Source organism: Cygnus olor, chromosome 2 (genome assembly GCF_009769625.2).
Source record: "Cygnus olor isolate bCygOlo1 chromosome 2, bCygOlo1.pri.v2, whole genome shotgun sequence".
In the NCBI taxonomy this organism is placed as follows: domain Eukaryota; kingdom Metazoa; phylum Chordata; class Aves; order Anseriformes; family Anatidae; genus Cygnus; species Cygnus olor.
In genome coordinates, this window is record NC_049170.1 from 81,692,536 (window position 1) to 81,760,021 (window position 67,486).

Genomic DNA, 67,486 nt, shown 5'->3' on the forward strand with positions numbered 1-67,486 from the left:
CAAAAGGTTTTAGCAGTGTTCTGTCAGGGCTCTCTGGAATGGAGGAAATTTTTGCCTGAGTAAGGGCAAAAAGGGCGTGACTCAATTAAAAAGAGGTAAAAGAGGATTTTTTGACTATGGAATAATGAAACAAGTAGATCTCAATTTAGAGGAAAAATAATAATAAGAATAATAAAAAGCCAAACCCATGTAGTTGAGTTGGCTTACCTGTAGTTTGCTATAGGGTTATTTTAATTAGACTTGTGAAGCAGGGAAATGCCAACTGAGATGTTCTGGAGCATGAAAATAAATATTTTCAAGCTGAAACATGGAATGATGAATTGAATTGTCCACACGGGTGCATTCTCTTCCTCCTTTTTGAAGAGAGAATCTAAACCAGTTGAGTCAGGAAGAAGTGAAGGGTAAAGCTCAAAATGTCTGGAGCTCTCCTGTCTCTTAAGATTCTTATCTGAAGTGTGTTTAAGCCTTTGGAGAAGGACTTGCAATCTTAATCTCATGATACTTTTTTTTTTTTCTTTTTTCTCTCCACCCCAAAAGTGTTCACACATTTCCTGATTCCAAAAGGACAAGTCATACCTCAGGAATGACTTCTTGGAGTGGTTGGGAGGTGGGGACAGGCTTATTAATTTATTTTTAGCACCTTCACGTTTCATTCTACCTCACAACAGGAAGGAGATATTTGTAGTATGTGGAAAAGGAGAAAAATGTCAGCTCCTTTGCTACTAAAGTCATGCAGGTGAAATATGTGAGGACATGGGCAATTTTTATGTCTGACAGTCAAATCCATCTTAACACTGTGAGGATGACCTTTATATGGGCACTAAGATGTTGACCATATACCTCACAAGATCAAACTTGCCTGCTTCCTGAGGCAGGATTTTTGTTGACAAAATTAGAAATAGCAAAGTCTACATTGAGACTTACTTCCCTTTCAGCTACTCTTAGATCTCAGTGTCTAGCTCCGGTTCTGATATATCTTCTTCCCCTCTAACATTATTGTATGCAGGCCAGCAAGTATAACTGGAAGGTAACGTCAGTGCCATGTCCCCTCTTCCAGGGCAGCCTTACATCTCTTCCATGCTAGCCTATTATCACATTTATCTATCATATAACATCTGTTCAAGCTACTTTAAAGAAAATGCAGTGTTGGTTTCCAGTGATCTTACTCATTTCTGGATCATGCGTATTTGGATTTGCTCCAAAGCCTGAGGAATGGTTAGACCTGAGGTTCTCTAAATGGTATCTTTCTTGAAAAACACATATTAGGAATTCCTCATTGCACAGAACTTAGGAAAACCTTGCATGTCTTAACCTCAAAATTACAGGCAACATTTTTCTTTAAAGTCCTTGCTATTTATTTACTTATAGGAGTATTTATAGCAGCTGAGCAATATTAGCCTGTAGGACAACTCCATAGGGCAGAACTTGGACTGTTTTTGTATTGCTTATGGCCTTTTGCTCTGATCCTACAGAACTGCGTGAGAGCTCTGCTTTTTGAGCTGTTCCATGGGAGACAGTGAAACTAAAACTTTGTAAAGTTAAAATCATGCCCTCTCTTTGTGAAGTTCTGACTTTAGCATGTCACAGGAGCTAGTAGGTTGTTGGCATGAAGAAACAAGAATAATTGGGGTGCAAAAGATGATGGGTTGCTACTGACAATTATTACTGGTTTTCTTCATATATTTTTTTTTTTCCTGCTGGTCATGGAGATTGTATGTCAGCAAGTCCTATGTAAAACTGGTATCAGTGTAACAGTTTCCGTTAAGTTATATTACAGAAACTTCCCTTTTTGGTCAGAATGGTTTAAGGTTAACAGGAGTGCTTGAACTGTGTCAGATGAAAAGGGGGTCTCAAAACAATGTCTTTATGAGAGTCTCTAGACAGCTCTCTTGAGCCTGATCATTCTTAATCATCTCTCAAAAACTGTCCCCAGAGCTCATGTTCCTCTTGAAAATTTATATACAGGTCTCGTATAGTTTATGCTTGGCTTTTTGCTTCTGGTAGTCCCAGAGCAGTTGAGTTGTTATTGCACTTATACGGAAGGTCTTTGATGTGTTTGGAATTAATCCATCAATGGTGACATGAGAATCTATTCTAAACTAGTGATGTGAACATCTTGTAAGTGCAGACACTTACAAAAATGACAGCAAATTATAAGCTGAGACCCCAGTTCATCATCTGCCCTACCCATTTATCGTGAAGTAAGATCTGAAGGAAAAGGAAATAGTGGGTTTAGAGATTTTTCTAGAATGAATTGCCTAGAGTCATGCATATCAGTACTTGGGGGAATTACTAGGAGGTTGCAGGAGAAGAATCACGGTTTGAGATGTACTAAAAGATGTACAAGAAGACAGCATAAAGTTAATTTGTTAGTGACTCTTCAAGTGAAAAGTCAAGGCAAGAAGATTGTGTGTGTTGGATGGAGAGTGCTAAGTGAGCAGAAGAATGGCACGGGCAGAGCTGAGGAAGTGACCTTGGCAACTGCTTTGACCTATGTGGAGCACTGACTGAGGTGGAAGCAAAGGTAGACTAGGTCACAAAAATGGTGAAGTAATAGCCAAAACAGCAGAAGAGTAGGCTTCTTAAGGACTTCTATGTAATTTAGGAAGATTTTGCTTTGTTTACCTGTTTTGTATGTCTTTGCCGTGAAAATCTGAAGATGCTTGGCTTATCTTAGATAACTCAACTGCAAATGAGCAGCTAGGTATGATGTCACAGTTTTCCACAGCAAACATGCAATATACCAAAGCCATTCTAGTGCAAAGAGTGTTTTTTTTTTTTTTTCTGGTTGTTGTTCCTTTGTTTGTTTTAGTAGCATTTTAGTGCTTATGTAGTTCTGCACTTCAATTTTAAAAGATTGGGGTATCTCAGGCCATGAGGAAGAAGTCAGGGTCTTCTTAACCTCAAAGACTACATGCAACCCCTAGGGTTTCCAAAGTGTCCAAGCTGCAGATTTGAAAAAACAGAAGGATAGCTGGTACAGTATATGTTGCTGTATGTTTGCCTTGTTCTTACGTACTTTCATAAATAGCTGCCACTGGCTATGAGATGCAGCTTTCTGATATCCTGTGCTATCAGATACAAGATAACAGCTGAAAGTTATGCAGCTTTTCTTCCATCTAAATGCTACTAATTTGTACGCTCTTTGTGGAGGAAGCACGTTAAGTAGCATCAAGTGTCTTTGCATAGTTGTCTTCCAGTGGACTGAGGAAATCATCAAATTCTTCCCAACTCCTAGGTATCATGGAGAAAACAAAGTAGAATAGTAGCAGATGCTGTAGGTAACTTCAGTCTCAGCAGTTAATCCTCTTTTTCTTCTAAATAAATGGTCTGTGTAACAAAAGTGATTCTCGCTACAGCAAGCTGATTACACAGCACCTGTAAGCCTTGCTGAGTTGCCTAAACAGATGAGAGAAAGAAGCCAATGTTTCCTGAACTGGTGAACCATGTGAGGAAGTGTGTATCTAATGTAGCAGGCTGGATCTGCAACCTAGAAGCACAACCATGTGATGAGTCCTTACAGAAGCGGCAGGATGTGGCTTTGAGATCTTTTGGAAAACTGAAGGTAGAGGCAATGTAGGACATGGGCATTAACTAAAAGAGTTAATTAAATAAGACGCAGTATGAGGTGCTGTGAGACAAACATGCTAAGTTGGTGCAGCTCTCCAAAATACCTTTTTAAAAACCAGGCCTGCAATTTTTAGGTGCTCACAAAATGTCAACATGCTCAGTCTGAATAAGAAACTTTGGCCTTGGTCCACATATGTAAAACAAGTTCATGTATACGTACTCCCTTAAGAGCTATATAGGTACATATATATTCTACCAATATAAGACAAATATGGAAAGATTATTCATAGAGCAGGACTACTTTTAAATTGCCTGTGGCCTGAGCTGGATCCTACATGCATGTAACAATCAAGAAAAAAGGGTAATGTTTTTTCAACCCCATCTTACAGGTGTGGAAACACAGGCACATGGAACTGAAATGACTAGCACGAGAGCACAAAACATATGAGGGACAGAGCACAGTTTCTACTCTAGAGTAATTTGTCAAAAATCAAGTGAGCAGAAAACTCCACCACTCTTGGTATGCAGAGAGCCGGAAACATCTATTGCTATTTGACCTGTAGTCAGTTTACTATTTTCTGCTTCTCAGTCAGACTGTTTATTTGTTTCAGCTGCTTTTCAGGATGACGATTTGTCTAAGAATGTGCTGGTGTTTAGCAGGAAGGGGGTGTCTTTTAACAGGCCCAACTACCTGAGAAGAAGTATTGAAAAGTGAACTGCATCACTGAGCTTAAAACTCACCCACTGCCTGACAAGCAAAAAGAATTCAATCAGTGAGCAAAGTGTACAGCCTTGCATCTTGAGGTGTTACCTGTTGTATGACTGCATGGAAAGGGTTCACTGTTCAGTTAAATACAGTTCTGATAGCAGGGCTGGGTCAAGGAGTAATCAAGTTTATCAGTGTCCGCCATTTTCAGACTCTTCTTCATGCCAATCATTTTTATTCTTGTAGCAATTGTATTAGCTAAATGATGATGACTGCTCATGCAATATGAGATCTATGGCTTTTAGGAAACAAACATTACAAAAAAATCAGTGTCATATTTTTAGAAAATGTGTGAGTCAGTCTCTGTAAGTACTGGAATTTGAGTACAGGAACTGGCTCTCCCACCAAAGCTCTCGAGGAAGCACCAGGAAGAGGATGGATAAATGAAGGTGATCAGGCAACCAATTAGACTGATGTCTTCTGACTTCTTCTCTTGTCAGTCACTCTGACTGCCCTTTTTGTTTTCAGTCCAAGCAATTTAGGGAAGGGTGCTGTCGCTTTATAATGAGTGGAGGTCTGTGGTCAGTACAGTAGATGTAACTAGCAGTCACCACAACTTAAAAATACTCTTGCATCTGCTATGAAGTGAGAATAGCCTCCTGGTAGTTTCTGTTCTTGTTGCTTCTGATTACAGCAGCCCCAGAATCATTCCCCGCTTTGTGGGAGAAGGATTCTGCAGTGCAGAGGAATTTTGCAGGAAGGTTATAATGGCTTCAGGCGATATTGCATTAATAACTCTCCTCCATCATTTTCCCTGCCAAATCTTAGCCTGAGTCATGAGATACGCCCTGTTTGTCTCCACTTCATGCAGCCCCTCCATGGCACCTGCAGAACATGTATTAGCAGCACAATACCCAGCATTTTCTTTGCCTTTAGACTGTGTCTGTCACAAGGTCAGGAAACAAGAGGGATGTTGCAGTCCTGAGCCTTGGAGAAGGATCCTCAGCGGAGGCAGCAGTTTAGCACTGAGTGTTTTTCTCCTTCACAGGGCATGTGGGTCCAGAAGAGAGTCCTTTGTGTGCCTCTCTCAGCGTGAGATTCCCCTCAGCTGACTCCAAGACTCAGATTGGCATCCAGAAATGGTCAGAGGTCTGGGTAAAATTTGATGTGGAAACTTGGACATTGTTAGCATTACTTCTTGCTTCGTGTTTTTTAAACATGTGGTGTAGATGGGTAGTCTGAGAGTCCAAGAGAAAGATGGTAATCTCTCCCTTTTTTGAAGCAAATGGCTGTACAGCAGGTTGGAGATATGCTCCAAGACTTCCTCTGAATTAGAAAGAAAGGAAAAAGGAGTCTTTTTCTGCAAGTCTTCTTTGACTTAAAATAAATAAATAAATGAAAATGAACAGATAATTAAATACAAGTTAGGATGTGCCAAAAGATAGCATATTTCAAAGGTAGTTTCACTTGCCAGCTGGTGGTCATTATACCAGGAGAGCACGAATAGGAACAATTTTGTCACTCTGAAACACTTGGCATCTATAAGGTCTCATGTGGTACCACGTAGTGATGTGCTGGCAAGTTCTGTGTTAACACAAGAATGCCTGTTTTTAGAAATATTTGGAACCTTTAGCTTTTAAAATATTTTTTGAATAACTACTCATTCAGACTTTGGGATCTCTCTCTTATTATTTGTGTATGGCAAAATTTTCTTAGAAGATTACCGGAGGCTCAAAGAATATAATCGCATTTACCTGAGTCTAATCAGAACACTACTATATAAGGTGTGCAATTTTCAGTAGACAAGGACACCAAATAAAGTGATGAGCTCAGCTCTGGCTACCTTTGATTCTTTTTATCAACTGGGTAAGCATAATGCATTTACAGAAGCATTGATTTAAGGTAGTATTGAAGTGAGTGTGTAACATGCTATTTGACTTCCAGAGTGAGATGCCTAAGCCTGCTCTAACTTAGTACATCCTTAAAGTGAAAATGCAGGTTTGACAGTCATTATCATGGTTTGCAGTTATGCCTGAACTTTTGAGAAACAAGTACATAGAAAACAGTTTTTCTTTCTTACAACTACTTCATCTTTTTCTGGTGTAACTATATAGGACTCCATTTGCAGCTATTTGTATTCTGACTCACTGGCAATAGGAAACAATTAAAAATTAATAAATATATAATAAAGTAAATACCAATGATTATTTTAATGAACATTTAATGATAGGACTAGCATTATTAGGTTCTCATGATCTTTCGGTCCCATTCATTCCATTAGCAGTATATTTAGTGACATGCTTTCTGTGTGTAATCCACCCTATGAGGGGAAAAAAGCTAAAAATTCACAAGATCTATCTTTGTGTATACAACAGTGCATGTGCAGAAGCCCTTTTACAGTTAGGTAGATGTTTTGATCTTTGTCAAACTTCCTTCATCTGCAGGAAGTCTGAGTTCAGATTAACATTTGAGGTTGCTCCCATTGAAGTACAAAGCAGTTCTTCTTGCATACATATCTTTCCAGTAGATCAATCCATTAAATGTGAGTTAAAGGGAATGCTTCAAGATAAGAGTAATGGAACCATCGTGAATTTATCTTAGACTTTACCTGAATACAGAAACGAAGGCCGGGTTTAAAAAAGTAAACCAAGAACTAGTTATTCACATTAAAACAAAAAAAAAAAAAAAAAGGAGTCGGGGGGAGGGAATGGGATGCTGTGATTTATAAAATATCCTTTAGGTCTTAGTCTTGTGGCTTAGAAACTCACTGAGACTTCCATAGTTTTTCAGAGAAAGTTAACACTGAATTAGGACTAGGGGAAAAAAGAAATCAAAATACTTTCTTTTCCCCTTTTTCACTGCAAATGACTACTAAATACAGGAAACAATATTGCCCTTTTTTCTTGTAGGGGAAGCTGGGTGTGGATTTTTCCAGATCTATGCCTGCTCTCCTGGCTAGCAGCCATGATGTGGAGGTGGGGAGCATGCTTGCTGCTGCACAGCACCCCAAGTTTACAGCAGCATTAAGAAGTTACAGTAAATGTTTCTGTGAAACTTCTCCTCTCCCAATCTGAACGTGACTGCTGGTAAGACAAATCCTCCCTGTGTGACCTGAGTTCAGAGGTGAATTCTCCTTTGCACACATGATCCGATTATGTACTTCCAATCTATGTAAATGTGAAGACAAACATAGTCCTTTCTTCTATAAAAGTGATTATCGATTGTCACAAGTTGCCTCAGAATGACTAAGCTTTTGAAACAAATTATGCAAGTATAAATTAATGCAACTCCAGTAATGGAGTTGCACTGATTTATACCTGCAGTGCTATGGCCTTAAAGCATTCTTTTTTTTTTTTTTCAGGTGGTTAAGCCTCTAGCCTACTCTTCAGACAGATTTACATAAAATTACTCTTAAAACATTAGATTGTAAGGACTTGAGAAATCAGTTTTGCACTAGAACAGTGTGAAATTTCCATTACAATGGAGAAAATGTAAATATTTAATAGCTATTTTCATTACACAGATAGGTGTGGTTCTTATAGTGCTGTTTCCCCGTGGGGGGAGGAAAAAGCTGCATACGTTTTTTTTTTTTAACTACAGAACTACGAACATGTGCAGTGAAATCAGTTGAGAGATTTGAAATCCATTTTTCCTTTTATCTCTAAACAAAGCAATTAAATTAAACACATGTACATTAATATAAAGTTAAAGTTACAATTATGATCGTGGAGTCTTTGAAATCGGTGGCAGAATTCCCATTCTGTAATGATGAAAGCCAACACTCAGGATAGGGGAAAAAATAAAAGACTTGGCAAAAATTTTTCTTCCTCCTGGGACTGTAAGAAGAAGCAGGCTGAAAGTGCTATCGCTCTATAGCAATGTTAGACGAAAGGCACACTCATACTTGCAATAGTATGATAGCTGATTTTCTGTTGAAAGTATTTTCTTATAGAAAATCAGCGTTGTTTTTTCCCCCCAGTAAATGCATCTTTTTATTATTTATTTATTTATTTATTTATTTATTTATTTTAAACTGTGTTGCACTTTGCACTTGCCGTGAAGATGTTGCCCTTGGGCTTCTGTAGCTCAGGAGAATTCTTGTTTTCCTGAATGGATCAGGTGCCTTCTTAGGCTACTTTTGCTGTTACAAAGAGTGGCCAAGGATGTGCCTCTACATCCAAGACCTAGTCTGATTGGGAAGCTTGATCTGGCCTACAGAAAAGAGGTCAGAGCAGTATTCTTGGGTTTCTAAGATGCAAGGATTGATCCTTCTGCTGGAGATAGCTCTTTGTACTGACTAGAGAGAGAGTCTGGCCAGGTAGTTTAAGCCAGACAGCTTTTAAAACAGTGAAAGCTAGGTAGGACAAATCTCACTTAATGTGGTCTGGGTCTCTGCATGTGTTCCATTTTGTTGGTAATCCATTTTGTTGAAAAGCATGGAGCTAGAGAGTGGGAAATTAAGTAGCTTGAAGGAAGGGGGATCTTGTGATTGTGTACTAAGATTTCACACATTTATATGGAAGGCTTTCACTTAGATTGTAGCTGGACAGAAGATGTAGAAGGAAATATGTGGATAAAAGTGGCACAGCACTGGATTTCTTGGCTTGCTATCCTGGGGAAGAGCCCCAGTAACAGCCCTTTCTTGTGGCATTTGGGTGAGTCAAATGAGGCCAGTTTTCTTATGTATTATTTGTTGCAAATTAACATTTACTCTGTGGTACCACCTTAAGGTCTGACCAGGTCAGGAACTCAGTATGCTAGTCATAAACATGAAACAAATGACTTTGTCTGTTTCAAAGGCTCATTAGAAATTTTCAACAAATTCTTTCTTTGTGTTCCAGCTCTCAAGTAAGTGTTTACTGGCAGGAAAGTTCAAGAAAGCCGAGAGTGTTTAGTACAGATGACGAATGCAGAACCATGAGTATTCCCACCAGAAGCCAACTTCTAGGACTTAATTCGTTAGGGAAGAGAAACATAGTATTCCAGGTGACCTGTCTATGTAGCTTGAATTACAAATACCAGCTAGTTACAGCAAATTGTTCAAGTGCTCTGTCTGGACTTACTTATGAGTAAGCCACAGCCTGCTTGTGGGCAGACTACGACAGGGAGATCACTCTGATTATCATCATGGGCAAAACAGACTCAGCATACGGGAGGTTAATGTATTATCTATTGATAAACTAGAGTAGTGAGAACTAAAAGCAAACTAAAAGCACCTTCCCTCATCCACCCTCTTCTACCTCCTCCCACCGAGCGGTGCAGGAGAAGCGGGAATGGGGGCTGTGGTCAGTCCCTAACACTTCATCTCCGCTGCTCCTTCACGGTCACTCTCTGCCCCTGCTCCACGTGGGGTCCCTCCCACAGGATGCCGTCCTTCCCAAACTGATCCCACAGGCAGCAGCTCCTCAAGAACTGCTCCCATACGGCTCCGTACCACGGGATCGATCCCCCAGGAGCAAACTGCTCCAGCACGGGTCCCCCACGGGCGGCAGCTCCCCACAGACCCCCTGATCCTGCGTGGGCTCCTCTCCATGGGCTGCAGCTCCGGCCCGGGGCCTGCTCCTGCGGGGGCTCTCCATGGGCCGCAGCCTCCTTCAGGCCATATCCACCTGCTCCACCGGGGGCTCCTCCACAGGCTGCAGCGTGGAGATCTGCTCCATGTAGGACCCATGGGCTGCAGGGGGACAGCCTGCTCCACCAGGGGCCTCTCCACAGGCCGCAGGGGAACTGCTGCTCCAGTGCCTGGAGCACCTCCTGCCCTCCTTCTGCACTGACCCTGGTGTCTGCAGGGTGGCTTCTCTAATGTTTTCTCACTCATCTCTCCTATGTGCTGTTGTGCACCATTTTTAAACCTGTCTTTAATCTGCCTCTCCTGGAGGCCCAACCATCGTCGCTCAGCTGGAGCTGGCTCTGTTCTAACATGGGGCATCTTCTGGTCTCTTCTCACAGAGGCCACCCCTGCAGGTCCCTGATGCCAAAACCTTGCTGCATAAACTTAATGTAACTGATGGCAGAAATAGATGCTGCTCTGAAGAATCCAGTCCCCAAGCTTCTACCCGCTTATTTGGGAATACGTGCTCTTAGAAAGATGCATAGCATCATAAAACTTCTTGGAGAACATGGTCTTTTATCCAGTCCTTATAACTCAGATATATATAATTTACGTATGTATGTGTACATATATATTATATATATGCATATTCATATACGTGTTTTATAAACTTGTTTTAAATAAATATATGTATATAAATAATATTTAATATATTCAATATAAATGTCATATATAGAACGTATATATATGTACCTATTTATTTCCTCTGTCCTTCTCAATCTTGCTGTAGCTTCTCTATGGCATCTAGATTGCATATCCAGTCTTTAGACTGTCTTTATCAGAATTAGTAATTTTGTACTCTTAGCTTGTTATGTCTACTGCCATTCCTCCAGTTTTCCAGCAGTCTTTTTGTTTTTCAAGAGTCATGGTGTAGCATAGCTAGAATAGCTATTTGTACAACAGCAAAAAAGGACCCCAACTTAGAAGAGGGAAGAGAATGAAGTTGGATTTAATCCATGCTAGTCTTACCTCTGGTTGTAGGTGTGACCTTAGAACGTATTTAGTATATAGATATACACACATGTAGAAACAAGTTGAAATACAAAATGAATTCACAACAGATAGATCATGCAAGACTAATCTGAATAAAGACTAATCTGGGTTTGATTAGCTAATTGATGAACTAAGGAACTGGCTGAAGCAGAGATGATAACATAACTATGCTGGAGGTCCTGCAGGCTGGAGTTTAGTGATTTATCACATTCTGACTACTTGTGATCAAGAAAGAATAGAGGAAAAAAAAAGTAGAGGGGCTTACTAGGGTAAAACTTAAAAATGAATTAATAAATAAAATTTGTCTCACAAGAGCAGAGATACTTGGTAAATTTAGTGTAAAAAAGTAAATGAAATCTCAAGTACTTGTCTGTTCATCTGATGCATAGATGCCTGACGAGGAAAAGAGCTGTGTTTGGTGCCATGCATCTCCCAAGTGGTCCATGGGTGATTAGGTATCTACGTACTACAGACTGAAGTGTATAGCCTAGCTGACCAAGTAAAATCATGTCAGGTTGTACAAGTGTGGGATCTTGCATTGTAGAGCTTGGAAAGCTATGAAACTCACAGAAGAACTCATGCCCTACAGATAGCCATTACTGTATTTCGTCAGATCTTTCAGGCACGTTACAAACACTTTTCTCCTGGATGAATCTGGAAATAATCTACAAGTTTTCATCATGAGTTTAAGTTCTTACAACGCCTTTAAATCTCTGATGCCTAAAATCAGAAAATAGTTTTGCTGTGAGGGCAGCCAATGACAGTATTTCTTTCTATGAATGGCATAAGGAAACAGTTCATGAGTTCAGGCTGAAGGGAAGTTGTTCCTCCAGACAGTTTTGTGACATGTGACACAATGTGCCTCTGTAGCACATGATAGATGGTTAATCAAGTACATTTCCGGCAGTGATTGTGGGTATTTAGATGTTTATCCCATGTTCTCAGTGATGTGATTTTTCTCTTAATCTCCTGCATGGTGCTTGGGCACAAACACAGAGTCGTTGTGCATGGGTGAGTAAATCCATGTGTACATGCACATACAAGTGTGTGTTATCCTTTGTCTTTTGGGGAAAGCCAAACTATAAGACAAGGAGATTATTCAAACAATGATATGGAGATGGGCCAGCTTCTCTGGAAATCTTTGTAAAGCCTATCTTGAAATAAATATTGAATACATTAGGGAAGTAAGATATTCTTTCATCAAACTGTGAACTTAGGGGCCTTACTACTTTTTTTGGGGGGACTGAGCAATTGAATTTATTCAAGAACCTTTTGTTCAAGGGTTTGAAATCTGGGAATTTGGACTCTGTTTTGCCTTAGTGTAAGCATCAACAGTCTTCTTTCAGGTTTGAGTTAATGAGGATCGCATATCATCATCCACAAAAGTGTAATTTGTAGGGGTTAAATCGATAGGACGGAACAGTTATTAGTTGTATTTTGAGTCAGTTTCCTATCTACCCTGTGTTTCTGCCTACACAGTGATTTCACACATTGAACAAGCAGTGGAATTACTGCTGTACTGCAATACTGAGTGCTTATACTTTCTGGCATGATGCCATAGTGCAAGGTCCTCTCTGTTTCTGACAACACTGCAGAAAGTCAAATGTTGTCATAGTGTGCCTGATAACATGCCCATGAAGGGCCATACCACTACGCCATTTTTTGTGTCATATTGAACATGGAAAATTTTGCCTTTAAAGACAATAATTGCGTGCTTGTGGAAGAAGCATGGGGATCTGCATATGCTCGCTGACAAACCTTGGAGATCGTGTGCATGCTCGTGACTCATCCTGCTTGATATTAGACACTGTGTTTGTTTAAATTGCACAACATACTGATCCCACCATGTACCAACTGTTTCCTCGTGTTATCCGTCTGGATCTGTTGTCGTGCCTCTTCATGCATGCATATTGAACAGTGAAGCCAAGTGACACTGTAATCGCTAATTCCATCCTCTGATTTGGCAGGTCCCTCCTACATTATAGCTGCACAAAAATAAATAAATGACACTAACTTCAGTCCATACGTTGTCAGCATGTTTAATGCTGTGGGTAAGCAGTTTGTTTTAATAACTCGATTTGGAGGAATTGCCTTTCATTTCCTTGCAGATCAGCCATCTGAATATTCTGCTTATGTGCTGTGTTTAAAAGTTTTCTTACAGGCAATAACCATCGGTCTTGAAGCTCAGCTGAGCTCTCAGGAATGTTAGGGGCTAGAAGCTATGGCTGGCTGCTGAGCAGAGAGATCTGTTGTCAAATGGTGCAGCAGGCAAGCGTCTAAAATTTGGGCCTGGCCAAACCACATTAAACCTCTGTTTCTAAAGGCAGTTGAAGTGTTGGTGCTGGGAGTCCATTGCCGAGCTGTGTAGCAACAGGTTAAGTGAACAGGCCAAAAAATATTCCTAGGTGCAAGAGGAAGAGCAAGCGTGTAAGCCCACTGGAACTTGCATGCTTATGTTCAGCCCTGACAAAGTCCAGGTCGCTCTGGCTCCAGATGCTAAGGACCGATTTCAAGTTTCAAGTAGACCAGTGGGTGTTTTTCTTTTTCCTTTTCTTTGGAATAGAACCAAACCTTGTGGAAAGCATTTTTCCCCCTCTGAGTTTATGGTAAAAGTGCTACAACAGTCCACATGGAGTAAGGAAATGTTGTTCCCTGAGAAACTGCCCATGAAACAGAATCTTTGCGATATTGAAACCTGATGGTATTAGCATGGAGAAAGTATCACTAGACATCTTTTCCTTAGGCATTTGGTGTCCACTACAAGCTAATAATTGTTTTAACCATTGAGGACACTGCATTTTCTTTTGTGCTCACGAGAATATGTTTAACATATCTTTAACAGACATCATGCTGTCTGCGTTAGCATTACTAAGCGTAACAGGCGAGTGAGCCGTGCATGCTGTAATCCTTGATTTATCCAAATTGTACTCAGATTTTTCTGGATCACTTGTAAGAGTGTTTTCTTTTTATTGTGTACTTCATCAGATGAGCATACAAAGTAGGAGGTTAATTCTCACTGCATCAAAGAACAGGCATACTTGAGTCTACTGCAAATGTTTGGGAGCGAGAAGAGAAAGCAAAGTCTTCCATAAGCCACATTCGTTTTGCCAAAATGATTTGTGTCAAAGTCTGCTAGTTCTGCACTGAACTGTACCAGATAGCAAATACAGCAATCTTTTTTTTGCATATGAAGTGTCTCTTTTAGATAACTCAATCCAAGAGTGAAATTGTTTTCCTACCCAGAGAAAATTGCTTGATGTCTGGTCATTAGCATAGTTCAAAGCTGGAGCTGTTCTATAGATATTTAACATTTGGAGCAGTGCATGGAACCAGTTGGTAAGGAGAACACAGTGTACTTCCAAAAAAGAAGCCTCTCTGTTAAGTAGGGATAAATTAATTCCCGGGAATTTCTTTCTCAAATCTCAAGTGTTCTTTTTCTTACTAAAACTACAGTGATGTCTTCAGCCTCTTTAATTGGTAATATTAAAATGTTAATTTCTGTGAAATTTCTGACTCAAATGTCAGTTATTTGTATTCTGATGAGCAATCTTTGGTTGACTAAAAGGAAACCGTAGGTTGCTATAATTTGTTTTTAAGGCTACTTACTTGATAGGGCAAGCTGATTCATATTTTCCTTGTTAGGGTCATCTTGGCTGTTATATAAATGCAATACTGCTAATGCATTTATGTAACATGAATTGCATTTTGTAGTGGAACAGATATGTGTGCAATGTGTAACTGTAATAATACCCAGCCTCTCTTCACATTAGTAATTTGAACAGTAAGACAGAATCCCTCTTTATGGCTTCACCTTGGTGAACCTGGGTGGATAGTGAGGCTGATGGTGAAGATGGAACATTCAAGGTTATTATTAATTGGGTGGAAATAATCTGCCCCAAAAAAAAAAAAAAAAGGAAAAAGTTGTACACGTCAACCCACATGTGTAAGTATGAGAAGGGACTCTGCAAGTCATTGCAAAGACTTTCTTAAGAGGTGCCCTGAAGCAGAAGGTCTCAGGGAAGCTCTGTCAGCACCTGCAGGTGCATGGGCTGGAAGTCCCATTTCGGGCACCTGCCTTGCAGGCTGTAGGGCTGTTCCTGGCTCTGTGTCCCAGTGCAGTGGGAAATAGGCACCTTGCACTTTCTCAGGGACACAGACTCAGCTAGCCTGCAAAGCACTCAGCACCTGGGGCAGAGTGGTCTGCCTGGAGAGCCCCTTGACATTTCCCATGGAAGCAGGAGCAGCTGGGACCAGGGCAGATGGTTTTCTTCATCCAGAAGTAGTGGATCTCACCTGGGATCTCACCTGAAACCACTGTTAAAGAGCAATCTCCTCCATATGGATACCATATGCCCAAGCATTATGAGGAGTGATGTGTGACAAAGGTGCTCTAGTTGTTACCAGCATATGGTGTCAAATGCAAATGTTTTATTTTGATACAGCTATTGCCTTTGAATAAGTGATGTTGCAGATGCATTCAGGTTATGTTCAAAATGAGTATTAGGGATTACCTAATGTAGGTGGGTGTGTGAGGGCAAAGTAATCTGTGTAGGACATATTGACACTCTAAACAGGAGGAAGCTGATCACAGTGAAGAAAGTGCTGTAGACCTGTAGGAGTGTTAGCTTTTTGGTTTCTCTAAGTTCACTTTTGGATTATTGAAATCTCTTAGTTGTCTCCTGTGACTTATCCTTTTCCTGTCTGTAGACTGTGTAGGGCATTGGTTAGGTGGCAAAAGGAAACATTTTCAAAAGCACTGACGTTTGAACAGCACATGGTGAAGTTTTTGCCATAGAAATTGCCCAGAAGGTCTACAGCCTCATATCAAAACCTCATTTCTTCTGGAAACATCTTCACTTTCTGAAAGCACCCTCGTATTCCAACAGCCTGCACCTCAGTCTGGCAAATTGTCTTGTGACACTCGTATAATGCCTGATTTGATTGCTGTGTCTGGCAGTACCTAGGAAAGAAGCCACTGAATTGGAAAGAGTTACCTCTGGTCCAACGTAAGAAGCATTTTACTTGTCTCATGGGATTCATGGTGTTTCGTGGCTAACAGCTTAAGTATTTTCCACCCTGTAAACATGTTTACACTGAGATTAACAGGAAAATTTATCCAGAAGAGGAAAGTATGTTTCGGAATATTTCTTGAAATGGAGTTGAAGTTTTAAATCTTTGTTAGAAATTTACTGTGTTCTTCCCTTCATTAGCATGGCTTTTAAAGAAAAGTTAGACAAACATCTGCCAGGATTGGTTTAGGCATCACTGATCCTACTTAGATGACCTCTCAGGGTCCATTTCATCCCTGTTTTCTCTGATACTGTGACTTTCTAGGCTCATTCTTATGAGTTTCTAAAAATGTTTGAAGATTAATGGTTAGCAATGAAATTGCTACTTCCACAGAGCATTAAAGCAGCTGCAATACAATAAGATTGAAAATTGCCAACAACTTAGCGTATATTGGATTTAGAGAAAGTAAATTGCTTCTTGTAAACTTTACTGCTGTGTAATTGTCTAACAGTTTTTTAAGAATGTTCCCTAAGAAAATAAGAGGTTTCTTCTTCTTTTTTTTCTTCTTTTCCTGGGAGTCCAACTGAAACTTCTAGATATCTTATATAACAAGCATTGTATAATTTGACAAATAGATTTGTTATTTGTGAATTTTGTATAAACAATATAAGTCTTTCAGAATCTGTCATTGCCTGCAATAGGAGACACAGAAATAAAATGGTGAAATCACAGAATGGTTTGGGTTGAAAGGGACCTTAAAGATCATCAGATCCCACCCCTGATCACAAACAACTGTCCGGGTGAACTGAATTAATTGAAAGGCAATAGTACTGCAGGGCAGAACAGAGGCAGAAATCCATTTGTAGGTGAATGCCCAAACGCTTTTTCCCTCCAGAGAGACTTGCTCTGTGTTGTTATTATTGCACTGTTACGTGACTTCTCTCTTCTTATCTATGGTCACCCCCCCACACACACTCCTCTGTTGTTTAATCAAAAGTTTTCAGGTAAGGGCACATTACCACATCTATGAAAAATGTTTTGCTGCCATGTGATTTGGTAGTCAGTCATTACCTTACTATCAGATAAAGCCTATCTGATTCGAGCGTTTTATTCACTGTTGAATAAACATTTCTGATAATTTTATTTTTTTAATGGGAATTACTGAAAGAGTAAAGCTCAGATATTGCCTTTTGGAGGCACGCCAGTTTAAGAGGCGCCATTTTATTTCCTTCCAGTTCCCCAGCAGGCTGTAGGTGGATCTCCCACCCATCTCCCTTTTTCTGAAATCTTTGTGCTATTCCTAGCTGAAGCAGATCCACTTATTCCTGCATTTCTTAGTTGATTATTCCAGGCTTAGCAAGCACGGCAGATAGGTGCTACTGTGAATTCAGGTTGATGTGGGCAGGATTAGATCAGATTTCTAGTCAAATTAGGGAAAATAAAAGGAAGGAGAAATTGCATAGCAGGTCTTTTCGCATAAACAAGGAACTCTGATTTTCCCCAGATGTACCAATTGCCAGCTAACTCCAGGCTGGTTTCCAGCTCTCTTCCTCCAGTGAGCAGCACCTCACTCCTCAGTGAACACTGCCAATTTCAGAGAAAGATAGTACAAAAATCTAGCTCAATGGAAGCCAGAAGCAGCAGCACGAATGGCCCTAAAGCCTGTGAGACTCATCATCTCTGCAGGTGAGCTTGCAGTCTGATGGGGATCCAGTTGCAGAACCAGGCCAGCCTTTGTTTCTTCTCAGAAACAGCAAAATTAGCTGTGCAGATGGGACCTCGACAAGCAGGAGTTGATGGGAGAAGAGATCTATGCAGGTTTTCCAAACTGCTGCTATCTCCTCCTCCTCCTCCTCATGTACGCCACCACAAGATATCAAGGACGTAATGATTGCCCTGCTCTCCTAGGGGTGAGGAAGGAGTTACTGTGTGCAAACTACAGTCCCTGAGCAAATTGTCAGAAGCGTGGTTAGGCTTGAGGGAACATTTTTCTTTTTTAAGAAGAATGAAAATATCTAAATCTAAATAACAGTGTCAAATTTTATTTTGGACGGGAAAAATTCAATATGGAAAAAAGCCTTTTTTCTTTTGAAGGAAGGATTTTGGAATTTAATACTTTTTGTCCTCCTTTCAAAGACATGTTTAAAAAGTCTTCTCATTTTTCTTTAAATGTGGCAAAAGAATTTTAGGGAAGAAAAGACAATTTCCCACATTTATTACATTTTCTAAAACTTTCCAAATCCGTTTGTCAGCAAGGGAGGAAAAAGATGATTATTTTTTTCTGTAATAATATACTTCACTCATGTATCTATTTTAATTGCAGTTACTTTAGCTTTTAAATAAGAAAAAGCTTTTCAAGGGAATAAAATCTCCCCCCCCCCCCTTTTTTTTTTAAAAAAAGTTTTGACAGAGAGCCTTCAACAAACTTTGGCTGGAATGATGAATATAGTCACGTAACCAATGTTTCCTTTTTCTTTACTCATTGCAATTCTATCTGTGAGTCAGATTATTCTTTCAGCAGCATTGAATTAATAGTAGGTGGCCCGCTTTCTCCCATTCATGGCAGAATTTCTCTTTTGAGTTGATTTTCCTGGGAAAATTGGCTCATTTTATATATATATAAGGAAAACAAGTTTTCACAAATGTTTTGAATGAAAGATTCAATCAATAATTTTTTTAAGTTATGACGTTAATTGCAGAGAGAGTGCATCCTTAATTATTTACTGCAATCACTACCTTTAAGTTTGCCTAAGTATTTTCGTTCAGACCCTTTCTGTTAGTGGGCCAGAATTACCTACAATTTTCACCCCTGTCCAAAATCTTCCACTCTTGATTTCTGTAGAAATCCTGTTTAATACCCAGAGTCTAATGTCTCCCTTTTCCATTCTAACAGTCGAGCTGCAGTTCTTTTTTCTGACATTCTAATGCTGGTGTGATGCAATGAAGTGATAATTTCTTTAGCACAGTTAGAAGTTATGTGGGAACACATATAACAAATCCATTACACAGGATTGGAGACAGGAGTGCAGTGTTGACAAAGGGCAGGGCTTCATGATAATGTTTGTTAGCTCATTCTGCTTCTGGTAAAATTCAGTTTGCCATTTCCATAAACTGGGTCTGAATCCAGGTTAGTGATTGCAATCAGGTTGGCTGGCACTAATGCTCAAGAGTATTGTCTTTAGAGAGATAGGCTGGGCTGGGCTGATTGTTACAAGGGATGGTTAAATTCAGGTTGGATAAACAATGAGCCCTAGGGCAAGACAAGACTGCTTGTGTTCTCTTCCTCCTTTTTCTTTTCTACATTTTCCGTAAACTCTTATAGCATTTTTTAAAACGTTGAGTGTTCCTATCATAAATAAATGCTTGTTCTCTGAATGAAACTACTGAGAAAAGAAATACTCAGTTTAAGGACCTTTCTTAAGAAAAGTAGCAGATTCCCATGTGAAGGCTCCTCACGGTGATGTTTATCACTCGAAAAAGTTAAAACAGTATAAAATGCAAACTCCCTTGTCTTTAATCTGTTAAACATTCACTGTGCAAGGTTTTGAACCATCTTGCATCCTCAATGGATCTCTAGGCCTTAGATTTCTTGTCTGCTGAAGGGAATAGTGTTATTTGCAAGCTTCTACAAAGAGGTTTGAGATCTAGCCCTGTGAGTACGCTAAACATGTCAAAGCAATAATGTTAATAAAGTTAGAAAACCTAAACCTATGCTCATTCCAGTGAGATTTAAGACTGATATAAAGACTTAATGAAAACAAAAGACTCCAGAAAATGGCATGTTTCTATCATCTGAGAGGTTACCTGGGCAATCTTTTCCTTATTTGTTGCTCTTTGATGAAAACACTACCAACATGTTTGTCTAACTTGGGCAGGTAGGGAGGATGGTGATCTCTCTTTTAAAAACAGTTCTTTGAAAGGTGATAGATGATCTACTGAAGGACAAATCAGATAGGATCTGAAATCATGTGGCAGCTTTTCCTTGGAGTGATGAAGTCTCTTTTGTTAACATTTAGATGGTTGTATAGTTCATCAGGTTGGGTCAAACAGGAATATCTGATCTCTGGCAGTAAAAAAGCATCTGCCCTGTGGTGACCAAGGGGTGACAAAGCCTCTAATCAGGTGAGGGAGTGCCAGTGGACAGGTGCTTTCCTGTGTCCTCCAACATCCAAGGCTTTTAAAGGAAGTTTACACAAAAGTTGCATAAACATTTTTTTTTTCCCACCAGCTCTTTCCAGGTGTCCTTTGAAAATATACCTGTGAAGCTGGTAAAGCATAACAGAGAGCAATGGCTTTGTCAGAACAAGTTTTTTTTCTCTTTTCAAAAATTCCCTTCTTTACTTCTGCAGTTTATCTTGGTTAAAACCAGCAGTGTGTGCACGCAGTTACATCTCTCAAAGATACAATCATCTGCAAAACATCTCCTTAAATAAACAGCCCCCTCCTACAAAAGGCAGGTATGCCAGGGGTCAAAAGGGTCACTTCTTTGTTAGATTTTTTTTTTCCCTGCAGTGGGACAAATTTCCCATGTGAGATTTGCCTATGTATACATGCATAGATATATAGCCTAGCTTATATATATCTATAGCTGCCTATAACTGCTAAAAATGTATACAGGTATATGTTTATATGCATGTGTACGTGTGTGTCTGTACCATGTTTCTTCAGCTAAGACATGGACAACCCGTGATAGACACAAAGCAAAACCAGTGAGTCTCCAGACAGCCTTACAAGAATGCAAAGTCTGTTACGCATTAAGTGGATGGAGTAAAAGAGGTCACAGTTTATTGTTTGCTCTTGGGTTGCTTGCTCAGTTTTGCCAGGGTGGAGAGCTGCAGGGGCAGCTTTGGAAGGCAAAGTTACTGGTAGAAGAGGTCCCTGAAAGTAGATGAAATAGGGGTGAGTGCCTTGGGATCTGCCTGTTAGCAGGGATGTTTTTTTGTTTTGTTTTGTTTGTTTTTTTTTTTTTTTTTTTAGCAAAGGAGTGCTGCATTCTGGAATAAGCTCCTCTGCATACCTGTTCAGGAACTCACATCTTGTTATGCTGAGCCACTGCAAAATGTTTTATTTCACAGCAGCATAAGACAGTACACCAGCAAGCTCTCACAATTGCACCAGTGAGAGCTAAGGGAATTTGTCCCAACAGAGACCCAGGCATTTTTCTGTGAGTTCCACAGTAAACATAAGTGAGTATTTATTACTGTACTAATCACTTGTGAGAGCCAAAGCGTTTTGCTGGGGAGCCGAGCATGTGAACAAACCTCACTGTGGTATTTGCGCTCCACTTAGTGCATCAGGATGTTGTTTAGACATCTTGAAGGGAGAGGAGGGTGGATTGCTGAAGTCTGTATAACATCTGTAGTTTATATAATGTTACTTGGACAGCAGGGTCAGATAGAAAGATAGAAAAGCAAGCATGGTGAATCACTGAGTGACTTCTTGCTATTCTGACAGAAACATGAAATGGGCTTGTAAACATCTGTGTAAGTGTTTTTTCTTAATATCAAGGGCTGCAATGAACCTGAACAATCTCATCAAACCCAGTAAAGCTGGACTGCTCTGGTTGAGAGCATTTTAGCTCTCTTTTGCTGTTACTGAGGTATGTCAGTAGGATACTGGAACGATGAGGAATGATTAGGAGTTATTATAGGGGGTTGAAGGAGGAGATCATGTGAGCAGCTAAGTGTACCATTTCCCATCAGCACACGACTCCCTTGCAAATGTGTTTAATTTGATTGCTGAAAATGGAAAACAAGAACTGAGATGATGGGATTAAGGAGGGAAGAGCAGGGATGTGGTACCAGAAGCTGTGCTGGGAGTATGGAGTTGTAGTAGTTATGTTTCTGAATTCAACAAATCAAGATAAAATGCCAAGATGTTTTCATTCCTGTGTTTGTGAATGCGTCCGCTTTCCTCTTAGGAAGTGGTAAAGGAGCAGTCCTTGTTTTCCTTATAGGCAGAGGGATTTGGTACTGCTGGAAGTGTCTTGGCAATTTAATCCCTCTTTCTTATGAGCCTGGGGCCAACAGAGAACTAGAAAAAGAAACACCAAAGGAAATTTTAAATTGAACAAGTGGATTTCACACACCTCCCCACACCAACTTCGTTTGTTATTGAAGGAAGCTGGGAAAATTCTTTCTGCCTCTCCAAAGGGCAACATGCTCTTCACCGAGCACACCTGCGTACCCAAACACTTTTCTTCATTTGGGCTCAGCAGGAATTCCTGTGGTCCCAAAGAGATGTGGAGAAATTATCTCATCAACTATGTGGTTCTAGCTGAACTAGAGTTGGTATTTGTCACTCGTCCAGTCTGATGTGAAAACCTTCTTGCAGTGAATGTTGCCCAAAGAAACACCATCCCCAACTGCTTTCATGGCAGAATGGGTTCTGTGAGAGCTGTCTTCTCCCTGTGTCCTAGAAGACAAGACATATGAGGAGCAGCTAAGGAAACTGGAGTTGTTTAGTCTGGAGAAGAGGAGGCTCAGGGGAGACCTCATCACTGCCTACAACTACCTGAAAAGAGATTGTAGTGAGGTGGGTGTTTACTTCTTTTCTCAGGTGACAAGTGATAGGACATGAGGAAAAGTCCTCAAGTTGTGCCAGGGGAGGTTTAGATTGGATACTAGGAAGAACTTCTTCACAGAGAGGCATTGAAACAGGCTGCCCCGGGAAGTGGTGGAGTCCCCATCCAGGAGGTATTTAAGAGATGTGTGGATTTAACACTTAGGGACGTGGTTTAGTGGTGGAGTTGGTAGTATTAGGTGAGGGTTGGATTTGATGATCTTAAGGGTCTTTTCCAGCCTAAATGATTCCATGGTTCTGTTCCAAATCAGTCTCTAAGTAGCACGCCACATCCTTTATAAAATGATTTCAAGTTATTCCCCATTTTCTGTGTGAAGGAGAAGAGAACATCCAGTCAGTTCTTACTGAGTAGAAGGTAATAAAATACAGTGGATAAATGCCTTCAAAAGAACAACGAATTGCTTGCGAGGCTGCCTTTCTCTGGAAGAATCAATAGCCTAACAACCAAGAGTGTCTGAAAGCTGTATCTGGGTACTTTTAAGACATGATAGAGAGAACATTTCAGCATAAAGTGGTGGACTACACCCTGGAACAAACTCAAGGCACACTGATCAATTCTTGGTTCCTTCAAATCTAGATCAGAAGCCCTTCTAAAAAACATGGGTTAGCTAAATGCAAACTTTTGGTTCAATAATGGTATGAAATATAATGATTTATGAGATACCGGAGGTCAAAATAGTTTGGAAGATTTTATAACCATAATGGCTGTGCATCTGTGAATGAAATCTGTTAAGTTGTGGGCAGATGAAAACTAAACAGAATAAAAGGAAAATCAAATCCAGGTTGAGAAGGAAAGAATTAAATTCTATTATCCACATTCCTGCTTGAAATCTGTGAAGCTTCTTTGTTGCTTGGCTAGATCCAAACCTATATGAGTAAAAAATCTTTCCTTCTAGTGTCTTCTACCATCCACTAAGTTCCCAATTATTGTCCAGACATCTTGAAACCAGAGGTTTAGCATTAGATAAATAGCATCTATCATACAGTGGAGTAAATGTTTGTGAAGACAGACATTCTAGTTTCATATCAGTTCAAATAATGATCAGCAGCAAGATGATCTCTTCCAGCCCCTTACTGAAAACAAGGCTGGTAACAGAGCTCCAACCAAAGATCCTAAGCGCATTCTGGTTATCCAAACGATGGCCCCTTTCCTCCAGAGCATGAATGGGGGCCAGTGAGAAGTAACGGAGTCTCTCCACCACTGCTGAATGCCCCTTCCCTTCCCTTGTGCTGAGGGGAGCTGCAGGGATGTTTGTGCTTGCAAGTTGTGCTTCTTGATACTGCAGAATCACTGCAGCATCTATTGCACAGGGAGGTTCCTGGGGTGGCAGGACTTGCAGATATAATAGACTGTGATACGGCCAACTCTCACCTCAAATCACAAAGTCATTTGCATACAAAACTTCACCGTGGTACAATGTGTAGACAACTGCAAAGGCCTGCCAAATTCAGTTTATCAGGAAGGAAAGTTTTAAGCAGTGTGCAGGAAAGCACCACTGCCCCACATCAGAGAAACATAAACAGAGAATAAACCTCAAGCTTTCTTGGTATGGGAAGCCTGGAGATATGAAACATCACTCAGTGACAACTACGAGTTGTTCACATGTAAGTGGGTTATTATAAGGCTGAAATAAGACTCCTGAGGCATCAAAATAACACCAAAAGCAATCTTGGAAAAGGTGGGAGTGGTGCAGTTAACTCTCATCACTTTGACATAGCCCAGTTCTTCAGTAAAACTTAAGAACAAAAATACATCTTCAAGGAAGAGAATATACTAAAAAACTGCTGAGCCTTTGGAAGGAAGCAAATGCCTCAGGAGAGGTTTTACAAAGGGAACTCATTTGACAGCTAAAAATGGACTCTCTTATTTGACCCAAACACAATATCACTGTTTGTTCTGTAACAAGATTCCATGCTTTTCACAACCAGCACTTTTTGCTGCATACTTTGCTGTTAGAGATGTCCCACTCACTGTCTGGATACCTGCCTGAACTGTCTCATCGTGTGGACTTTATTGGGCTCTCACATGACTGTCCCTGCAGGCAATTTTGCCTGTAGGTTTAACCCATGACACTTGAAAGTTGCTTTGAATCTGTCCTTCTTGAGCTTAGAGTTTTAATAGCTGTGCTTTGAGTGGATGTACTGGAGGGGAGAGAACTCCATGTTCTAAAAGTGAAGAAGTTCTCCACCTGCTTATATTAAAATATACAAGGTGTAGCAACTCAGAAGCAATTAACTAGCTAATGTTAATATTGAAATTATTTCAGACCTGCATCTGGCTGTCTGGATATGTGCCAGATTGTGTAGCCATTCTTCATGAGGGGTGATCTGATGCAGACAACTAGTTTTGTTGGTGCTTGGGTGACTTACATGGGCTGAAGTGTTGGTCTGTGCCATCCCCTAAATTATTTGCCTTTAAAGTTCAGACATACCTTTGCTCAATTGTGATGATTGTACTTGTCTTTTCTTTGTATGTGCTTCCCACATTCTCTCCTTTCACACCTGACCAAGACAGAGTGCTCTCATTGTAGGATAAGGTTAATGCACCTGACCAGCTCCAGATGTTGACCTCCAAAAGCAGGGCACCCACAATGGCAAATGAAAAAGGAGAGAGATTTTAGCTGTATAGCTGAGAGGTGTTTGAATGAGCAAGCCAGCTTAGCAGTCAGATTCATTTAATTAGGGTTATTTATTTCTCTTGTCCAATCGCTTTCACACCTGTAAGCAAGTGGGCTCTTTGCCTTCAAGTAGCTGTGGTGGGAAATGTGACTCTCTTGTTCTCAATAGGAAAAGGAAGGGGTTGTTTATCACTTCAACTCATCTACAGAGTCTGGCCCACTAACATTGTTGCTTATGAATCCGAGCGTGAGAATATATTTCACAGTTCATATGAGAGTTCGCTACTTGGACTGTTGGGTTCTTGTGGCTGTTGGTGATGCAATCGTGTTGGGAAGGTGCAGCTCCAGGCAGAGCAGGTTTTCTTTGAACTCCTCCTGTTATAGCTATTAAAAATAGGTCAGGGTAGAGAAAAGTAGGTCTAGTTTTCAGGAGTATATTAAGCTAATCCATCTTGTACTGTAGGCTGATACACAATCAAGACAATAGTGATAGAGCCTTTCTCATGAACACTAACAGATAGTTTCAATCAAAAGCAGTACAAGAACTGGGAATGGTTAAGAATCTGACATTTCCCATAGCTAATTCCTTCCATAGCTAATTCCCTTTTTTCCTTCCCCAGACCCTCAAAGAAAACAGTCTGCCTGCCAGCTTCTGGCTTTGTTTAATGGATTACTTTGCACAATGATAAATTAAAAATGAAGTCCCGCAATAACAAATCAAGATGAGCTGGTAGGCAGAGATTTCAGAATGTAAAGGAGAATTATAAACTAAACCAATGGGTGAAATTGATGAATACTGGATGGAAAAGAAATCAACTGCTTGGAGCTACTGTCTGAACAGCATTAGGGCTATTGATTAACCCAAATGATGTATGGATAACTTCTATGAGCTTCACACACAAGGAGGAAGTAGTTCTTTATGTTGAGTTATACTTTTACCCTGTGCCAAATCAGTGTTGTACAAATGAGCTCAGCTCAGTTGATTTCATGTGTATTTGTGTACCTCAAGGTTTTCTGTATGTTTTATATTGCCTCAATCTCTATGGAAGGACAAACCAAATATTTCAGAAGTGTCTAAGAAATGTAAGAAACTTGAAATCCATTAAGTACTCGATCTAGATAGATTCATTTTGAGGCTAGAAAAATTTAAGTTCTTTTTTCATTTCACATGAGAAAATGTGTGCTGCCACCCTACTTAAGCGTGGTAGAAGAGATTTGTGGTGGCTTCCGTCTTGTTGTTTCCCCATGATAATCAGACAAAAAATATACCAGGATTTTTTTTGCTGCCTTAACTGTTCTCAAAACCTCATCTCTGTGGCCTTCTGCATGCTTTTCGTCCAATGGGATCTAGGATGCTAGCACAGAGGGAAGAAAGAAGCCAGGCAAATACGTGCATGATGCAGAGGTTCATACTCTGATCCAGAGGAGACCACGTACATTGGGATGTCTTTAGCTGCGATATTTTCGGGCTTTGTGGCAACTAGGGTAGTGCTGCCCATAGTCATGGGAGATAATGAGTCCAGGAGGCATAATGAAAAGCCAGGCAACCTTTCCTTCTTCCAGCAAAGTAGGAAAAAAACCTGTCCACTGCAGTCATAATGAAAAGCAAAGAGGGTTTTCCAGGGAATGAAATTGACCCTGTGTTCTCTGTTTATCCTGAGACTGATAAGAAGCTACCTGGGTGTGATTGGTGGTGTTACCTCAGAGTGACATGAGTTCTGATGGCAGCTCCATTTGGGGCCACATCAACATATCATTGATGCAGCCATAAATCGCTTGCAGAGCTGGTGCCACACTTGGATGCTCTCAGGTAACTTATGAACCATCCCTCTGCTTTACTATGTGCTTTGACCTGATAATCAAAAATATGTATTTACTTTAGAAATTTTTAGATTATCTCATTATTTTCCTTTCCAAATTTACAGCAACTGACGTCAAAACAAAGAAAGAAACAAACAAAAAAAAAAGCCCTGACCCAACATCCCCTCCCCCTGTACAACTGCAGAATTTGTGCCTTTTCTGTAAGGATGCATTTTGCTGGAAGCATAATCTGAAGGTACTTTCCAGAAATGCCAGCAAGTGTTTGACGCATTGCTTTAATTTGTTGTGGCCATTATGGTTGCTATGATATTCCTGAAGCTTCCAAAGGATGACCCTGACCTGTGTTCGAGCACGGCCAGTTCAGACATCTTTTTGGTGGTGCTGACAAAATTAAATTTGCTGGCCCAAGGTAAAAGAGCTAATGCCTGTCTGCTCCTGCCACCAAGCTGGGGAAGTGCCCTGAAGAAAACCTGGGCTGGCTGCCTCTCCTTCTTTTGCATGATGAGAAAGCTGGGGGAAAGTAACAGCTGTCTCAGGAAAGCTGTTCTTTCACCTGTCACCCCTGGACAATAGTAGTTTGTACCTTTCAGTCCCCCACTCTCCCTTGCCCACAGCAGAAGCATGGCTTTTCTGGGCTCTGGCATAGGCAACAGCAAGCAGTCTGCTGCTGTAAGTAACTCCCTTTATTACCTGGCCTGAAAAACACAAGGTAATCCTCGCCATGCCACTGAGGTCTTGAAAAGGCTTGGATAAGTTGCCTTGCTTAGCATGACTGTTTCCTCCTCCAGAAGCTTTGGTATCCCCATGTCTTCTCACTCACCTCACAGCGGGAGCAAAGAGGAGTCTTGTGTAATGACCGTGCTGCAGAAGGAGCTTAACACAGGGATTTATTTATTTTTTTAATCTCCTGGTTTCCCCAGAACATCATTGCCCCTCAGATATCTGGGGGAGAGGGGAAGAAAGTTGAGTCAAGCTTCCTGCCAGTAATTGTCTTATTTTACATAGGCTAAGCAGAGGAAAACTTGAGGGAGGAGAAGGCAGTGCAGAGAATGATCTCACTGAGGCAAAGACAAAATGCAGAAGCCAGAGCCGTGCTTGGAGCCAGCTGGCCCCTTAGCCTGCCTGCTATAGGGCTCTCTCCAGCTGAAAATCAGCCTGCTTTACTTCTCCCCTTCTATTTGAGACAAAGAAAGTGGCTGAATGCTGGATGGCACAACAAGAGCCTCATTTCCACTTTGTGGGTTAAAGGGTCCTCCTGACTGAGTGAGTCCAGGAATAGCAAAAGTATAACTTGTTGATCTCATGTTGGCTGCAGAGGCTTGGCTCTCTGGGAGGCTGTCTTCCAGGGACTTTTCAGCAAACAATAAAATCATGAAACAGTGCTAGACTTAATGGTTCTTAATCGAGCAAATCTCCCGTGGAGTGAGTGGGTTGTTTACTGCATTGCAGCCCAAAGAATTTGACCCAGTATTTGTTTTTGGACTCCTATTTTCTCTGAAGGAAAACAAGCACAAATCATAGAATGAATTTTGAGCTGAATTCTGCTCCTTAGTGCTGCTATTTATTTTTTATTTATTTTTGAATGTTTTCTGTGGATTGGAGAGGAACGAGGGAATTGTCCTGATGTAAGGAGTTCTCACCCAGCATAGCATTGGCCTACTAAACTCCCATTTTACCTTCATCTCTGCACCGTCCTATGTACAGATAGGGAACCACGGTGGTTCCAGGTGCAGCTGGAACATGGTGTGCTGAGCTCCATCAGAACCTGGCTGCCATGGACAGTCAGTCTTGGGACTCCCAGAGAGCATGACTTCCTAGTCCAGGGGTGGGATTGGATCTTTGCAGTTAGTACAATTAGTTGCACATTAGAAACAACTGGCAAAGAGAACAGAATGGGGTGGGGAAAGAGGAACTAAAATTTACACAATCCAGATAAATTTTGTATAGCAAAACCTCTTTGTACTGGAAGTATGGATGGATACTGATCTCCTTAATGTGCCTGGAGCAGTTCATTTTTGCCCTCAGGACCACGAGAATCAAAGTTCTCCATTATCCCAAGCAATCTAGACAACAGGAAGCAGATAATCGGTTGCTTCTGTCTCCACTGAAGAGGGCTTCCATTAAATTGCTTGTAGGTCTTTGGAAAGGTCATTCAAAGCTTAAGCAACCCCCTGTTGTTTGACAACATCAGAGCTCAAACACCATGGTCCTGGAGAACTCTGCTCTTTGAAAAAGGGGGATGTTTAATTACCTTTTGAAAGCTGGCAGCAGGACAGGATGCGAGGATGTTTTCTTTCTTTTGTGTCAGTTGAACAAGTTACTATTTTGGTACATGAGAGCAAGTAACCCACCACACTAGAAGAGACTGTCCCTTCCTCTGACCTGCTGTCGGGAGAAAAGCAAAGGCAGGAGGATATTAGTGAAGGTGAGCCTGCTGCAGGAAGGAAGCCTTGACACAAGAATGTTTGTGGAAAGGGAGACAGAGGCTCCCGATGCCTTTCTTAATGCTCTATCGGCATGTCGATTCTGTTAGCCTTTAAATATATACATATTTATAGGCTTTGCTTCCCAGGAAGACATAGGTGCAGTTGCAGGAAATCTACTGCTGTCACTTTAATGAAATTTGCTTTCATCATGAAAGGAACTGGCAAAGTGTGTGCAGGATTTTTAATTTTTAAGATTGTAATGCATCTGCTCCCTCCCAGGGGCAGTCTTTCACAGTGCTTTGTTTATGTTCTTCAGCTATATCTTTTCTCTCTCTCTTTTAATTTTTTTCTTTTTTTCTTTTTTCTTTTTTTTTTTCCAAGGGTTTGGATTTGTGGCATCTAAACAAGCTGGACAGAAACTGTGCCTCAGGGAGAAACATCCTCTCAAGTAGTTGAAAATAAACTTGCTTGGCATGCCTTGTGTATTACACGCATTCAGCTGTGCACGTGGTGGGAACGGGGCATTAGACATGGTACGTACCACTGTGAAGAGAATGTAAACGTATGTGTCACATATGCTTGTGGTAAACATAAAAGAGATGTATATGAGGAAAACATCATTTGGTTTGGGTCCCTCCAGCCAAGACAGGCCAAGAGGCAGAGTGTCCCTCATCCTAATTTCATGCACAGTAGGTATGGCAGGGTGAGTGCCCTTGATGTGCTTGTCCTTCATCCCATCGGCATTCACAGGGAGGTTTTGTTGACTTGGTGGACGGGACTGGTTCAGGAACTCCTGGTGGCTGAATACGGAATCTAAGGCAGATTTGTCTCACCTAGGGCACACTGCCTGATTGTCAGGCACACCAGCTCAGTGAACAGGGAGAGTATGGGCCTGCCAAGGGTTTAGTTGGGCAGGTGTAGCACTGTGTGGACATAGCGGTCTTGGAAAATCAAAGTCTGGCTAGGAACAAAAGTTGATGTCACATGTGTAATACGAGTTTGTCTGCAGTGTAATATATATGACATTGGACTGCAATGATCAGGTCTAGGCTTCATGAAGCCATGAATTTATCTACTCGTCATGGGCAACTTACATGCCCATATTCTTCCTAACTCCTTTCTTTATCTGGTAGACTACAATGTTCACTGGACTCTGCTAACCTTTTGGAGACCTATTCACACAGGTAGCCCAGAGTTCCTGAGCCATAAGTAGCTTTTGTCTTTGATACTAATGGCTAGCTTTGTTGCAGCCAGACAATGTAAGTGAGGTAAGAATTTAGGTAATATTGAGAAAGATCCAGCCATGCACCAGCTTTTCATCGTTCCTCACAATACTGTGCACATGCAATGGCCAGTCTTGGAGGCCCCAGGCAGGATGGGTCTTAGCAACCTGGATGTGGCCACACCAGAGCTTGCTCAGCTGGACTCTAAGGGCAGCCTGGAAACCGCTGCCCAAACAGCTGCTCATTAGGCTTAGAGGTGCTGTGAGTATTCATACTAAAAACTGTTTTGCTGATGGTTGTTTTGGCTGGTATGAAGCAAGGTCCAGAAACACAGTCTGAAGCATGCAGAGGTTGGGCTTTGTATATCTCAGAACTGGAAATGTGGCATTTGCTATGTCTGGATGATTAGTTTTAATGCCACATATTACGCAGAGAGATGTTGGCTAAGACAGGTAAGCAGTGCTAATTACACAGTAAAGGAATGCTGCAATGCGAATAGGCGGAAACAGGCATGTGATATGTCTCAGATTTGTTGTTACTGGTTAGTGCTAGCACAGGTTTATTTTTTCTGGTACAGTGCAACTTCAGCTTTGTGCACCTGTGATGATTCAGATTTCTTACCATGCTTTGCAAATATCATTCAGAACAAAAAGAAAAATCTCAGCAGCTAACTGTATATTTTCAATCCCAGGTGCTACTCATCCAATCAAGAGGTGATATAATTATGTAGGAGTTGTCCTGTAGAATTTAAAACATTCTGTGTAACACCTATTCTGGGTGTTACAGACTAATCATCTATAAATCCTCAACCATTTTTCTCATCAGCTTAACAGGAAGGTTTGCATCTTGATTGCCCTGTGAACAAGGATATACCCTCCCACCCCATTCTAGCTGGAAATACTTGCACTTTAATTTGTTTCTGACAAAGGGAGCATATAAGTGAAGTATTTTTGCTTTGCCATGCACACTAACAATTTTGTGATGAGCCTGTTTGACAACTAATTGGCTTCTGACCAAAAGTGAAAACAATGGACACCTATTTTCAGCTGGGAAAGCCACACTCAGTATGTTCCCTGGCTGAGATAAAGCACCAAAGCAGCATGACACAAACTGCTTAAAGCTCCCTCCATGGCTTTTCTTTTTTAACTGGCTTGTTATCAACTTACCTATTTTTCTCCCATGTCTTCTCTGTTCTAAGGCATAGACCATTGACCAAGAGTATGTTTTCCTAGAGTCCCGATTTTTTTCTGTTTTCACTAGCAGAGTGATGGTGTACATGTTGCTTCTTGAGAACAGGTTTGGAGCCATGCATGTTACCGAAGGAGATGCATGATCCTAGGCTTAGTGGGAAGTCCTGATGTGATGAAAAAATGTTGCAAGCTAGACTGAAAATGAAATCCTAGAAAATGTTTGACTTGTCTCTGTTGTTTTATTTAATAGGTGAAAACCAGTGCAAATAAATTGGATCTCTAGAAAGATTAATAACACCTGAAATGCTAACTGCTTTGATTGACAGGGGAGTGGTAACTTATCTTTTCATGCAAGTGAACAGTCATTCAACCTTTGCACACTTGCATAGATGTATTCAAAATATACCCAGCAGTGACTAAAACTGGAAAGGATTTTTAGGAAGATGTATTTGCGGATTAAAATGCATGTATGTATGTATTCTAAGTCTGAATATATAATGTATATTTTAACCATCCCTTGTAAGTGCAGCAGTTCCTACCAAATTCAGTCCAGGCAGGCTATGTAAGTACAGAACCAAAAGCCAATATTAAAGCAGCTTCTGCTCTAAGCATCTTTTGTGTGACCTGTAAGTTCTTGAATTTAAGTTTCCTTCCTCAGTGGAACAGTCTTGTTATGTCATTTTTTCCCCTTTTGCCTTCTCTCCTCACTTTGCCTTTGCCAACCATAACAACACATGAGGGAGGTGGATTTAGATCTTTAAGCACGCAAGGTGCCAGGAATATATATAGCAATGAGTCTTGTTTCTCAGTGTTACACTAGCATCTTTCTGAGGAAGGAGGTATTTTAGCAGAGAACAAGTTTTATAAAGCCAGGTGGCCGTCTTCCCCTGCACACAGCACCCTGGCAGGTCAGAAGTGCATGTAGTGTCCCTGCTATCCAGCTCTTTAGGATTGTTTATCTTATGTTCCTGATGTTTTGTTTAGTTGGTGGTGATGCATAAGATACAACTGGTTTTGACTTCCAGGTAGACAAAGTCTGTGGAGCAACCAGAAGGAATCTCAACCACTTGTTACTGGCAGAGTGCTAAATAAACAGTAGCAACACCTACCTGCGTGGGTGGCAATTAATCACATCAATCAACAAGATCAGCTAGCAAAGCTTTTTTTTTCTTTTTTTTTTTCCTCTTTCCTTTTGTTCCCTGTCTCCTCCTACCTGCTAATTTCCTGGGTGTTGCTGCTGCTGGTGGTAGAGCTGGTGCTCAGCCATGCAGTAGGTCAAATGCCATTACGTGGCTGGGTTACGTAAACCTCGTGGCAACTCTTCTCCAATAGCCAATTTGGAAGAGGAGTCTTGGCCTATCTTCTTGAGCATGGATTTCTTCTTGTTTCAGGTTTCCCAAAGAAACGAGCCAAAACTACTGCCCGTGTGCTTGTGGACTTTTGTGTGCCTGTCCATCTGAACAAACCTCTGAGGAACTTTTGAACTCATTGTTTTCTTTTAGCTAAAATTGATGGAGGAGTAGAATTTTCAAAGGTAATCAGCTTCTACAAGTTTTCTGAAACGCGCAGAGCAGAAAACTAGTTTGTCATAGGAAAAGATACCATCACAAACTCTTCTTTTATTGGGCACTTGCAATCAACATGGAAGAGAGATTTTATGAGTGGCAGGACTGTGGGAAAAATGTACTTTAAGGCTGGTGTCGTGATAAGCACCTGTGCTAACTGGTTGTCAGACACAGGTCTGTAGCTTTTTATTTCCAAACCTCTGTTCCTTATTTAGCCTTTGTTTTATATAGAGAGGTGATTAATTTGCAAAAGTTTTTATTGAAGCAAAAAAATAATAATTAGGAAGACACCATCCTTTCTCCTAAAATCAGAAAAAATATATTTCTGATCCTTCAGTTTTGTTTTGTTTTAATTTTTTATTCTTAACTAGATGCTAGGCAAGTACTTGTTGATGAGAAATGGCAGAGATTGAAGGAACTGGTACCTGTAAAAAAGTACAGACTCCAAGCCAATAGGTAGACTAACAGTGGCAGCTGATGGAGAAGAAAAGGTGACCTACTAGAGACACTGGGTATTTCTTTAAAGATCTGACTCCTGCCAGACACCAATTTATCCTGAAGTTGAAAGAACAGAGTGAATAACACATTTATTTCGTGGCTGATTGTTATTTTAAAGTGTCTGAAACTTTTATGAGGAGTCAATAAAGAATTAAAAAAATAAATCACAAGCCACAGACAGTGTCCAGTTTTCCTTCCCACCAACACTATTTCAGATTCTTTTGGTTTTAACCTCATAATTGGGTCATAAGATAATTTTTGTCACCATATCCATACTGTTATTTTTTTTTTCTGGGGCTGAATTCACCAGTTACTAGAAGCAAGATCCTGGTTGCGTACATGCATATCCTGTTCATAGGCACTTCCTCTAGCCTTGATTCCACTTTCATGTTGTACACCTAATGGAAGAGCAATCTAACAGGACTTGGGAAAAGAAATAAAATAGTGTATAAATGTCTGTCTGAAGTTGTGCTTGCTTACACCAAAGAACAATATCAAGTGTACCAAGCCAGACTAAGGGTTTTTCTTGCCTTGAATCCTCTCCCCGAAGGGGTTAAATGTGGATACCTAAGGAAGAGTGTATGGGTAGGGCAAGCAAGCAGTGATGTTCTTCCAGCCTCCTGTGATTTGTGGTTGTGAGACTTCCTGAACCAGAGATGAAGTTTTTGTATAATTATACAATGCTATGAAAAAGTTCCAACTGTAAAGCAATATCTTACATTAACATACTATAACATTAATTAATTATCCCTGCAATTCTCCCATACTTGCCAGGAGAGAGCTGCCTAAGCTGTTTTATCTCCCTGGTGGTGGTAATTGATTACCACATAATAGGCTAAGAAATACCAAAACAAGAAGAAAATATGCAGGAAATGTGCAGGTGGGAAATTTTTGCCATCATCTGTAGCTGGGCAGATAATAGTTTATTTCCATGCAGACTAGAAGCTGTGAGTAGTCTTAACTTGTCTGCAATATTCATACATCTTTTGCATAAACTTAGAACAGTTTTGCAGCTGACCTGATTTGTGGGTACTTGGAGAATGCAAAATTGTGGTATTACGTGGTCTTTGTGTGAAGCTGGAGGAAGTGCAGAGCTTCACTTGGTGCCTTATGTTCATGAGATCCTCAGTCTTATGCTGGAAGGATCAAGGTGCATGTTCTCATCCAGCATGCAACCAAGGGAGAGTTTAATACTAACATTGCCTGCCATGCAGCTATAATAGACAGTTCATCTTGAGGGGCTGCAGAAATTATTTCTGAATAGCTTACGGGTTATTTCTGAAACTCAATCCATTTAATTTCTTTAATGGCATAGGCAGCAATTGACATTGTGGAACATTGTGGACTTTGCAATACAGTACGCACTAGCTTTTAGTATATTAAATAGCTCATTTGAACTCTGTCTTAAAAATGGAATCCTTTTGCATCTTTCATTTGGTGCTCATTACATAAGAAACAAGCATAAACCATGAACTTAGTTCTTGGTCCTAGTGGAAAGCATACTGAATAAATCTCTCTCTTCATTGTGGTCCTTTGCAATAACAGATTTAATTTAGTGAATTTAATGTTGAAATTTATTCCTGTGTGTGTCATAACAAAGCCTGTACATTCTTCTAAGTCTTAAACCTCCACTAGAAAGAAAGAATATCCTAGATTAAAATACCTGATCCAAAGTATAGGAACCTCTCTGTCTGCTGTGTAGGTTATACACTAGTTCCAGTTAATGCTACAGGGAGAAATAACATGTTCAGATGAATTGTGGTGAGGTAATAGAGACTTCAGCTAGGAAATTCCATGTTTTCATCTCCTCAGTGCTTTGTTAAATGCCAGTTGCTTTTCCAGTGTTTGTTAAAATTTCAGGAATTTGTTGCTCCAGAGCAAATCTGTAGACAAACCACTAGTCCCACTTGAATGGAAATGGCTTAAGGAATCAGCATGAAATTTAAGACTCAATTTGCTATTTGGAGCTCAAGTTAAAAACAATAACAGAACCAATCAAAAAAAGAAAAAAAAAACCACCCACACCCAAAACAAAAATAATACCTTCTAGTTTAAGAATAACTTCAATCACAACAAGAATCTACAGAAACCTTCCTATATGAGTGTTTCCCCTGTGGTTGCTGTATCTAGAAAATATTATTTGATTTTTTTTTCACTTTTGTGCACCATCTGAGCTGCACTGAGAAATCTGAACAACTCAGGACTTTCCTTGGAGCATTCCTAGCTGAGCACTGTATGAGCAGCAACATGACTGAGGAGCTGAATCCAGGCTGAATCCAAGCTGCTGTTGCAGCATCACTGGAATTCAGTAGCACCAAGGCTTCACTTTAGGCCTATTGAAAAAATACCAGGAAAACTTTGTTCTCCACTTCTGTCTTTGCCTCACACCCCTTAACTTTTCTCCTGTTTTTCTTCTTTTCTGTTTTTTTTCTTGTTTGTTCTTTCTTTTAAAACTCTTCAGAAATATTGAAATAAATTTAAAGTTCTTGGAAATCATTTCTTCAGCACCATCAATGAATAAATTGATCAAATCTCTTTGGTTTTAGGCTCAAAATGAGACAAGAATCTCTGTATGCCAGAAAGGTTTTCTTTGGCCCCTCTTCAGAGATGGTTGGCAAAGGTGAAAACAAAATGAATCATCTACTGTGTAAGTACTTGCTCAACAACTGATTTAAAGGAATTTTACATCAGTGTTAGATAAACCTCTTACAGTCTAGGAATTTGTTGTTAGTAAAATTTATATAAAAAAAATAATGTACATGACAATGCTTTAGCAAATTTTATCCAGTAGCTCTGCAGTCTCCCCTTTTCTTGGAAATGGAAAGCAACCAGAAGTCATCAGTTGTGAAGTTGTTCATGTTTCACTTGCCAGCCTCCTTTCCATTAGATCCTTGACTTGTAGTTGCCTTCAAATGTCTTTGGGCTGTCTTCTCTCCTCACTCTCCTCTTACTTGTATTTTTTAAGGTCATTTGCTGAGTAAAGGATATAGGGTCTCCTGTCTGCCACACAACATGTCAGGCTGCCATACAGCTGAACTAGCTTTTCTTATACAAGGTTTTTCTCACCAAGCTTAAATGAAATTTCTTCCAGTAAAAGGATGACTCACTTCGGTGATTGATAGGAATATGAACAGGAGATTTGAAAGCATCAGAACAGAAATCTCTCTACTACATCGGGCATGTTCTGCTTTTTACAAAATTAATTCATCCAGGTCTAGCAGAGATTAACATTGTTGGCAACTCAAAAGATAGAGTATGAAAAAAGAAATTATTTGTGGTGTTATTCACAGCTACCTGTGCAAAAGTATCTAACGCCATTTTTCACTTAAAAGAAAAACAACACTGAAATTTGTAATCTGACTTCAGTGAAGAAATTTTAATGTGTTCAACTGTTAAAATATAGGATCGAAAAATAACAGCTACGTAAGTGGAAAATGGCTACCATTTACTTTGCATCTTCTAAGTACCACCTGTTAGTTCTTTAATTTATTTTTCTTTAATTCCCAAAAATTCAACACATCTCCGTGTCTGATTTTTGTTCACTGATCTAGCAGCAGTATTTTTAATAGGAATATGTGTATTACTTATGTTAACAATGGAAGGTTAAAGGGTGTTGCTTAGTGTAAGTAATAGTTGCATTGTGGCTTGCTTTTCCTCCCTCCTCCTCCTTACCTTGTGCTTCAGCAAAAGTAGTACTTCTTAAGAAAATCTCCACTTCTTGCCAACATGTTGGGCTGAACTGCAATGCAGATCTATAGTAACTTTAGCAGAAATTATGTTAAGAGGTGCAACTCCACCAATCACACAGCCCAACAGTAAGCATGTTTTCTGTCTATCAATCTTTCTTTTCTACCGATTTCTGGGGAATCCAGAATTTCATGCAGAGACCAAAGGGATCATGCCTTTGCTGAGTAAAGAGAGAAGAGGTTCAAAGACAAAGGTCCCCAGGACAATCTGTTGATCCTTTATAAATGTGAATATAAGCATCCTCTTGGTGTTCCCCTCCCCACCCCTCCCCTTTTTTGTGTGTTCCCCTCTAGGTCCTTATGTTTTCTAGAAGAGAGATGTAGAACTATATTCTCAAGTAGTAACATTCCCAGACATGTAGATCTTGAATCCCTTGTCCTGTTCACCATTTATTCCTTTTCTGCTTAAAATACCTGCGCTCCCCTCTCCGATGCATATTTATATTTAGAAGGTTACTTTTCATTGTGCCTTATATATAGCTATTTGTCTCTGAATGGATGCTAACAAATATATGTAATAAAACACACATTTTTGTTGTTGTTGTTTGCTTTTGCTAATTTTTATTATGTGAGCCTTAGATGGACATAATTTTCTTTGAAGATCTATTCAAGGTGTCCTTCTCAAGATCTTTTGGACCTTAATTTTGAAAATATTCTGGTGATGGAAGTTAGAGTTTGCAATGTTTGCAGATGAGGGATAGCCAAGGGATTTCTGGTGCTTTATGCATAAGGATGAATTGTGAGGATTAATTAAACAGCAAAATTTCTGATTAAAAAGGGACTCTGATTAAGAAAAGATTTACTAAGGGTGCAATTCTGAGCCTCAGATAAATTTTATTCTCTGAAACTGTTTTGATATAATTGATATAATGTAACAGGGGAGGCTCCTAATGACACAAACCTAGATAAATATATCACTGAAACAAAAACATCAAAATTTCAGGTTAGTATAAAATGCCACCCAAACATGCTTTCCAAAGACATTCTAGTTCTCTTCTGGAAGCCTTACAGGCATTTGTTTCCCCTTGGGACTTCTAGAATTTCCCTGTTTAGACTGAAGGCTCTCTGAAGCCGAGGCTGTTTTGATAAACTGTGTGTACAGCACCTTACACAATGGACCTCTGATCACAGCCTGCATCTCCGCAATATGGCAATGCAAATAAATATATGAACAACTGTCCTTGAATGGTAAGGAAAATAAAAACTGGATCCTCTGGAGAGCTGACACATACATGGTAACCAGAACTCTAACATAATAATGTTGTATTTATTGAAATTCAGGATTTAGTAGATGTGATTCCATCTTTCTTGGAATAGAAGAAATACCCTCCCATGTAGTCCCATATCCATGTGCTCAATTTCTTGCTTGTTTGCCTTTTATCCTGTTTTGCCTGACACTAGGGGAGACTTTGTTTTACTAACATTTGTAGCCATCACTTTGATCTGTAACAGGAAAGCTCAAGATTTGCTTCTCTGCCCATAGGGAAACAGATGAGATCAGAATATGCCAGTTTTAAAAACCTCATTAGATTGGCTCTAGAAGAAATAGTTCTTGCTCTCCAGTTAATTGCAAATTACATCTTTATTTTTAACAAAAACACTGTTTTCTACACATGATTATTCATTTGTGAAGGCTGGAGGCTGATTTCCATTTATTCCTGAGTCTCATGAGGTTATTTGTTCCTTGCAAATAAAAGAAAGATGATCATTTCCAAAGTTCCTCATTTTTTTCTTTGTCTTTTTTTTTCTTTTCTCCTTTTTTTTTTCTTTCTTGCTTGTTTACTAATGTTCCTTTTTCCTAGAATTTGTTAGCAAAATTGTCATTGTTGACAAGTACCTCCATAAATCTATGTAGTTACAGAGCAGGGTAATACAATATCAGATTGGGTGTGGATAACAAAGGGTTCCCTTCAATTAAACAAGCACTTAGTCATGATCACCAGAGCAATTACAAAGCTGATTTCAGACCAACTGCCCTCTTTGCTACCAGAGGAGGAAGGGGAATTTTTTCAAGGATCTTCTGGAGAAGCAATAAAATGAACACCAGAGGGACAGATAAAAACTACACTTCTACTTCTGTTAGTGCCTCCTGCTGTGGTGCTGTGGATTGTGGTGACCATGGAGAGAAGCCCTGGCAAATGTGCTCAGCACTTTGTCTTCAGCCCTTGGAGCAAAGCATGCACCACCTGCTCTGGGATTTTGTAATCACACAGAAAGGGCTCAAGTGTGTCTCTGGTAATTACTGAATCTGCTGGTGGGTGAAGAAGGTCCATATAAAAGCCTAGATGCGCAAAAAGACAAGGCTTTTTGGTGATATCTGCAAGTGGTTCCCGATAATGTAGTACATCTTAAGAAAAAGAAAGCTATACAGCCTGCTATAAAGGACTAACTTTTGCATATTAATATGCAGTGGCTTGGCTGTATCCCCTACCCAGCCAGCCGTGCTTGGTTAGACCTGCAGAGTTTTTCCCTGTTTCTGCTTGTTGACACTAGAAATGGAGGGAAAAGTCTGCCCGTGTTCCTCCCACATCATGCAGTGACTATTCAAGGGAGCCTGGAGTTTTGCAAGGTAGGTGTGGATGGCTAGACAGGGCTCTTCCTCATTGCCAGTTTTCTTCCAGATATTACTTTCTTGCTGTTCCATGTGAAATGGGAAGTTTTCAGGAGAACAGAAAATTCTAGGGGCTATAAGGGCTCAGCAGGTGCTGGAAAGATTTTTTCAGGGAAACTCCTTTAAAGTTGAAAACAAATTTTCTTTGACCTTTTCTATGCCCTGTTTGTGCTTGTTTGCCACCAGTGTTCGTGTTGGTACAATTTGGGGCTGGGGGGTATAGGAGTGGTCATAGAAAAATAATTAAGTTGGAGTATTTGCGGCAAGGCTTTTCATTAGCATCAGAGAAGTGGCTGATTATAAGAGGACCTTAAGGCGTCGTGAAAGCAAAACAAAACAGTTAAGTTGTGTCCAGTCAGAACAACTCCAGTTGTGAATTTAGCTTGTTACAATCCTTACAAAGCATTCAGTCACTATTAACAAGATGATGTAATAGATAATTTTAAGTGAATAAATTTGAGAACTCTGGAGTAAGTGGTTGCCAACAATAGTAACTTTTCTTCCCTATACTCCTTTTATCACGTTATCTTATTGTGCATTGGCTAGCTACTGAAACAGTCTGATTATGTTAGAGGAGAAATTGTTTATCCAATCACAGGGGAAAAGAAGGAAGTTATCCCTAGGCCTTCATGTGTTCTGCAGAGTATATTATGAAAATGGTTGAGGTGCTGTAAAATGGTACCTTTCAGTCTTTTTTCTCCCAAAACATTTGTCAAGCATTTAAGTTTATATTGTGTTGGGAAATATACTGCAGAATGTACCTACATGATTTACTCTGAATAAGAAATATGTCATTTTTCAATGGAAGAAAGCTGTATACTTGCTGGCAAACTTTGTCTTGAACAAACACTGGGAAACGGCAACAATTCAATAGTATTTCCCCAAAATTCTCTTCATAAGTGGTAAATTCATATATTTCTGCAATTTTTTCCAGGCCAATATAGTTTCTTTCAAGAACAAAGTTGTTTTTGAAGGTATTTTCTACAGAATCTATTTCAAAACTCTATGTGTTCTACTTCTAGAATCCAGAAAACAAATAACTAGCTGTTGAGGAGTATGTCTGGCAGGTACCAGCGAGTTAGAAGGTAATGTGACATTCACATGAACTTCCTGTAGATAACTCAGCTTTATAGCAAATCCTATAATTCTCTGCTGTTATCCACCTCAAATATTGCAATTATTGCAAATATGACTTGGATATTTCATGAGGCATTAATCATCTTTATCAGATATTTGGCTTCAGAATTTATTTTGTAATGTTGTTTACTTTGTTACTCAGAGATGAGTTATTACAGAACACTGATGTTGGACATGGGAAAAGGCTAAAAGTAGGGAAAAGGTTTTTTCCTTTACATTAAGAAGCAATTGAAAAATGCTTATGTGGCTAGGTGAGCACCTTCAGAGGCAGCTATGCCTGTTCATTGCTATCAGGCAGTGAATAACGGTTCCATGGTCTTCTGCTTAGTTGGGGTTTCCATCCAATTCTGCTTTTCTAGGCCTACAAAGGGAAACACATCTGCAAGACATGACTTCAATGGGAAAAGCAAGCCCATCAGGTGACCTTTCTTAAAAAAAAAAAAAAAAAATCAACAACTCGTTATTTGTATTTATTTATTTATTTATTTTCATTTTTTTTTGCATCTCGTGGTGTGTGTATATGTTCCTATGAAAGGTGTTGAATCAAAAACCAGGGAATCCAAGTCCTGCACTTCACTGGAGGCATACACATTACAAATCTCAGTAGAAGATGTCTCCTCCCTAGTTGCACCTGTAAGGCTGCTTGATTGAATTTAATGATGTTGTCCATGGTTGGCAAATAGTTGCCAAAAACATCTGATAGGGTTTTCTGGAACTCTGCTTTGTAAGGCTGGCTTTCTGTAACTAATGTTGGGTTAGGCTACTATATAGCTTCCGTATAAGATGGTGTCACAAAGACTAATTTCCCAAGGTAAAAACAACTTAATTCTCTGCTCTTGAAATGAACAATTTATTCAGCATGGGAGAGCTGTTCAGATTTCTCCCCAGATATCCTGATTTAAACCTGCAGTTCAGCATGCTACTTACATTTGAGTAATATCTCTGGCCGCATGGGGGTGGGGTGACCTCTGAGTTTTGCTGTGATGGGGTAGATGGGCATATTACAGCCTGGTTATGTTTAACAGTGTTTTTAATGTAGTGGTCATGGCTGAGATGTCCAGCGGTGAACTGAACTCTGGCAAAGAGTTATTTATCCTCCAAAGCTGTGTAGTCCTTGGACAATGTATGGAAGCCATAAGCTAGACAGTGAAGTAGAGTTAAACCTTCTTTACTGACATTTCTTCAGACAGTGCTACCCCTGCCCCAAGGCTGCTACGAATGGACCTCTGAAAAAAATAATTCCCCAACAGTTCCCACATAAGCTGAAAATAAAAGGAGCTGTTGCTCCAGTCCTGTGGAGATAAGTTACTCTCCTATATGACTGGCACAGGCTAGCATGCCAAAGTGTGTTAAAGTTGACTTGTGGTTATGACTGTTGTTAAACTGTGAATACAATTCTTTTATTTTTATTTTTTTTTTAATCAATTTTATCTGAACTTATTGATATTTCAGAGCTTAGGAGCAGGCACAGAGAAGTGAGAAGCATGTGATCTACAGTACTGAGTATTTTGTCACCTTAAAGTAAAGGTAATGGTTTTCTGTAGATCTTTTTGGCTTCTTGCTCAGGTGGCCAAGAAGGCCAACAGCATCCTGGCCTGTATAAGAAGCAGTGTGGCCAGCAGGTCTAGGGAAGTGATTGTGCCCCTGTACTCGGCTCTGGTGAGGCCGCACCTCGAGTACTGTGTTCAGTTTTGGGCCCCTCGCTACAGGAAGGACATGGACGTGCTCGAGCGAGTCCAGAGAAGGGCGACCAAGCTGGTGAGGGGTCTGGAGAACAAGTCTTACGAGGAGCGGCTGAGGGAGCTGGGCTTGTTCAGCCTGGAGAAGAGGAGGCTCAGGGGAGACCTCATCGCTCTCTATAGGTACCTTAAAGGAGGCTGTAGCGAGGTGGGGGTTGGTCTGTTCTCCCACGTGCCTGGTGACAGGACGAGGGGGAATGGGCGAAAGTTGCGACAGGGGAGTTTTAGGTTGGATGTTAGGAAGAACTTCTTTACCGAAAGGGTTATTAAGCATTGGAACGGGCTGCCCAGGGAGGTGGTGGAGTCACCATCCCTGGAGGTCTTTAAAAGACGTTTAGATGTAGAGCTTAGCGATATGGTTTAGTGGAGTGCTTAGTGTTAGGTCAGAGGTTGGACTCGATGATCTTGAGGTCTCTTCCAACCTAGAAATCTGTGTCTGTGTCTGTGTCAGATTCAGATGTCTTCCCATTAAAGAGCTCTCTGTTTCTCAGTTCCCTTCCCTTCTTGGCTTGTTTTTAAAATAAAGGCAATGGCACGCATAAGCAGCTCATCACTGAAGGATCCTGTTGGCTGCTGTAACAACTCTATATTATTAAGAAAATGAGACCAGCCTTGATAATTAGCCTTGGGAAATACACAGGAAGCAGAAAGAAAAAGGCAAAGGCTGGTCGCTGCTGGTCTTTCTTGCATGGTGTGAGCTGGTCCTGCAAATCTGAGTCCATCTTATATGTAAAATGCATCCATATGCAAGTGAATCTTGCATTATTCACTTGATAGTGGAGCTCAGATCTTAGTGGGTTCAAATTTTAGCTAATTCTTATAGAAATCATCTTATTCAGGGTTTGTAGAAGTGAAGAGATGAAGAGAAGGTTCTTTTTAAAGATTGTTGTTTTATATTAAAGCACAAAACTTCTGCAGTACCAGGAAAGATCCTTCTGAATGATGAGATGGAATCTGGGGTTGAAAGAAATCTCCTGTCTATTATCTTTGGTACTGCCATTTTTTTTGCTTTAGTGTAGGAGTGTGTCTTTCAGAATAATTTAGTTGAAATGAGAACTATTGAAAAATCATTATGATTATAGAACGTTGGCTGCATTAATCTCTGTTTTAGAGGACTGGGAGACTAAGCCAGCAATCTGGGAATAATTTACTGTAGGAAACAGCATAGTTCTTTTGACTATACATGCAATACGTCCTGCATTCAGGGATGATGAAGTAATTTCTAATGCCCACAAATAGAGGTACTTGTCTAAAGGAGGACAAACCTTTGCAAGAAACCTTCATATCAAAGAGACTCAAATCATGTAGAAATGAGTTCAAAGTAGCAGATATGGAAATAGAGTGTGGAGTCTGTCTACAAGATGGAAATAATGAAGATTCCTTATAAATTTATCTGTATAATAAAATACTTAGGGCTATGGTGAAAAGTGTTAGAGAGGATGATATTGGTGCTGTTTTCTCGTTTATAAAAGGAGAGTGGAAGACTGAAAGAGAGCAGAGAGAGAACAAGTGGGTGTGGTGGTGAGCAGAGAGAACAAGTGGGTGTGGTGGTATATATCATCATTAGATAAACGGTCCTTTTCATTCTTTTTCTTGCTGTTCCTCCATTTCCAAATCACGTTGCATTTTCATGAAACATTGTCTTGCTTTTTCAGGCTTCTTCTTACCACCTCTCTCTCTAGCTTATCAAATGTTTGCAAGAGTTCCCCATGCAATATTGCTGAAATGTCAGCCCTCCTAAGAAACTCCTGTCGGTGATTATCACAAGCCAACTATGAAAATTCAAACCTTGCAAGGTGGATAACCATTCCAGGGAAAACCTTGACAAAATCCAAACTTAAACTGGCAGCTCCTGTCCCTAACAGTGTACAGACTTAGGCACAATGTTGCTATAAGCTAGATCTACAACCGTCCATTTCCTAGTCAGCTCCTTGTGAAATAACCCATCTACATGAAAACATTAATTTCTACATCTGGGCTCTCTTCTGCAGGTGTTAAGAGAGGATTTAGTAGGAGTGGTTTGCAAATCAGATTTTGAAGACTTATTAAGCAGGAAATATTGAGCAAAGCTTGCTGAATTGGACCAACCCAGAATTCACAGACTACTGCATATAGAAAGGCTAGAAGGGAACTTTGGTTTTCTACTCTAACCTCCAGCACAAAATAAAGTGTCACCTAAGGTTTTCTGATTTGTGGTTGAACATAGCCTTTTAAACTAAAACAATGCTTAGCTACAGAGTCATGTATAAAATCTGAATTTGATCTTCCATCCTATTCTCTAACTCATCAAGCCGTAGGCACCAGAAGTCTTAAAAAGGTAGAAGGTGTCTTGGCATCTGTGTGCTCACACGGTTGTATTGCAGCCACTGGAACATGATTGCATCTAACCCAACCCATTCAGCTCTCCTGAAGGACATGAGCAGCAGACCCCCAAAAAGGGCTGTGTACCTGTAGATTTTATTAGAAAAGAGTTGCCTAAACAGAATTAAGATTCATGTGTACTTTTATCCCAGGGTTCAGCACTTTGTGTCACTTAATGGTATAATCATTTGCTAAATTTTTATTGCTATTTTTAATCATTGAAATAAGGCATTACCGATAAGTAAAATTTTCCAATAAAATTATTTTTTCTTTTGAAATCTTCCAGTTGGAAGGTTGAAATTGGATGCATCAAAAGGAATGAACATAGGTTGTTATAATAAAATGAATGCCAATTCAGGCCAGTTTTTTTTTTTTTTTTTTAATATTTTAGCTGGAAACTTCGCTTTCCAGCTGGCTCTGTTCAACAGCTATGTGTTGTAGGAATCAAGTGTTGTGACAAATTAAATTCTGTGAATATGTTACCCATTTCTGACTGAAAGAAAATACCAGGTATTTTATAGGGCTGAAAGTGTGAAGTTTCCTTATAATAGCAGTATATACAGGAGAGAACAAAAAAAAAAAAAAAAGGAAAAATAAAAGAAATTTCTTCCCCCTTTTAAATAGAAAATTCCCCATGTAATCTCAGAAGATGGTAGAGCATAGGTAAATTTGCCAGATTCTTATGTCATCTTGGAAAATTTCGTGTTCCTATTCTCTGGTTTCTGAATTTGAAATCTTTCAGATACACTGTTCCACATGCACAGAAACATCTTATTTTAATGTGTTTATTACAAACTGTGATTTTTTTCCTGCTTCTTGCCTTATTGGATTCATTGCTCTTTAGTAATCTGATCTCCCTGCACAGAAAAGTTTGATGATTGATTCCGTATTGGGACACTTAAATAGTTATGGAGATATGAGACTTGCCAGAAAGAGGCAGGTATTGCCGAAAGGTGTTTCTCCCCTTTGAGTCAGGATCAAACTAATAATTCAACAAATCAATTTATTATTCTCTCCTTGGAAGTAAAAGAAGTCTATGTTTAAATCTGGGTAGATACAGTGGAGTGCCCTTCAGGTGTGAATGACTTAGCTCTCAGAGTTTCAAAGGACTCTAGACATCTTGCATGACAAAATGCTGACAGAGGCATTATCACACCAGAATTGGGGCTAACAAGATGATTATGCATGAAAGACCTGTGAAAGTTATTGCTTCTCTCCTCCTTTCCTCCAGACTCCTCCTCCTTCATATAGCAACTGAAGATCACCTGCACAACTCTGTGACTGTTTTTTTGTTTGTTTGTTTTGATTTGTTTTATTTTTATGCTGGGTGGAAAAGTAAAAGGAGGAAGAAACTCTTTTGCCTGCTGAGGGCAAACGAGTTGTTATTCTTCGTTTCTGCATGTTGCTGATTTTTGGTTTCAAAATCCCTCTTGCAAAATTGTGGTGTCTGGCTCCTGCTTTTAAGCTCATGCTGAGCCTAAGTGTCCCTTCAAATATATTCTGCCTAGTGAAAGCTAACTATCAAAGAGCAAAGCCATAGTGGAACTGGATGGTTTGCATTTGTTTTGAAGTTTTTTTGTCTTGAGGTCTCGAGTGGCCATTGCTAGCCAGAGATTTTCTTTGTTTTGTTTTATGTTTCTAATCCTATATTAAGATACACCTTGGTATGTTACTTAAGTTGTCTTATCCTGATTGCAGGTTAATTATGTCTGGGGGTTATGGAATCTGTTGCCCAACAGTACTTCAAACTGTTGACATTTAAAAGCAGATTGAATAAATTAAAATGCTCGCTACAGCTATTAACTGAATTCTGTCCCTAATTACTGAGGCATTATTACAAAATTATTTGCCAAAAATTCAGGAAGTTCCTGCTCCCCAGAGCTCTTTTACTAAAAAGTAGCCACACTGAGAACCAGATACAGAGGGAGGTCTGGTGGGCTGCACTGCAGTTAGAAGGTTGTGATGGTAGCTCTTGTTACCAACAGGGTGCATGTTTGCTTAAAGCACTTACGCATATGAAGATGTAGGACATCTTCGTATCATTACATATTCACCAGCAACTAGAAAGATCAGCATGACTGTAGCCAGAGTATTCACATTCACACATTCATTCTTTCCCTCCTACTTTAAGGAACAGCAAATGACACGATCAAATGACTTTCCACTAAACTCTGTGGTAACAGCTGAAGACCTGCTTGCTTCTTTGAAGTGGTCCTGAGTATGTGCAAGTGGCCAGCAAGATATTTCACTCCCATGGACTGCTTGGTTGTCTTCCCTAATCTTTCTGCAGGAACCCCTTTCACTCTTTCCTTGAGACATTGGTGTTTGTTGGCTTTGTGCAAGTGGAAATATGATTTGGAAATTGGCACAGCATGATTAGTTATTCAGTGGTTTCTCTTTCCTGCAAACTCTCTCTTTCCTGAAGGATGTATCTAAACAGATTGTGACCTATTGGCCAAACAAGTGTTTACCTGTGCAGCAGAAAGCTTTGTCATTGTCTACACCAATGAGCAGCTACACTGTAGAGGGAGGGCATGTACAGCTGCCAGGTAGCACTGCTTCGTATCATTGGGCTATTTATGTTGTACCAGGCTGTTAAAGTGACAGCCATGGCTAACTTTGCCCCTCTAACAATATGACTAGCACATTCAAGGGCATTTATTTTGTGCTTTTAGCTTAAAGCACGTTCTCAAATCTCTAGGACTTTCAGCAGACCATCTAAAAGGTCTAGGGTTTCTTATCATACAGCCTTTACAAAACACAGTGTAGTCAAATAACAAGTTCACAACACATCCACAGTGAAAGTGGCATGCGCAGAGTGAATACAAGATGAACGTTGACCTGGACTCTATATAATCTCTTCTACATTTGCAATGGTTTGTACAGAATACAGACAGAATTATTTCCTACCCCGCTGTTAAAGAGGTAGCATGATAACATGAGAACACACATAACGTATACATATCAGCTTTTGTGAAAGAGTCAGGATGAAGCACACTGGAAAAGGAAAGGTCTATGTTTTATTTCCATTCTGGTGAGAGTCTTTGTTCTGTGAGAATAAATGGCACCATGAACACAGAGGAGCACAAAACTCCTAATCTTGTTTTTTAGTAGAACTGCATAAGAAAAAGCAGTTAGCACAGAGGTCACTAAAAGTCATGAGAGATGTGAGCAGTGGCAGAAGTTTAGTGTAACAGCACTGAAGAAGCATTTTCAAAGACAGAAAAAAAATAAAACCCTAGCATAGTGTTCAGAATAGGCTGTAAGTAGTTAGTGGAGAGAAATAAAAATCTAACAGCAGGTTAATATCCACAACTCCTGGTGCAGTCAAGTGCATTCATTGTGCTGAGCACCTTTAATAAGTTAGCATTTATTTAAGGATTTTTAGACACCTATAGATTTTAAGTTTATGTCTCTGTATTGATGGAAATGCATGCAAAATGCAGCTCTCCAGCAGACGATTGAGATAAAAGACAGATTACAATTGCCTACTGTGAGCGGCACAAATGGCTCAGAGCTCTGTTTTGACTGTTACTGAACAGGATTATAATTCCATCACCTAGTTCTAGTAGAGATAAAATATTCCCAGTATTTTAATAAGCTGGCCTTAGGCTTTGCCTTGTACATGTTCAATAACATGATCTATGCAGATATAACAGTTTAGCATTAAAAAAACATGGAAAAAAAATACACTTTTGCAAAATACTGTTTCATTGTACTGTATGATGCTGAAGACCGACCTGATTTCTGCCAAGGAAAGATTTTGCATAGCAAGTTTCAATCCTTCGAGCCACTAAAGTTTTCAAGTGTGGTACACCAGAGCTGTCAGAGGTAATCGGAAAATATTAAAAAAAAAACAAACAAACTATCGATGGCTAGTTTTAGTGAATTCCTGACCAGGAGTGCTTACTGAGGACAACACCTCATATTCAGTTGTGATAAAGTGAGGCATCCAGTCCATGTAATTTAATCCTTTCAATCTAACCCTTTCTGCCTCTTCTCCAAAGTGTCTCTGAATATGCCAAAAATATCTAATAGCAGAATGATATCTAGTTCTCTGTCTTCAGAACAATACCCTGCTAACAAATATTGCTTCAGGCGCTGCCCAGCTACCATTTAGATAAATTTTGATAAATTTCAGGATAGGTAAATAACCAGAATTGTTCATTTTTACAGGAAACAAATTTTCCCTGTAGAGGATATCGAAAGGAAGAAATGATTAAAAAGAAAGGGTCTATCTAGGAATTCATGAGAGGACAATATATGTTAGACAAAAGACTGGGAAGGAGCAAGTGAATGGAGTGGGATTAAAGGGCATGAAGGGGAAAGAGCTGGGGAAAGAAAAGGAAGAAACAGGAAAAAAAAAAAAGAGAAGTCCAAGGACACACAGAAGTTCTTCCATAATTTTGATTCTTGAAAAAACCTTTCTGGTGCTGGCCATCAGCTAGATTTTCTGATATACTGATTTTCTGAGAAATATATTTTGTTCTATATGCAGTCCTATTAGAAGTTGGTTCTGGCACTTTTAGCTGACCTTTTCTTTGTAACTTGGGTGGAACCATTAGTTAAACCCTTATGACTCTCAGGGCAAGCCCAGCACAGAAAATCAGTAATAAAGTCTAACACACACAGAGAAAGGATTAGATTGGCACATCTACAGCTTTTTCCCTCTGTTACTGTTAATGGTTTTACCCTAACAAATTATGATGCATCTTTTTTTTTTTTTTTTTTCATATCAACAGTAGCCAAGAAACAGTAACCCTGGTAACTTCATCTAACTCAATATTTTGCTTTTTTTTCTAACTTAAAAAAAAAAGAAAAACACTCAACAACATGTTGAAACATGGAAAGGGTGACTGTACAACAGAGCCTAAGGCTAGCCTTTGTGGGCAAGCGTTAGCTTAATCACAGTGAGACAGATTAGGAGAGAAAAAAAAAATCTAATTGGACGTGTTTTATTCAGTAATTTTGTTTTGTTTTTAGAAAAGGCTTTCAGGCAAAAAGATAATGACAGCAATTTATTCAGTTCATCCAATGAAATCTTGCAGATGGTATTAATAGACTGAAGCGATGTTTACATGTGTAGTTGGATGTATAGTTTTCTATGGAGACAAGCTCATTAGGTCAAGATTGCATGTCACTAGTTATTCTCCACCTAGATGCAGGCTACTGAGCTGGTTATTGCAAAAGCACAGGACTTGCATAATTGATAATGTGGGCTGGAATTTCTTCAGCAAACTGCCTCTTCCTTGCGGGGAGAGGGGAACAGACAAGCTCTGGTTTGTCAAAACCAGAATAACTTTTAAGAAATCTTCAGTTTATATTTATTTCTTATTTAAAGAATTTTTTGGAAAAGTTCTGAGGTTGTCAAAATTATCCATTAGAATATTTTCAGGAATTCATTTTTTTGTAAATTTAAACTAAACTCCTACCTATATAAACCAACAATAACAAAATAAATCATACCTGAGATGAGAAAATAAAAATATGTTGATTGACTTCAATTGGGGTGGGGGTAGAGTGTTCAATTTTTGCTTTTATTTCCCCCCACACACCTCCACTTTGGCTTTTCAATCCATAAAAATTGTTGATATTCCCCCTCAATATGGAATAGGATACACCCCCCAGTATGGAATAAGATACTTTTTCTTAACTTTCTTGAATTTTTAGGAAAAAATATTATCCTGGACTCTAGTAGTCGTGGCAGGAAACTTGTTTTCTGTATATAGCAACGCCATGTATGTAAAATATGCATGTCTTTCACAATGTAGCCCATTCTGGCTTGTGGCCAATCTGTAGATGCCTATCAGACATAAGCTTGGGAAGAAATAGATGAGGAAATTTTATGCAGTCACATTGTCTCTTAGTTATGTATTTTTTCTTGTCATGTTTAGTGATTCTTGTATTAACTGAAGATGTAGTTACTTGCTCAGTGGATGAAAAGGAGTAGCCCTGTTCCCACCCAGGATTGCACTGTACTAGCTAGTATATCTTTTCTAGGACTTGGCAAGCAATTAGAGCTATTTATGTTTAGATGAACCTCATAAAATTTCTGGATTTGCAGAGCTAAATGCACATGCCAGCAGTGCTTGTACAACAACTCACAGCTGTACACCCGGGGAACTTGTGTGGCAGCAAGTACTTCAGCAATTTCACTTTGTTCGTGTGACAACTCCTTACGCAGAGAACCCTGAGTATTGAAGTTCAGTGTTAGAGCTGGTCCAAAAACATCCATTGAAATGCATGCACAAGCCCCAGTGCTTTGAGTAACCAGCTTATGAGTAATTGTGCTGAAAGCCTGCCGAGTCTCCCTGGAGCAGGGTGTCTTGGTGGATGGCTGCAGCAGCTCTTTGAAAATGGTGCTAAGAGCATTCCTTATAACGTAGAGTTGAAAATCTGGGGTGTTTCCAATTAACTTTGATCTCTGGTACAATAGGCTTTCACGTATGTCATTTCCAGCTGGAGCAGCTGCAAATTACTGTGAAGACAATAACCACTTCTGATTGACTAGGAAGTCATATTCATGTACTAGCAGTGGTGCACAGGGTCGTTCATGCTGGCAGCCCACAGCCATTCTGCATGTGCAAACATAAAGAGATGCTGAAGTACTTCTCAGCTGTTTTATCCAAATACACCTTCTACTTTTATGTCCAGAGACACACAGGTGTGCATGCTTTCACTCCTCCAGTGCCCTCCACTTGTTTCTTTGGGGTGGTAATCAAGGTGTACAGGCCAGAAGAGAGTGGCAGATGAGGGGGGAACCACAGGGGTGTTGAGGGATGCTTCATGCCAGTCCCTTGCCTCACAGCATATTATCAGAGTCAACAAAATTTGCCTTTTTTTTTTTATTTTTTTCCTCCCCTTCCAACTGGCTGGTTTTCCAGCAGAAAACTTTGTTAGCTGCCAAATGGAGATTCTTCTGCTTTGGGCTACCAAATATTATTCTTTCTGCTTTTATGCTAATTTTCAAGGCTGTCTAGTTTTCCCTGTATAAATTATATATATATATTTCCCTCTATATATTCTCAAATTTCCTTTAGGTTGATGATCCCGTTCAATTTTCCCTTTCAGCACTGTATACTGTTATGTCCCCTTTTTGCCAGTTCCTTACTTGCTTTATAGTTTCTGATAATCCACATCTTCTCTAGTTTAAAAATGTAAGCTCCTATGTGCCATTATATCAGATGCCTTAGAAGACTTGACACAAACCTGCCACATTCAAGGAAGAGAAGAAAATCATTGCTCAGAGAAAGATTAGGAGTCAGTCTCCTGTGGCACCTTTTTAATCAACCCAAGGTACATCTTATGTTATTTTCTGTCTGCTTCCATGTGTTTGCATACAACAGCAGTCAGACTTACAGGTCTGTAATGGCCATCGAATTCCTCCTTTCACTTTTCTTAACTATAGCCATAATACTTGCTTTTCTCCACTCGTATGGCATTACTCTTTTCCCCATCATAGACCTACAGTATGGTGGAGGAATTTAAAAGTGTGAAAATCCAAGATAGCTCACATCCTGCAGGAGTTCCCTATGTGAACTTCCAAAGTGATCAGAAGGAGTTTGTTCTACAATCCCTTCACAGGATCAGGTTTTACATGAATAGTCTATCAAGCTAGTGATTGCACCAGTGTGCTTTTTTTTTTTTTTTTTTTTGTGCATTAATAGTTCTCTACACAAAGTCAGCAAAGATTCATCTGTCCAAGTTTATTTAAAAAGCATACAAAGTTGGGGAATGTTATTAGCTGTGGTCTTGGTATCTGTAGGTTGCATACTGTGTCAGCAAACTGGAAGTAATGTACCTTTAATAGCTTACTAAGTAAACACGATTAGAGTATCAAATAGAAGTTAAAAAAAAAAAAGAAGTTAAGGAGAGGTTACTGTAATCCAATGTCAGGACTCGGGATTTATGTGGGAATTACTCGGTACAGAAGTGTGAGAACATTAATGAGTAAAAACTGCAGGAAGCGTGGTGACCCAGCCAGCAGGCACTGTAGGTGCTGGGGTGGCAGCCCGAGCCCCTTGGGCACAGCCGTGGCCCTGGACATGTGGATATGCACAGTATTAGCTAGAAGCAAAATGCACGTGGATTGCTATGTATCATCAGTTCACTGTTGTTGTTGATGCTGCAGATCAAATCATTTATTTGACTAAAGGATGTTTAACATGATGAAATAGGTCCTAATTATAATGTGCTGAAAGAGTCGATGAAAATTTGTCTGCTCTCTGCTTTTAATTTAGCTGGAGGCATTGGAAAAGAAATCCAGGGGGTGGAAAGAATTTCTTCAGTCACAGTAATGGTTTCATACATATTCTCCAGAAAACTTCCTTGTCTTTCCTTGGTGGTTCAGGCCCTGTTCTAGCACAGAACAGAAACATGTGCTTGACCTTGGCTATACGATAAGTCCCAGTGAGATCAGAGAAGAACTTGAAAATAAGCCTATGTTTGTATGTACTTTGGCTGAGTTTGGAGCTACGTAGGTTCCGGTACAAGATTTTGTAGTCAGTTGTTTAAATTGTGTGTCAGGCAGACCCAGATCAGGTTGGCTCCTTTTTGTCCATATAATTTTTTTCCCAGACAGAAATTTCCAGATAAATGTAATGCTCGAGCAATGCTGTCTCATGCCTGGACCGTTTGTTGTCTGTTCCATGAGGTCATGTATCAGTATGTACAGCATAAAACTGTACAGGGCTATCTCTGTTTTCTTTATTGTTATTTTCCTCAGAGCCACATCCTCTTGCAAATGCAATTTGTTGTCCTCTCTCACTTCATTTACCTTTGATGTTGTCATTTTTCTTTAAGTCCTTTGTAGCTTCCCTGTGCTCATCGTTGTGTATTTGGTGCCTTAGCTCTTAAAAGTTCCTTCCAGGCTAGTGCTGACGATCTGTGTAATATACAGATGATTTCCTCGGCTAGGTCATAAATCACATCATTCCTCTCTTAGGATTCAGTCCCACTGTGTGCTCAGTCACAGCATTCAGGAACGCAGGTGAGAGTATGCTGTAGGAAGAAGCCGCCCTGGTTTCCACGGGGCTCTTCACAGGGCAAAACTAAATTGCTTCAGGGTGGGTCTGGAGGTGCCACAACAGTGCTCAGCCTCGCATAGTCGCTGCCCACAACTTTGCTGCGGAGCCACTTTCTCCGCAGCTCGGTACCAAGCCTCTGAGAGTTCAGCCAAAAATGCTCTCCCAACAGGCTCTGGAGCGGTGTTGATGCTGGCAGCTTGGTGGAGGAAGGACCGGGGAGAAGGTGGGTTGCTGAGCCAGAGGGCAGGAAGAGAGAGATACGGGTTGGAGGCACAGACTGGTCCAGGAAAACGTGGGGACTTTCCGCCAGAAAACTGGCATCTCACCAGGAGATCCTCAGGTCTGCTGGGAGAGGATATTGCTGTTTCCATTCTTGTTGCAGGGTGCTTTGGCTCCCAGGTATAGCTAGATCGCTTCCAGAGTTGTTATTGCAAAGTAGGGTTCATATGAACTGGTCTGGGAGGCAAAAAAATAAAACCCCTTCAGCTGGGTATGTGACCTGTGGTGAGGTTTAATCAGCTTTGCAAGGTATATTTTGTATCCTACTGCTTCAAATAAATAAATAAAGCTTCATGTAAAAATTAGGCATTTGAAAAGACCCTCCAGCCAGGCTTTTTTCACTATTCCTTCTATTTATAACTTTTTTGTGAGAAATGGCCACTGTTTTGCCAAGCATTCATTAGAGCTTTTAATTATGCATACTGGTATTTTGTGCAAATTTTGGTTAACTCTTAGCAGGCATTTCTGATATTTCAGAGGGATGGATGCTGACTGAATGCATCTGATCTGGGTGTCTATGAGTGTGCACTGTAGCATCCTATTTTACTTTTCTTTTTTTATGAGATTGGGACAGAAATTAAATGCAAATAAGACAACACTGACAACTTTGAGCAAAATTGGACCCAGAAGAAACATGTGAAACTTGAGTTATCAGTCTAAACATGGGACAACTCTTTAAAATGTTGTTGGTTTCTTTGGGCTTCTTTCTATAAAGAAAGTTATGATATACACATAATATAAAAATAAATAAATAATAATATATGTAATCAATTTTAAGAATAGAAAACATTCAGGAGAAGAAGCCCATAAAGTACATATTGCACTCTCTTGCTTCTCCTCTAGATATCTGAAGGATTTTTTTGTGCTACTTGTGTTCTCTGCAGTTGCTGTGCTTTGCACCTCTCCTCCTAGGGTTGTGTGCCCACAGCAAGCACTTGGTGTTTGTGCAGATGGAGCAAACTGATCACAGAGCAGCGTCTTCCCCACTGGACACTGACCAGGGTCAGATACTCTAGTTTAAGTGCAAGCCAATACAGGTGTTCCTATGGCAATATGTGGGGGCATTTCGCCTGTAAACTTGGTAGCATGCCAAGCATTTGCAGTCACTTAGTCTCTCTCTCTCTTCCCCCTTAGGCGTATATTCTCTTGAATGCTCATGTTATTCCTATATATTTACAGTAACTATTAAGTGTAGCCGTTATTAGCCTCTGAAAATGATCTGCCATTTGCAAACTGAGTATGGAACTTCAACCACTTTCATGTTCTGCTTATAAAATATACCATTACAAGGTGCTTTCCTGAAATGTCTTCTCTCTGAAAATTTCAGTCTGTGGTTAATCTTGCTCAGAGCTCCAGCACTGTTATTTCAAGTTCAGCCTGCAGTTTATTATAACTCTGCAATCCTTTTTTGAAGAACTGCTAACCAATTATTCTCCATCCTATGACTGTAGAGTTGTATATTTGTGCCAAAACCATAATACTTTGTTCTTGTCTCTACTAAATTGAATACTGTTTTTGCAGACCATTTCTCCAATTTTCCTACAGGCGTGCATATTAATAAGAATAAAGTTGTGCCTCTAAATCAGCCTTAACCAAGCCATTTAATGAAGGTCAGGGTTGTTTAAAATGAAGTCACAGGAGTCCAAAGGAGTGAATAGATGCAGATGGTGAAAGGAGAGCTGTAATACAGCGGCTAAAATCATAATAGTTCAAGCTGTGAAAATGTGAGCTCTAGCAATATTGTTTGTATTGTTGCACAGTTCCATAAGTAAATATAAAGAAATGTGTCACTATACCAATACATATAATTTTAAGTCCTTTTGTGCTAATAATCCAAATAACCAGAATTAAGTCATTTTGCAGAATGTGGTTTCTCAAAATAATCAGCATGCATAATTATGTCTTTATGTAGGTGCATACTAACATGCATTTTCTTTAACAGTGCCTTTATTCAGGTTTGTTCCATAATTTCCATTCTTCATTGTATATACACGTGTAAACATGCATTCGGTGGTTGGAAAAAAAAAAGTCCCACTGGGTCTCATATTTACATCATTTCTCATTGTGGAAAGTGAAAATGTATATATTTAAAAGCGCTGATGTGATCACTGGAATGAATAGTACAGATCAACCTAATTCAGCTTTTCTATATACCTGCACAAAATCTGGATATTTATCTTATGCTTGCCAGTTAAAATGAGTAGTGATAATTTCAGTAAGAATGTGAGACTTCTTCAGGTAAAGACTCAGGGAACCTTTGCCCACTTTCACTTGTATTTTCATCTACAGTGGGCCAGCTGTAACAAAAATATAACACAAACAGCATACAGACACTGATGAGGAACATTAGACTGTCTTGGCATGCTAATGAAATCCTTACCGAAATTCCTCCATCTCTTTCCTCTTCCCTCTTAATTTTTAAAGTACACCTCATCGTAAACTATCCTGATTGCTTGACTACTGAAACACTATTAATGTCTTTTCTTTCCATGGAGCCAAAGATTTTAAGGCTAGATATGGATTGTGTTTTCCCATATACATAGAACAAGGCATAGAACTGCACAGTACAATTTCTGCATCAAGCTCAGAGCGACTATATGAACCCTAGCATCTTTTCTGAAAGCCAGACTCAACTTTAAGCTGCAAGTGACGGCAAGTCTACTGCATCCATGTATGAACTGACCCAGGGGTTAGATTCTGATCTGAATTTCTTTATCCTCAGCTCCAAAATATAAACTGTCATTATGGTTTTATTTTCCGTGGCCTGCTAGATTGAAAAGGTGTTGGCTAATGGAAGATTTTCTAAGTTTTCACTTCATTGGTGTCTAATCCTTTAATTCATTTCATTTTAAAGAAAAAAAAAAATAAAGTGATGTTCCTTGCCACACCCAGCCCAACACCTGGTCAAAGTTATTACACCAATTTTTATTTCTCTGTTCTCAAATAGGACAATAATCCCTCTAGATTAAAACAGTTTTCAGCTCATTTTGCAGTTCTTACTGCTAGCTCCCTCTCAGAGAATATTGCCTTATGACTGCATCTGAGGTGAGCTCCAGTTGTGCTCCGTGATCTGATCTTTACCCCATAAGCCACCAACACAGTCATGTCTGGTGAGATTACTGCAAGAATCATCCACGTTTGTTAAGCTAAGGCAAGACAGAGGCCATCAAAGCAGAAAAGTGTTATTAATTAGTACTTAGATTACTACAATGAATTACAATGAGTAGGAAGATTTCTTTAATTCTTCATTGAACATTTCTTTTGAAACATAGGGTGGTTTCCTTACAGCAAAAGCCATAAGAAAAAAAAAATCAAAATAAACATGTGCTAATTACACTCCTGGACCTGCTTACATGTCAAAACTATTTTTAAAATGTTGCTTCATTGTTGAGGGTTAGTGTACTTTAACAGCTAGTGGCAGAACATGTCCTAAGTAGGGATTTTCCATTGCATATAGCAATTACAGACAATTGACATTTGATTATAATAACCAGCAAACTTTCATGAAATAAATGACACCTGAGCAAGTTTCATAACCTTTTGCCTCGCCCTACCCTGGAATGTATCTGTGCTGTGTGAAGGCTAGGAACATTTCAGTCGACTGAATTATTTCAAACCAAAAGAGTGCAGAGCTGTCCCGAGATGGGCTCTGCTAGCCAGCTCTTGTGCTGTTTGCAGTGGCTTTTAGACCTATTTACTTAAGTGGTGTTCTGAATACACAGACAGGAGCAAAATGGTAAAGGGACTGGACTGTCCTCGCTGTCTGTGCAGGGATTATGTGCTTGCATCCAAAAGTCTCTGTGTTTCATGGGCCTGCTTAACAGTGCCTTGCATTTTTATCAGTTCTCTGTTTATGTCAGAGAAGGCAGAGTGGAGGTGGCGCTGCCAAATCAGAATCATTTTGCACAGACATGCAGGAATTGTGCCACGGTTTTTAGTGCCTGTGGTTTGAGCTGCAGCAGGCAGTGCACAACCACTCAGCTGTATAACTGTCTGTGGAAATTTGCTTGCTTAATGACCAAGTCCAGATAAACTACCAAGAGCGCACAAACAATGCACGAAGAGGGTTAGATTTGCCAATGACTCTGGCTTTGAGTAGCGATGGGTCATGATATGGCACAGAAGAGGCATGTAAAGGTGTAGCTTTCAGCATGGATGCTAGAACTGTATTTCCACAGACAGAAAGTTTCTGCTGCAAGGTCTGTGTACACGCACAATTCCTTCTTCTACATGGTGAGTAATATGGAAGCAAAGTCTTCTTCCTTTGAAGAACAAAAAAGAAAAGACTGAGAAAACGTATTTGTACCCTCTTGATTCTGACCAGAGCATGAAGCACTGCTACCATGTTATACCTTGAGATTTGTTGCCTAGATTGCTGCCTTTCAGTACCCTCAAAACTATCCTTCCCTTCCACATAGCCATTGCCCTTCACAATCATCTGCTCACCTCCTGGATCTTAGCTCAGGCTAAAGAGTGCAGCTGGAGCTGAGAAACTTTGACACTTCTTGCTTTCCTTTCATTCTGATAGGGAGGAACAAGCCCTTGCAATTGTAGTAGTCAGTGTAACTGGTGTAAATCAGGATCACAGAGAAAGCACGGGTAGCGTCCGGAAGATATTTCAGATACTAAGCAGCTGCACAGCACTGAGTACACTTTTACAATGTAAATGGACAACGGTTATTAGGTTCTTGGCAAATCCATTGTTTTCTACCCACTCTCAGTTTTTCTGTTTTTTTTTACCGGAGACTATTAGACTGTGGAGTTTATTCATCTTACATGTAATGAGCAGCTTAACAGTTCTGACACCTGAACTTTCGAGAACCCTCAAGAACTCTTAACTGCTCAGCTTGAAAAAAAGTCGAGGCCCAGCACAGAACAGATGTATAGTAATAAACTTATCTCATAATGTCAAATGATTAAACAGTGGATTCTTTTTTACATTTAAATATACAAGACTTTCCATTAAGGGGCTTTGTTGACTCTGATAACAGTTTCACAACCATTAAGTTTATTTCTACAGCTATTTGTTAAAAGCTAATAGGGAAAATAATAGAAACTAATTGAAAAGCAAAGCAAACAGAGCAGAGCCCAGAATGTTTCAGTTAATAAGCAATAGAGATTGTATTGATTTCATTTTATAAACAACATTAATCCTCAATAACAATTAAAGTGTAGACAGGTTGCTTGTTTAAGTTATCAGATAAGATGGCCTACTCAGGTATATATCAGGGGCAGTAATTTGAAAAGGATATGAGAATTCAAGAAGCTATTGATCTATCCATCATGAGTTTGTGTCAAGATAAATGTTCTTGGTGAGGTGCACTAGTTCCATTTCAGCTTTCTTAAAACTAAAAGCTAAAGCTCCAGCTGCTGGAAAACATCGTGAGCCTGGACAAAAATGGTAGATTTTCAAAAGTAGCTTTATGTGTTTTCCTCTGAATTGTAGAGGTGACTGAAACGGGGTGTCGGATGTTGAGTGCTCCTCGTAAACAGATGGTGGAAGTGAGTGCTTGTATCCTCAAAGCAGAATCTGCAGTCGAGCCTATGGGAAGGTTTGGTCCTGGGTATCCTCTGCTGGCAGAAAACTGCAAAAGCTGTTCGTGAGACACTTCTGCTCCTAAACTAGAAGCAGAACATAATCCCCTTCAAGCTTGTGGCTTAGAGCTATACTGAAGGATGGAAAATAATGATGAGAATGCAAATCCAAAGAAAAGCTTATTGCATTTTACACAAAGGACAGCATTGCAATATTCACAGCTCTGGTGTTGACAGGTATTTGCTTGCAATATCTCTGACTCTGAGTGCTAGGTGGTGACGGAAAGCCTCTCAAGGCATGTCAACATATCTGACTATGGAGGTGTTCCTTTTATTTAGCTGATGGTGTAACAGCGGCTGGGAAGAGAGGCAGAATGGCCCCAGCCTGGCCCTCTTTTAGTCTCGCGAGCAGCCTGGGGACTGAGCTCGGTTGGTCCTCCTCTGCAGCAGGCGATGGTGAAGATGTATCTCATTCTGTCGGCAGAGGTATCACTTGGCTTACTGTTGTCCTGCAGAAATTAGGCTAATTTTCAGGGACTAATGCAGCATCCATTGGATTAAAAAGGAAGAAGGAGATTAAAAGGAAGAAGGAGATTGAGTGTGATTCTGTGATCTCGTGTTAACCACTTGCATGGGAGAGAAGACACTGATGTCAGTTTCTGTTTTATTAAACATACAGCACAAAAGTTTGAAATAGGCAGCAGAACAAGGACTGACACTCTGTTTTCTTCCCTCCAGCAAAATGTCTAAGAGACTACACGCTCTCCCTGGCCAAGAAAATATCTGATTATTCCAAGTAGTGTGGAACAGCTTCCATGGGAATAGAGGATGTTAATCCCAAACTGCCTCACAGGCTCTTCAAGAGAATTAATTCAAATTCTTTTGTGGTGAGGGGGGAAATTGAAGCCCATTCCCCTGTGGATGTGGGTGAGGTCTCTGGTTCTGAGCCAGGTGGATAAACCAGGGGTAACATCCTCCAGCTGTGCTTGGAGAAAAATGGAGCATGCTCCTACCTCAGACCATAACAGGGTCTGACTGTGGTACATGGTTTGAAACCCCTGTAAGAGTATCCTATGTCCTAGAAAAAGGTCAGATTTAACATAGGGTCTTTTCAACAGCACTTTCTGTTCTGTAGAAACCCAAGTGTGTGATACATGTGGACAACCTTATGCTAGAAAAAAAGGCCTTTGCTCTAGGTGGTGCTCTGAGAAGGTCTGTATGAGGGCAGTGCATTTTTCTCCTTTCTGAACTGAAATGCTGTCGTCTGCAAAAGAACGCTGGGATCAAACTCATGACTTTGGTGGAGAAGTAAAATCAAGACTAGCCATGCTAGAAGCTTGTAATTAAATATTCTTTGTTCAAGATAAAATGTATTGCACTGTATACAAATCATAGTTCAAAATGGAGCAGTACACTGCATATATTTGCATTCCTGCTTGTTTAATTTATATTTTTAATTAAAGAGAGCAATAGAGATGGCTGGAGCTAAGAAATGACTGAGAGATAAGCTAGAAAATTGACATAAATGGAAGTATATTGCCTAGATTTAGCATAGGAGACTAGAAAAGATGGTAACAAAAAGGAACCAAAAAAAAACTGTCTGTCTTAAGGCAGAAGCTTGCAGTTGCCCTGGGTAAAAATTTCCTGTTAACTTTTGCAGCCCTTGGAGAGTAGCCGACTGTCATCAATTCCTAGTCAATATTTGTGTAATGCTCTTTGGCAAGTCACACCGTTTGCTATTTGCTCGATCAATGTATAATAGTCCAATGACTCAATATTATAAAACTCAATGACCTGTGAAACTTCAACATTTACATTTCTGTTAAAGTCTCAAATAGTTTTTTATTAGTAGGAACTCAAGCTAAAATGCCAATCAGATAAGCTTGATGACAATTATTAGGTATTTTCTTAGTCACATTGAGACAGATTCTAGTGCTCTTTCTAAAACTGAAAAATATGAAATGAATGAAACTACTCACAGGGAAAGATGAGGCTCATCAGACATTTGACATATTAGAAGATGTGGAGATCAAAATCTCTTCCAAGCAGCATCAAAACCTATTTGAAATTTCTGGCTTTATTTGGTCTACTTCTTATGGCATGTTGCAGTTATACCCAAATAGGCATAAAATATTTATTGTCCTACAGTGGAGAAACAGCAGAAACTACAGCAGAAACTCTCTGCGTGAACCACAATTAGTCATCTGGCTATCAACGCCTGTGTCGCTTTGCTTGTTTTAGAATGGTAAATATATTACAGGATGAAATCCTGACCCCACTGAATTCAAAGTAAAACTCCCAAAGGAGAGTATCTCAGTCCTGATGGGGAGCATACCTGCCTTTCATTTACAACCTCCTGAAATACTCCCATTATAGACTGTTGCCCATGTTCACACTGGCTCCAGAAGTCACCACGTTGCTCATGTCAGGTGAAATGACATGAATAAATGAGCACTGTGTGAAAGAGGAGCTGCCAGGCTGGGCATTCACCCATGGTGCCATGTCTCTGTGCAGGGCCACCAGCTTCTGCAAATGTATTTCTACTGACTGGGCACTCCCAATATGTTTCAGTGCACAGTCACACCTGGAAATGTGAACTGCTCCTGTAGGTGGCTTGCTTGGCTTAAAGCTGTGTCTCTGACAGTCCTGAAAACATTAAAAACATGCAGGTGAGCCACAAGATCTGAAAAGTAAATCAGGAAACTTGGTCTTAAGTGGTTACAGCTTCAGTTAACACTCATTGGTGGGTGGTGTCAGCACTTCAGTCCATTTTGGTGTAGGATCAGAAGGGTGAAGTTAAACTAAACTCAACAGAGATGCCTGAGAGTGCTCACAACAGCAAATATAACAGAGAGGCAGACCAACAACTTCCACTCATCTGTTATAAATCACCCCTCCAAGCTTGTTGTTAGGTGCTGCAGTGTTGTGAAAGTCCTACATCGAACAAGGATACTGATTTGACCGACTGGCTCTGAGTAGAAAGTTCAGGTATGCTAACTGTATGAATGTACCATTAGAGTAGCAGAGTTGCATGCTAGAGTTGTAATTCTGTGTTAAGAAAATAGATTTAGGTATGTACAGACATTACCACATAGACAGGAATCCCTTCCCTTTTCTTCCCTTCCCTTCCCTTGAAGGATCTTCAACAAGATAGTTCACAGACATTAGTCAGAGCAACCATTTTGACAAATAGTCTTATTTATTTTTTCTCGTGAGAAACTGTTTAACAATCCATTAAGATTAGGCTCAGTTGTTAAATGAAAACACTAACAACAAAAATGAAGCTCTTAGTAATAATCTGACCTGGTTAATAGTGAGGGCTGGAGCAAGGAGTGCTCTGCAGACCTTTGAGGCACAGCACTGGAATATTTAAGGAAAGAGAAAGCTAGCAGAGGATGTGATAGAGGACTTGAGAAGCTCTCTGCTGGCCAAGCCTGAGTTTGCAAGGGCAATTATATGGAGCATACGTAGATACCCAAATGAGGACTATCTGCAGTCCTTCAGAAGGTAGGGTACAAATCTGTGAATCTCAGCAGTCATACCATGACTACAGTGCTCGTTCCTTCAGCGAGATGTTGGTGATGTGCTCCTGCTCACAGCTGTTCATGTTTTACATTTCGAGTAGCCCCTGTGCACTGCTCCCACAGCCTTTGAGGAACAGGAATAGTTGGGATATGTGAGGCATTTCAAATAACACACTTGAGAGAAAAAATATTATCTGGTTGCAGACATGAGAAGAAAGATAAGGTTTGTCGTATTATTCCCATATCTCTGAAGAGCTTTTCTGACAATTTTTAACTGACTTGGACTGTGCTGGCTATGGTGTGGCACCTCTGCTGCAGCAGTGCTTTGCTTCCCTCCCTTAGCACAATGGGCTCTGTTTACTTTGCACGGTATGAATGCTCTGTAAACACGTGTGTATATGTAAGTGCAGGTTGTTACATGCACTTACTACTTGAAACAGCTAAAAGCAACTGTTGGGTCACTATTTGCATGAAGAATGTGTGTGGGTTTATCATTATGCAAAAGGTATCAGACACACCTGCTAGAACAAATGAAACATTTCTAGAAAAAACAAACCTGCCTTTTTGCTTGAGTGAATATCTGCAGTCTTTTCTCGTGCATGTTGCACCATCTCACCACACTTGGAATGTCAACACTGGCTTGGGAAAGTTTGTGTCACCCTGATTCACGCAACCCTTAAAACAAATGCTCAGGAGACGAATTAGGTCTGAAGCAGTGTGAGGACAGAGTAAAGGGGGGAGGACAAGAAAGAGACAATCCATCTAGCAAGAAAAGCTAGGATTATGTCAACATACCACAATGCTGTGCAGAGCCAACACAATATTCCTAAGCAGCATCACATAGTTGGACATAGCTATGTTAGGTAACTTCTTAAACTACCCCTGTACCACCAGTGCTTGCTTGTCAGAGCTTGGTGGCATTGCAGCTCAGCATTGTCAGAGCAGTTCTGCCTGTCTTGCAGGGTGCTTGAGCTGGGGTTACCTTGCCACATCTTTCTATTAGGATGGGCTCACGTCTATTTTCAGTTGGAAGGGGCATCTTCAGGCTGCTTGTGAAACTAGGCTCTCGTGCCTGGGAGAAGCAGTTGCCCCTGGGTCCCAGCTCTGCCTGAGGGCAGCCCTCGTCAGGAGTCTCCACTGAGCTCAGGGGCAGCCTGCAGGTCCTGAGCCCCGTCATATTGCACTGAGAAATGTACCTTGCTTTCCTTTCACCCCTTCATGTGTATGAAAGGGCTTTGTTCAGATCTGGGAGTTAAAACATGCTTTGGAAGCTCAAGTTCAATATACCCTGCCTACCTTTTATTTATTCTGTTTGCACTGTAGTAAATGTAGTCTCACCCACAGCTTCCCCATTTAGAAAGTCTGTGAGGCTGCTGGGTCTTTTAAAAGAGCCCTGTTAATTGTGTTACATTGAATAAGAAAATTGGAGCTATCAATCACGTATGTACAAAAGGAATGAACAGGGCAGCCCTCTTGGGAATAAGCAATAAAAAAAAAAAAAAAAAAAAAAGAAAAAAAACGGCAGTACAGAAGGCAAACCACAAATGTTGTTCATTATCTTCATTATTTGAAGCACGTGAACAAGAAACTACATGGCCATTGAAATAACAGTGACTATGAAGTAAAAGGAACAGCAAAGCAGGGAATGCTAATTTAGGATAAGGTGCACTAGGTAGCAATGTGTTTAGTATATTGACACAAAAGATATAAAGAAACTTCTGGTTTTCAATACCACTCAGTGTTAGGTACTACATTTGCTGTGCATGGATGAAACAAGGTCTAATAAGAGACACAGTCAGTCCTAAGAGGTAATTTACCCTTAGCGTACCCTCATTGCAAATATAAGAATTTTCTTAGTTTAGTAATTGTGTATTTGTTCATACAATTCTGAAATCTGTTTTCAGTGTTGTGAGAGGAGTACACTTGCAGTGCCCTGAGCCTGCCACAGTAATTCCATGTTTCCAAGCCAGTAGACTAGCGATATGCCACTTTGGGTTGGTTTCCTCACCTGCATCACTTGTCGTCTACCTAAGCCCAGTTAGGCCTGTTTTGTTTTTGCTTTCCCCTCCAAATCTTAATTAGTGCTCAGACCTTTGGTGGAGAAAGAAAGACTTGAGTATAGTTTCTCAATCTCTCTCTGAACTCAGAGGTCATCATGAATCTGGTTAATCCATGCTGTCAAATAACAAGGCTTTCTGCTCATGTCAGTGGAAGAGAATTGAATTGAAGCCCGTATTGTTAATGTCAGGTTTATAAACCTCAACAGAAAGGGAGAATGATGCTACCAAGGTAAATGAAAGAATAATGTACATGCATATTGTGTCTTTATATCTCCTTACAACTGCACACAAATTGTGAAGCAGATTTAGTGAAATCACACTAGTTTCCCAGGTGGATTTCTGAATCAATGAATGAGTGACCAAACAGTGAAGATAGTAAGCCAAATTAATCTTTCAAGTCACTCCACTAAGCTCCCCAATTTTGCATTTTTTTATTTTTATTTTTATATTTTGGCCAGTTGGGTGATCTCTGAAATGAATTTGACCTGCTATTTTATTTTAAAAACTAAGACCTTGGTCTTGCAAAGATTATCACACCTGTTTCTGGTTAAGCATGTAAGAAATCCCAAGGAATTCAATGTGATTCTTAGCACACTTGAAGTTCTGCATGTTTTGCATCATCAGATCTGGCACCCCCTATCAGTGTCAACATGTATCCTTGCAGGAAACCATATTATATCTGGAAGTAATGAGTTGCATATCAGCCCTCTTGTCTGAGAGGCAATGTCATCTGCGTAGGAACTGACTGAAAATGCTAATAAAAAATTGAGACAATAGGAAAAATAAACAAGCACCAGAAACATAGTGCTACAAAAAAAATAAATCAGAATACAAAAAGATATTCAGTGATGAAATCCGACAAATCAAGCTCTTCTTGTCTTTATGTATTACAAAGAAGGATACATGACAGCATAAAGAGTACATATTTATTACAACCCACAGAATACCTCTCATTTTCCTGCTATGCTCTTGGTGACCTGTCAAATATATCTTCTGCTATAGCATCTGACTAGGAAATAAAATGAACTGTTATCTGCTGTAATTTCTCACCCCTTGAAACAGTATAAAAACAGAGCAGATGCATACAGCTTAGCTAGTTAAAGGCTGATTTTGGTAGGAAAGTATAGTCCCTGATGAGGAAGCACCCATGCTATCGTGTTCTCCATAAATACACTTGAGAGAACACCTCTGTCCAGAGGAATCGCTTTGGTAAACTGTTTGGTGATGAGCTCACATTTCCCTGTAGAAACCAAAAAATGTGCAGAAAGGCAGCAAAAGAGAATCTCACATACTTTGGCTTTTGGTACAGTTGTTTGCATTTTCCAGCTGCCAGAATAAATGATGAAAAATAGCTGACATCTCAATTCTTTCTAGTCAAAAGCATTAAATCCTTTAGGCTTTCAAACAGTTAGGACAACTCCATTAGGACAACTCCATTATATCATTATGTTTTATTCCTCCAGCTTAGATTTTTATGTACAAACAAAATTCTCAACGGTTAAATAGCACTCATCATCCATTATCTTAAAATTAGACCTATAATCACTACAGGTTCCCTCTGCATGTAGGAAGCTAGTAATGGGGCTGGGAAGTGCTGGTCTAGTAATATCATTTATTCAGATTACAAGTATCATCTTAACTTTGATTATAAGGGA

The 67,486-nt window shown here is 39.9% G+C and overlaps 2 long non-coding RNA genes across 3 annotated transcripts; both read left to right on the plus strand.

The window, feature by feature from the left end:
- The first annotated feature begins 27,234 nt into the window (after nt 1-27,234).
- LOC121065411 lies at nt 27,235-36,449 on the plus strand. The gene is made up of 3 exons (XR_005817042.1): nt 27,235-27,320; nt 29,719-29,870; nt 36,360-36,449. It is a non-coding gene; the product is annotated as an uncharacterized LOC121065411 (long non-coding RNA).
- Nucleotides 36,450-39,838: 3,389 nt separating this feature from the next.
- LOC121066397 lies at nt 39,839-42,838 on the plus strand. Of its 2 annotated transcripts, none has more exons than XR_005817736.1 (3): nt 39,839-40,128; nt 41,193-41,255; nt 42,760-42,838. It is a non-coding gene; the product is annotated as an uncharacterized LOC121066397 (long non-coding RNA). The 2 variants fall into 2 exon arrangements; XR_005817737.1 differs by lacking the exon at nt 42,760-42,838 and adding an exon at nt 41,667-41,743.
- The last annotated feature ends 24,648 nt before the right edge of the window (nt 42,839-67,486 follow it).